General features: G+C 35.7%; 5 protein-coding genes and 1 non-coding gene across 10 annotated transcripts; 3 read left to right on the plus strand and 3 right to left on the minus strand.

Moving 5' to 3' along the window:
* The first annotated feature begins 8149 nt into the window (after positions 1-8149).
* LOC107609625 (F-box/kelch-repeat protein At5g42350) lies at positions 8150-11219 on the plus strand. 2 transcript variants are annotated; one of them, XM_088493283.1, is made up of 3 exons: positions 8150-8303; positions 8439-8529; positions 9127-11219. In XM_088493283.1, the coding sequence occupies exon 3, from the start codon at positions 9204-9206 to the stop codon at positions 10938-10940; it is 1737 nt and encodes a 578-aa protein (XP_088349409.1). In that variant the 5' UTR covers positions 8150-8303; positions 8439-8529; positions 9127-9203; the 3' UTR covers positions 10941-11219. The 2 variants fall into 2 exon arrangements, with proteins under 2 accessions (XP_088349409.1, XP_016167120.1); XM_016311634.3 differs by having other exon boundaries at positions 8157-8303; positions 9138-11219.
* A 1046-nt stretch (positions 11220-12265) lies between these two features.
* On the minus strand, positions 12266-16374 carry LOC107609626 (U-box domain-containing protein 44). The gene is made up of 4 exons (XM_016311635.3): positions 15840-16374; positions 14718-15284; positions 14272-14581; positions 12266-14044 (listed from the first exon to the last, which is right to left on the minus strand). Exons 2-4 carry the CDS (start codon positions 15273-15275, stop codon positions 12465-12467), a joined length of 2448 nt encoding a protein of 815 aa, XP_016167121.1. The 5' UTR covers positions 15276-15284; positions 15840-16374; the 3' UTR covers positions 12266-12464.
* A 4270-nt stretch (positions 16375-20644) lies between these two features.
* Positions 20645-22616, plus strand: LOC107609714 (uncharacterized). 4 transcript variants are annotated; one of them, XM_016311730.3, is made up of 7 exons: positions 20645-20943; positions 21029-21146; positions 21242-21331; positions 21540-21565; positions 21726-21813; positions 21922-22049; positions 22242-22616. In XM_016311730.3, the coding sequence occupies exons 1-6, from the start codon at positions 20755-20757 to the stop codon at positions 22014-22016; spliced, it is 606 nt and encodes a 201-aa protein (XP_016167216.1). In that variant the 5' UTR covers positions 20645-20754; the 3' UTR covers positions 22017-22049; positions 22242-22616. The 4 variants fall into 4 exon arrangements, with proteins under 4 accessions (XP_016167216.1, XP_016167217.1, XP_088350474.1 ...); XM_016311731.3 differs by having other exon boundaries at positions 21254-21331; XM_088494348.1 differs by having other exon boundaries at positions 21922-22616.
* Positions 22617-23177: 561 nt separating this feature from the next.
* On the minus strand, positions 23178-31068 carry LOC107609627 (Calcium-binding EF hand family protein). The gene is made up of 13 exons (XM_016311636.3): positions 30431-31068; positions 28875-30171; positions 28117-28335; positions 27803-28020; positions 27220-27294; positions 26401-26472; positions 26224-26322; positions 25991-26062; positions 25794-25908; positions 25238-25306; positions 24864-25149; positions 24637-24715; positions 23178-24264 (listed from the first exon to the last, which is right to left on the minus strand). The coding sequence occupies exons 1-13, from the start codon at positions 30566-30568 to the stop codon at positions 23503-23505; spliced, it is 3501 nt and encodes a 1166-aa protein (XP_016167122.1). The 5' UTR covers positions 30569-31068; the 3' UTR covers positions 23178-23502.
* A 1131-nt stretch (positions 31069-32199) lies between these two features.
* Positions 32200-33498, minus strand: LOC107609801 (WUSCHEL-related homeobox 8). Its single transcript, XM_016311830.3, has 3 exons — positions 33167-33498; positions 32696-33088; positions 32200-32429 (listed from the first exon to the last, which is right to left on the minus strand). Exons 1-3 carry the CDS (start codon positions 33339-33341, stop codon positions 32368-32370), a joined length of 630 nt encoding a protein of 209 aa, XP_016167316.1. The 5' UTR covers positions 33342-33498; the 3' UTR covers positions 32200-32367.
* Positions 33499-53191: 19693 nt separating this feature from the next.
* On the plus strand, positions 53192-53299 carry LOC148553744 (small nucleolar RNA R71). Its single transcript, XR_015892677.1, has one exon. It is a non-coding gene; the product is annotated as a small nucleolar RNA R71 (small nucleolar RNA).
* Positions 53300-71674: the final 18375 nt, after the last annotated feature.

The raw sequence follows: 71674 nt of genomic DNA on the forward strand, positions 1-71674 counted from the left end.
ATGACGTCATCTACACATACATGATCCATCACTTGCAGTTGTGTTTTTAAGTTCTAGAGCAATTTTAGAGTGTCTACAAATTTTATATTTAAATTATTTAAATATAACTATTAAGTGATAGAATTCATTCTTTTATAAAATTAATATATATATATATATATATATATATTTTATAGACACCATAAAACACTTAAGTTCTAACCTATTAACTCATTCTTTAAGATCATAATCCTATTTAATTGCTCCATATGTTCTCTAGATAGAGTTAATTTTAATTGGTTTGGCCTCTCTTGATTATTCCTACTTTACGTAATTACCTCTTTTTATGTTTTTTGTTTATATAACTTTTAGGTAGTTTGTTTTACATTCTTTAGGATTTGTTAAGGTTTTCTTATGCAAAGAATTTTTCATTTTTATTGGATTGAATTAAAGCTTCACAAATGACATGAAAAGGTATTATTTCAAGACATATTAATAGGATTTTTTTAAATAAGTAATTTAAATATTTTATTTATAAATATAAATAATTTAGACATAATTTATATTTTTATGTCTTATTATTTATCTCGTTTATAGTGTAAATGAATTAATTATACACGAATTCTGATTTACACTGTAAATGAAATAAGACATAAATACTTGTGAACGTATCACGACACACATATTAAGTAAAGCATATTTCATTTTTTACACTATAAACGAAATATGTTCAAACATCGCCTATATATAGAACTCATTCATGGCGACTTTAAAGCATCACTTTCAGAGGTTTTTCACTTCTCTTCTCTCTCTTACGCCTTTTTTCTTGAGATATTTCAGGTGTTTGGACACTATGGTGCGCACAGATATACGGGAGAAACGATATCAACCGACTGAATGCGACGTGGCATATTGCTGGAACGATTAACTTCGAGGTTAATGTTGTTATTTTGTTCTTTCAATAAAAGAGTATATAGTTATAATTATGGTAGTAGTGTTGTGTAGATATATTGTAATATGTATGACTAGATTAGATGTTGTGTTAGAAATATAATATAGGTTAGGTTAGTTGCTAGTTTAATTTTTATTAGTTGTCGATATCTATTTTTAGTAATTTGTGTTATTGAATATTAATTGAAATTTTTGTTAAATAAATATTTTATTTAGAAATATTAGTTGTTAGATGTTTTATTTAAAAATATTTTATTTGGATATTATTAGATTTGAAAGTCTCATCACACAAAAAAAAGATCTAAATTACCTCATCAAGTTGGCTGCAATCACAGACCATCAAGTGTCCCTCATAGTAAGGTACTGCACCAAAATCATTTATCGTGTTTGGACAACAACTCTACAATGCTTGTAACAACCTCAGAACTTTGTTATATGATTCCTCCTAATTACTATAAATTTGTGCAATTGCCTTTTGCTTTGTCATTCACAACTTCTTATACGAGGGCTTGAAGTGATAGCTCTATCTAACTACACCTTATAGGACAGGAATAATAATAGGGTTTAGACTGTATAAGCGGCATGATGATACTACAAATGAGGTTACTATCCAACTGTCGATAGTCCTAAGACATGGTAGGGGCTAGACAAGTGTGCGTTGGCCTAGTAAGCCTTGTGTTCCAATTCAACAGGGAGATGACGAGACTTTCTATACACCAATTGGTAAGGTGACATGCCAATTGGTGTCTTAAAAGCTGTCCTATATGTCTATAATGCATTGTCAATCTACTTGGCCTAGTCTTTCCTTGATGCTCCCACTATTTTTTCTAGGATTATTTTAAGTTCTCTATTGAAAACTTCAACCTGGCCACTTGTCTGGGGATGATAAGGAGTGTCAATCTTATGTTTAACCTCATACTTGTCAAAAATAACTCCCTCCATTACTAATGAGTATTCTAGGGACACCAAATCTACAAAAAATATTCTTCTTGAGAAAGTTAGCAATAACTCTAGCATCATTAGTGAGTAGTGATATGATTTCTACCTACTTTAAAACATAATCAACTACAACAAGTATATATTTGTTAGAATGAAAGGAGCCCACAAAATCAATTTTCCAAACATCAAAGAGTTCAACTTCTAAAATGAAGTTTTGTGGCATTTTATTTCTTGCTGAAACATTTCCAATCCTTTAACACTTATCACAAGATGTAACAAATTTTCTGATTTCTTTGAATAGAGTTGGCCAATACAATCCACATTAGAGTGTAACACAGAGACTCCAAAGACATCCTGCTGCAGATTATCTGCAACGCACATGGTACTATGTTCAATCAGACTCCATAATCTTGTACTCGATACTCCTCTGGATGCTGGAATTCTTCGTATCTAGCATGACAACCTCCTTTCTCTTGAATATATGACCAATACAAAACTTCACAATACTATCTATGTTGAATATATTGAAAATGGAATATCCTCATGCATTGTGTCAAAATTTAGCATGTGATAATGGCTAGCTGCAGTTGACAACTCCAAAACTAGTTGTGGAGTGGGCAGAAGGTATTGAATTGTTCCACCTACTGGGATCTATGGTACAAACTCTTCCTCATCCTCATAAGAATTATTTTTATTATTGTCTATGCGTATTCTTCATTTGACTCCTCAATATCTACGTCCATGTGTTCCATTAGACTAGTATAGTGCAAAGAAAATGGTGCAAAAGGTGGGTCATTTTGGACAAAATTCGAATGCCCAAAATCACTACCACCTATGTCACCAACCTCTGCAGAAATCTCCATTACTTGTTGGACTATGATTCTCCATGGACATCAAATATTAGGTGCACATGTGCATTGTCATCAAGACAAAATACACGAAAACGAAATACTCTATTTTCTATTGGTACTAACAACCTATACCCAACTCTTCCAATCTCTTTTGTCCCATTAGCACTTATGCTCGTCATTATTAGGCTCTTTAACTCAGACAGAGAACTTGAACGATGAGTGTGTAAAAAGATAGAATTATCACACTCAAATACAACCCCATCATCACTATTTCTCATGTAATAATTAGAATATACACTCACCAAAATGTATTTACCACTAGCCATTTTTACTAAATTTATTGAAAGTATGGAGAAGAAGAATGGAAAAAGAGTGAATTGTCTATGAGAAAGGCTAATACTTGCAGTTCCTTTGTAGCTGGTTTAAATTTATTGCACTGTATCTTTTTACAGTATAAATGAACTAATTATGGACATATCTCATTTATAGTGTGTCTGAGTTGATTTAACACATATTTATTTATGTTGTAAACAAGATATATATAATTCGTCGTCTCTCACGTTTCACGAATGCACCTGTTTTATTAGTTAAAAATAGGGATAAGTACGATTATGGTCCCTAACGTAGAGGTCGAAAATTTATTTCATCCCCGACCTTTTTTCGCTACAAAATGGTCCCCCAAGGTTTCAGTTTATTTTAAAATCGTCATTTTTACCAATTTTATTTTTTATTACAAAATTACTCCTCATTAAAAAAATTATAAAATAAAATAAATATAAAATAAAAAAAAGAGGAAAGAAAGGGTACAAAGAAGCGGGGGTGGGAGAGAAAGAAAGGGGGGTGGGGCGCGAGAGGGGGGGAGGGAGGAGGGGGAGAGAAGGGGGACGCCATACCGCCGCACCGCCACTGCCCGCCCGCCGCCGCCGCCGCCTCTTCTTCTTCTTCTTCTTCTTCTTCTCCCGAGAGCAACTGCGACCCTCTCCCCTCCTTCTCTCCTTCCCTGTCTCAGACTCGTCGAACCAGAGCTCACTGCCGGCGAGCCTCCCCTGCTTCACCATCGCGCAGTAACATGGAGCCTCCCCTGCTTCACCACCGCCAGCGAGCCTCCCTACTTCCCCTCCCTCAATCCCTATCACAGAAGGAATCAGAGCTCACCGCCGCCCGTTACGCTCCCTTCAGCACCTTCCTGTCATGCCCAGACCACCGGCGCTCCACCACTGCCTTTCCTGTCCCCTCTTTTCTGTTTTCTATTTTTATAATCTGGTTATCATTTTGCTTTCAATTTCTATTTTTGGTTAGTGTTAGATGCTTGATTTGATTCTGGATTAGTTTAGCTGGATTTTAATTTTCTGTTAGTTGATTTTAAGGTATTGAATTGCTGAGAATTGCTGCTGAATTGTTGTTGTTGTTGTTGAGCTTCTGTTATTGAATTGCTGAAAATTGCTTCTGCTGTTCTTCTGCTTCTGCTTGATGTTCTGTTTTTAGTTGATGGTTCTTCTGATTTTCAATTTTGTTGATGGTTCTAATGATGATGATGATGACGATGACCATGATGATGGTGGTGGTGGGTTCCTGGTTTAACTTGGGTTCCTGGTTGATTTTGTTGTTCTGATGATGATGGTGGTGGTGCTTAGGCTTCTTTGCTGAGGTTGGTTGATTTTGGAGGTGAAGGGAAAGGGTATTTTCGTTCGAAGGACGATTTTAAAACAAACTGAAACCTTGGGAACCATTTTATAGCAAAAAAAAGGTCGGGGACGAAATAAATTTTCGATCTCTATGTTAGGGACTAAAATTGTACTTATCCCTTAAAAATATGTATTTTATATCATTTTAGTGTAATAGCTATTTCATTTACGTTGTAAATAAGATAAATAATAATATATAAAAATGTAAATTATGTTCAAAATATCTATATTTGCAAATAAATTATTTATTTAAAAAAATCGCAGATTAGTAGTCTCTAGCCAGTAGACACACTAATGTGACTTATTATATAAGAAAAAAAATTAAAAAAATAAATAAATAAAACGCTAGTTTAATATTAAGTAAATGGGAAGTTCTATGGTGCTGTCCTAAAAAACATGCATGTCATGCTGTCTCTACGTGTTGTGCTGAGATAAAGACACGTTTAGTTTTTTTTTAAATTGAATCCCGTTCTCCGTTTTACTTAGGGGAGGGATTAGTTGTGATTTTTAAGATTTGTTATGTGGATAGTGGGCTTGGTAGTATGGGCCAAAGTAGTGAATATGATGTCAAATAAAAAAGGACAGGGAGAAAATTGCAATGGGTAAAACAAGCCAACCCAAAAGAGAAAAAAAATCCTTTGAGTTACAGGTATTATTTTAACATGGGACAAACTATTTAAACAAAGTTAATAGAGAATAACAAAAAAAACAATGTTGACCAAAAAAATTTCTATAAGCATGAAAACTGTTGACCAAAAAAAATTCTATAAGCATGAAAACTGTTGACCAAAAAAAAAAAGTAGCATATAAATAATGTTTTGCCTAAGTATACTTACTGAATTTAATTTTCTTAGTATAAGCATGACAATATTTTAATTTGCTTGTGTTGGATGTAGTTATTATATTAGATTGCCTTCTACTGTGTGTACTTCATGTATTACATTTATCGATCATGTTTAGATTTTTTTGTTTTTGGATTTAATTTAGTGTAACTTCAACCAATATCCTATCTGTTATGGGTTGGTGAAAAGACATGTCCAATCCATATATGAATTTCAAGTTTGTTATTGTTACATGTATGATTCTATTATGGAGTATTATAACACATTGATTTTTATTTAAGTAAAAAAAAAAAATTTAATCATAAATTATTATTTTTACAAATTAAAATATAATTTCTTAAAAAAATTTATTAAAATAATAGTTTATCATCAAAGACAGATACATGTATCACATTATACAAAAAAGCGCTCCACTACAATTAATAAAAGTTTATATAATAAATATTTTAATTCATAAAAAATATAAATTAATTTTATACTTATTGAAATTAAATTAATTTGATAAAATTATTAAAATGATTTAATAAATATTTTTATTGGATATCTATATAATTTTACTAACTTAATTCAATTTTCAAAAAATATTAAATTAATTTATATTTCCATTATTTAAAATATTTTTATTTTGTTTTTTACTTGAAAGAAAATTTCTTTCGTAAACACAAACATCTTATAGAATATTAGATGACAACCATTCATAAGCATTTAGCACATCAAGAAAAAGTAAAATACATAGTAGATTATTTTTTTATTTTGGGTTGGCCTTTTTTATCCACTATAATTTTCTCCCTACTCTTTTTTGTTTGACCTCATATTCACTACTTTGGCCCATACCACCAAGTCCACTATCCACATAACAAATCTCAAAAATCACAACTAATCCCTCCCCTAAACAAAAACGGAGAACGGAATTCAATTTTAAAAAAACTACACGTGTCTTTATCTTAGCACAACACATAGAGACAGCATGACATGCATGTTTTTTGGGACAGCACCATAGAACTTCCCTAAGTAAATACCCATTTAAGATATGTGAAGATGATTGATATCTATTTGATAATTTGTTAGATGATTTAAGATTATTTAATATTTAAGCTTAAAAAATTTTAGGATTTTGGTTTAATAATTGAGAGTTATATCAAATTTCAAGAAAAATATTACATTTTGATAGCAATAAAGAACCAGTAATAATATTTCCTTTTTATTCGACTTAATAATAACCTAATAATTTCACTTTATGAGTTTAATGAATTATATTATAACCATCATTCTTTTTAATAAAAATGTTACGATATTAATTATATATATGTCTAAGGAAATAAAATATGTGAAAAATAAATAATTTACTATTCTAGAATCAATTAAACGGCAAATCATAATTTCAGAATTATGATAAGATTTTATAACATATGACACATACACTATTTTAAATATGTGACATTATAGTATAATTTTTAACATAATATCTCTTATAATCTATACTAACTTGAGTTATTTAAGATATATTTTCACCATAAAAAATGAAAAAAAATAAATGAATTACGACAGTTTTCTATTTCTAATTTATTTTTTGATAATTTTATTAAGATAATTTTTTAATTTAAAAAGTCATAAAATACTTCTAGATGTTTTTATATAAAATTATTTTTATACGAGTAGTCACTTAATAGTAAATAATACTCCCACAAAATTTTTATATAAAGATGATAGTTGGATTAGTTTGTTTGGCATACTTAATTATATTATTTTATTTACATTTTAATTTTTAACTATTATATTTTTCATCTTTATACCAATATTCACTAAAAATAAAATAAAGAGTAAAATATTATTTTTGTCCCTAATATTTGGAGTAAATCCTAAAGTTATTCCTAACGTTTTAATCGTCCTATTTAAGTCCCTAACGTTTCAAAATTGACTTAATGTTGTCATGCTGTTAGGGATCCGTTAACAGAATTGACGGTGGGACAAAATTAGGACGATTTTAAAACGTTAGAGACTTAAATAGGATAAAAATGTTAGGGACAAAAATGATACATAAAAATAAATTTTAATTTAATTTAATTTTTCAATAATATTAATTTTTTACTGTACATAATATTCAATTATTTTTTAATTACATCTAAATAAATTACACTTAATCACATTACTTTTATTTTAAATAAATTTATTTTTTTATAATTTTAAAGAATTTTGATATATTAGAGACAAAAGGTATAATTTATATTTTATTATATATATATATTATTTTTTTCTGCAAGTTTATATACTAGTCATTCTACAAATATTTCATGATAACTAAAAATCTTTAAGAGTAAAATTATAAAAAAATTAATTTATTTAAAATGAAAGTAATATGATTAAGTGTAATTTATTTAGATGTGATTAAAAAATAATTGAATATATGTATAATAAAAAATTGATATTATTGAAGGATAAAATTAAAATTTATTTCTATGTATCATTTTTATCCCCTAACGTTTTTGTCCTATTTAAGTCTCTAATGTTTTAAAATCGTCTCAATTTTATTCCGCCGTCAATTTTGTTAATGGATCTCCAACGGCAAGACAATATTAAGTCCGTTTTAAAACGTTAGAGATTTAAATAAGACGTTTTAAATAATTTTGACCAAACGTTGGGAAATAAAAATGAGAGGGTAAAGAAAAGAGAAAGGAGAAATAAATTATCATTTGTACCCATAAAATATACAGACACGCAGATAAATTTACCCATATAAAAATAAAACGATAATTGTAACTACGGAAGATGATTTTTATGTGCCAAAAGTGTCTGAATATTGGTTATGTAATTAATCTATGTATTTTTGGCACACATAAACTATGTTCTATGATTATAATTATTATTTTATTGATACATTTGTATGTACAAATGGTAATTTATTCGAGAAAGGAGAGATTGAAGGGGCTGTATGAAGGGTGGTGGTTCGCTTTTTAATGAGTGGTGAAGTCGCTTTACTAAATTCCCGTCTCCACCCACTAACCTTCTCCTCATCCAATGTCTTTTTTTCATTTCTTGAATCCCCTAATCTCACTAATGTATGTTCTTCTTTTTCTCTTTATTTATTTAATATTACTATTATTCTTCTGCTTTCTTCTTCGGTTCCTCCTAATCGTAGAGGTTCCATGAAAACAAAAGGTAAAGTTGTTTTCTTTTCTGTGTTGATGTGGTAGGTACAAGTACAGCATGACCATTTTAATTGGACTCTCGAATTGGTGATTCCTTCCCCACCTCTTTCTCTCTCTTTTTCAATTGCATTGCAATGTAAGTCTTCTCTTTCCCCTTTCGTTCTCTTCTTTTTTCACACTTTCTTCTGCTTTGGAAATTCTGTGAACGTTTGTTTCCGTTGTGCACAAGATTAGATTTATCCAACCACAAAAGTCGCATGGATATGTGAACTCAATTTATTTCCTTCTCAAGATTTTAGTTTGCGGTGTTTTTTGTTGTGTTGTGTTAGGTATCAGTCACTGTTCACACTCATCTTTCACTCTCACTCACTGCTACCTCTTTTCTTCCTCAAGTTCATCTCTTTATTCTTATTATTTTATTTTCTTTTTCAATTTCCACATAGATTTGCAATTTTCACCCTATGTTTCCACTTCCCTTCTGGATCTGGGTTCATTCACTGCCTTCCAAGGAAATTTCCGTTTTTTATTCATAATTTTTGTTAGAAAAAAGTATATTTTAAGGATCGTTCTTGTTTTTTCATCTCTGCAACTCTTGATGGGGTGTAGCAAGTGTTTTTAACGGAGAAATGTTTTGTTGTGTGTGGAACGTTAACTTATAGAACATTAATGATGTATGTGTGGTGTTGCAGTTGGTGATTGTGATTCTAATTTATTGTGTTTTTTCTTTCTTGAGATGAATCATAGAAGGCAAGTTTCAAGATAGCTATGGGGCTTGTATTTTTTCTTGTGAAAAATTAGTGAGTGAGCATAATGTTTTCTGAAGGATTGGGGGCAGACGAATCTCTTTGTCAAGATGTCCATAGTTTGAGCGTGTCCAAGCGTCTTGTGAGGAGTGTCAGCCAGAAGCTGAGAAAGAAGAATAACAGAAGTGCGGGGGAAGAAGATGATGATCTGAAGGGTGTTGCTTTGAGATGCCTAACTCTGTACAGTCGAGGTGGGGGCTGCAAGGTAGGCGCCGACACCAGTGATGAATTCAGTGATTCAAATGGTAGGAGGAGATCGAGTGCCAGTGAAGAGGGTAGGGGATATAAACCTATTTGTGGCCCTGAAGAAACTGCCGTGGATTGTTTCTCGTATGGGGTGAGGGACATATTTTGGCGGAGACACTCTAGAAAGAATTCTGAAATTGAAGAATTGGCAGCAAATACTAGAATGCATATCTTTCTCCCGGACGATGTTCTGGAAATGTGTTTGGTCCGGCTCCCGTTGACAAGTCTCATGAATGCTCGCCTTGTGTGCAAGAAATGGAGGGCATTGACTACCACTCCTAGATTCCTCCAAATGAGAAGAGAGGGTTCATATCAAAATCCATGGCTGTTTCTGTTTGGTGCAGTTAAAGATGGCTTTTGCTCTGGGGAGATACATGCATTGGATGTGTCTATGAATCAATGGCATAGGATAGATGCCGAATACCTAAGGGGAAGGTTCTTGTTCTCTGTTGCCAGTATACAGGATGATATCTTCATTGTTGGAGGATGTTCTAGCCTGAGCAGCTTTGGGAGGGTGGATAGGAGCTCATTCAAGACGCACAAAGGGGTGGTCGTATTTAGTCCCTTGACGAAATCTTGGCGTAAAATACCATCTATGAAATATGCAAGATCAGTTCCTATATTAGGAGTTTCTGAGGTCAGTTCGGATTTCCCAACATGTCAAGGTCATCAAAGCCGGCAGGATAGACGTCCAAGATCAAGGATCGGTGGGGTGTCGGATGTCTATGAGGATCCTCATAAGCTCTCAATGAGACGTCATTGCAGATCTTCTTTCAATGAGAGTGAAGCTTCATCTGTTACCAGTAGAAGGACATACAAATTCCTTAGACAAAAGAGTGATCATTCAAGTTCAAAGGGAAGTAGAAGAGTTTTGCTGATAGCTGTAGGAGGTCTGGGATCATGGGACGAGCCTCTGGACTCTGGAGAAATATATGATTCTGTATCAAATAAATGGACTGAAATCCAGCGATTGCCTTTTGATTTTGGGGTTGCATGCTCTGGAATTGTTTGTGGCAAGATGTTTTATGTTTATTCCGAGACGGACAAGCTTGCGGCTTATGATGTTGAACGGGGATTCTGGATATCAATTCAAACCTCTCCATTTCCGCCCCGTGTTCTTGAATACTACCCCAAACTTGTATCTTCCGATGGCCGTCTTTTCATGCTCTCTGTGTCCTGGTGTGAAGGGGATGGTCAAATCGGGCGCCGGAACAAGGCTGTTAGAAAATTATGGGAGTTAGATCTCATGTATCTTACCTGGACTGAAGTCTCAGTGCATCCTGATGCCCCAATGGATTGGAATGCAGTATTTGTGGCAGACAAAAGCCTTATTTTTGGGATAGAGATGTTCAAGATATTTGGTCAGGTGTTGGATTTTTTCACTGTATGTGATGTGTCTGATATGGCACGCTGGCACCATATTTCAAGGAATCATGTCACTCATGTGCTGGATGCTTCTTCTTGCTTGACCAAAACTGTGGCAGTGCTACATCTTTGAAATCCTTAGCTTACATGCATGCATTTCTACTTTGTATTTGGCTGCACATAATTTTATACGGGCAAGTCTACTGAACTTTGCAGGTTCTCTGTTTCAGGGTTTCTTATGTACCTTATTTAATTCATTTCACACCAATCATAAAGTTGAATTCCCCCCTTTGGCTTTGCACTTGTATTTTTCTGCTATCCATCAAGTTCCTGGAATTATGTGTTTGTAAGATGAATTCTACTCTCTTTTATTCCTTGGTCATCTAAATTCATTTATTAGTTCACCAATCAACCTCATTTTGTCTTTTAGTATCTGGCCTCAAGCATTAGTCATTTTCATAGGTAGGATGCTAATTCCAATTTTCAAGCTTTGCTTAACCTTGGGAGTTAAATGAAAGCATTATTCTACTCTATAAAGCAATTTGGGTCCTGGACTACTCATTTAAGCAATTGCCTATTTTTATTTCTTCCTTATGGTACTTGAACAATTAAGTCAGATTATAATGAGAGAAAATAATAAACAAATTTCGTTTGAAGAGACGGTAGAAATGTGAAGAATTCGAGAAAGAAAAACAAAATAGGGTAACTCTTGGAGTAAGAAATATTTTTCAACGTATTACTTTGTGTCGCTCTATAGGTGTATTTAAAAGGTTATTAATTTATTGAAATGCTAAATTATGAAATAAGGTTTTTATTTTTTTTAAAGAATATCAGATTCATTTATAATTTAATCGTTAGAAGACAACGCATGCCAATGATGACAGGATATCAGTCTGCTTTAAGAGCTTTTGAAAATTGAGTAGTAGGACTAAAAGTTGTAAGGAAATTAATTCTTTTTAAGGGAGTTGTGTAATAATTGGTTATGGAATTAACAAAATTGAACATTTCTAAATTTTTATTCTTTCCATGCCTTTTTTAAGTCTTTTAATGTTTTAAATTTATATGTCAATTGGTTTGCGTGTTTTAACACGAAACTATATATACTTTTTTTCCTTTTAAAAAGATTGAATTAATTAAAATATGTAATCAAAATGCATTATCGTTATTTCTTATTTATGCAACTTAATATAAATTCGATTTTTAATTAAAAATAGTAATATTCAATTATATTGTCATAGATAGCTTTGCCATTACAAGCGACCAGATAACAATGTGGTTCTCTTCTCACCATCTTCTGCGTATTGAAAAGGTCACAACAGGTCTTTATACAAATTTGGTATTGGTTTCACGAATATTTTTAATTTCGATGGGAATTTAAACCAATTTCTGGAATTTCCTGGCCCAAATTTTCATACTGGTGTAAGTTCTGTAAAGAAGTTTTGACCCTTCATAATAGTCTTGCAAGGAAAAATTAACACCTCCTAAAAGAATGGGTAATTAGTATACAACAATCCCAACTGCAGTTGAATCAATGCATAGCAGATAAAATAAAACAAAAATATAGATACAATCCAAAACTGCTTGGAACAACAGAAAATTACATACAAATATTTGTAATCATAATTGTAAACCTCACATTGAAGCATCTACAACAGGCTTACGCTCCTCCCATGTTTGGGAAGATTCCGGAGAAGTTTGGTATCTTATCAACATGCTTGAGGGCACGCTCCGCAATCTGCCTTGTTCGGTAGTCGCCATGCTGGAAAGCATCCACAAGTGCAGTGCTCACATTTTGATCGCCTGAAACTTCATAGGCTATATCCTCTGTTCGCAACAATCTCTCCACTGCCCAGACTGCCCTCCTCCGCAAGTTCTCTGTCCGTTTCTCGAGTAACACATCGAGTATAGGCCTCACTCCCTCGGCATCCAACAACACCTGTACTCCTTGTTCAATATCCACTCCATCATCTATAAGAGTAGATAAGGCTGCAAGTGCTGCCTCAACTACATTCACATTCGTGTGGTCCAGTAGAGCTACCAACTTAAGGACTGCTTGCCCTTCAAAAAGGCAAAATGTTTCTTTTAAAGAGCACAACCCTCTGTGAATCCTACACAGTCCAGTAATGACCGGTTGTGTGTAACAGCATGTAAAGATTGAAGCACAAACACCTGGCGGTGGCAGATCAGGCAACTTTGTTAAATTTTTCGACTCTTGGGACAGATTCTCCAAAGCTGTGGCGGAAACCATCTGTACATTATCAAGTCCGTTAGTTTGAAGCATTTCAATAAACAATGCAGCAAGATTGTGGTCACGACAGAGTGCAAGGGCTTCCGGCTCCTGATCTATGACATATGTAACCCTTGCAAGAATCTTCACAAGCCCTTCAAGAAATGGTGTCATGAAGCGACTGCTCCTGATCTCACCCTTCCTGATGGCAATCACCCTAGATATGACCAGCTGAAATGCACCTTCATCTAGCAGCTGCCTTGTGAGTCCCAAATCCCTCTCAGGAAGATCCGCTAAAAGGCCAACAGCTGCTGCCTGCTCTTCAGTGATTCCTGTACTCTCTGATATGACTTTAACTAGACCACTAAGCTGTCCGACTGAGCCACGTAGAGCATCGGCTAGTTCCTGACCCATGTGGGGTGAGAGATTTCGAAGAAGTCTTATGGAAGCTACACGCAGATCTTTCTGTGGAGCCTCAATGAATTGAACTAAACTGATAGTGGCGCCGGAACTTTTGATAGCAGAAACCACACTCAGAACTGTGGTTGGAGAATTAGTGAGTCCGACAAGAACTTGGAGAAGTTTGCACTCAATTGCTGGACCAGTATTGCTTATGAGATGAAGTAGATTATGAACTATGTCCTCTGAGACCAGAGTTTGGTGACCAGGTCCGAAAGGAATTGAGTCAAAGTCTTCCCCTGAGTTCACCACATTGGCAAGAATTGTAGCAGCAACCTCTTTTAATCGTGTTGGAAGCTGATTTGGACCCACTGCAAAAAGGTCATTGACAAGAGGAGAAAGTATTCCCGCTTCGATAAGAACCTTTGCACTTGGCTCGCACGATATCTGATTTAGTGCCTTCAGTGCAGCTTCTCTTGACTGCATATTACCACTTTTCATTATATTGATCAAAGATGAACCTGCAGTTCTAGCAACATGGACTTTGACGTCATTGTTCAAAACCAGCTCACCAAGGAATCCAGCCATTGAAAGTTTTGTTTCCGGTGGACCTGAAAGAATACATGATAATGATTTGATTCTCACATATGAAAGAGAGTTCTGCAACCAATCTTGAGTCCCGATACTAAGAATAATAACAATTATAATAATAATAAACGGATACCCATTTCAAAAGCAAAATATAAATTATGCTCTCTTGAGAATTAACATAAATAGTGAGCAAAGTAGCCACACAACACAGCTATGATTGAGATTAATTACAGAGTAGTGTTAGCACCTTCAAGAAGTTGGGTCAGAAGAGGCTTCAATCTACCATTTTCAGCCATCTGCCGTACGTTATTCTCACACTTCTCCAGATTCTCCAATGTTTTATCAGCCTTCTCAACAGTAGAAAGATCTTCTGAATTGCTGCTTGTCATTCCAACTAATATAAGAATAGCTCCATTAATTGAACCAATCTTCTCACATAGGGTTTCAGATTTTGAGAGCTCATAAAGCAAAGAGACAGCTTCCTCTCTTTCTTTTGAAAGCTCATGAGACAGGAATTTTACAACTGTACGCACAGTGTCACCTTCAGCCAACAATTCCTTTGGAACAAAGAGAAGATGTTAACATAAATCCCAAAGGCAAACTGCCAGAGCTAAAAAATAAAATTAAAAGTTGAAAAAATACGCACACATACTGCAAAGGAAAATAAATGATAGCCAGCAAAGAAGTCACAACCTTATTTTCATCGTCTTCCTCTACCACAACTCTAAGAGTTTCCAAAGCTCTACATCGTATCTTACGGCTGCTGCTCTTCAACATGTCAACAATCATGGGTATGAGCCCTGCACTGCGGACATTATGCTTATTTGACCTGCTTCTTCGGCATATGTGCTGGATATACTTTAAAGTATGAAGCGTATCATTTTCTGGACTTCCCATATTCAACGAGCGGCGAGCCATATCCAGCTGTGCAGCTTCATTCCTGGCCGTCCACTCTTCAATGGTGTTTCGCAGAGCCATACTTGGATTCAGTTCTGCACTCTTTAACTCCTGCAGAGTCAACGGACAAACAAGTTGCCGTCCACTTTCCTTGCATTCCTTGAACCACTTTTCAATTGCTTCACGTTCAAAAGTCTGTCCATTTTCTAACGTTACAGGGTCCCGCATAACTTGCTTTGTCAGAGGACACACGAAAGCATCATAAATGGGCTCAATGTGCAACCTATCGAAATGAAAGCTATCATCTGACTGGCTGCCAGGGTCATTGCTTCCATCCCAGCTTGAAGCCATCATATATGTTTCCTATTCCCCCAAAGAAAACAACACAGCAAGGTAGTGCTGATAAGTTTCCATTGTTCAATAATGACAATTCATAAGATCAAAAGAGTAGTTAAACAATGAAGAAATTTGATGTAAACGCACAAACAGAATCATGCCTTGGCAAAGATATATTCTTACTACAACGACGAAATTGCAAAGAACCATTGAATTAAGTCAAAATTAGAGAACAGTTCAACAATCTAGTGCTAAAATAATAATAATAATAATAATAATAAGGATCACTGAATTAAGATCTCCCAGAATCGACACATATCGCCTTAATTTAGAAAGAGAGCCATACAAACTAGTCCAGATTAATTTCCATTGAAATTATCGTTGCAATCAAGAGGAAAATTCCGAGAAAATTCAAACCCAACAAAAATAAAAACATTTCTTCAGAGCAGAGATAATTTGGGTTACGACCAAGGACAACAAAACAAAGGGGGGTTGGGGGGGGGGGGGGGAGGATCAATAATTTTGTCTAAATTTCAAAAATAAATAATAAATTGCAGAATTGAGCTGATCAATAAGAGTTACCTGTGTAAATCAAAATTGGTGGAAGTGGCAGAGATACTATTCTGAAACCCTACTTTTTAGTTTATACTAAAGTTTGAGAGTTAAAGAAAAGAGGTTGAGGAAAAGTTGATTGGAGAAAGTGGTTGGTGCAGTGTCATGGTATAAAGAGCTGGAATTGCAGAGATGAAAGTTGAGATGTAGGAACAAAGAAGAGGAGGAGGAGGAGGAAGAAGAGAACAACAGCAACAGAAATTGCAAAAATAAATAAATAAAATTAAAAGAGAGGAAAATCAGAGAGAAGGAGAGAAGGTTGACTGGGAGGAAATAGTCATCAACTCAGCCAGCCTGAGAGAGAGATTATTATGTTTGTTTATGATATTTTTTATGATATAAAAATTATAAATAAAAAACATTTTCACAAAAATAATACAAGTAAAATAACATATTTCTTATTTATGTACAGTGTCCCTTCAAACACTGCCAGGTTGGCTCCACTCGTGTTTTTATCAATATCAATCATTACTTTATAATGATACTACGGAGGCGGTGGACCTTTGGATTGCTAAGGTGCCGCGAGCTCGACTTATATAATATGCGTGTCATCTCTACATACGGTTGTCTGTATGGACAACGGCGGCTGGTAATCATGGTGGTACTGTATCGACTTTTGCTTTGAGGAGAGAGTGAGAGAAAAAGTTCACACCATATTGAGAGAAGGAAGTAATCCTAATTTGATTTCATAAATGACGAGATTTTGATTTGATTTAAATTTTAAATTGAAAACTATTCAAAATTAATTAATTGTCATAACTGATAGGAATTATGATTTGATTCAAATTTTAAATTGAAAACTACTCAAAATTAATTAATTGTCATAACTGATAGGAATTATGATTTGATTCAAATTTTGTCTCTAATTTAATTCTAATTTCAATTTAATCTCATTGTACACATTGTATAAAATATACATTGGCTTTTTCTTGTAACTGTTTAACGTGAGTTATCTTTTTTATTTTTCTATTGACCCTTTGTTTTCTAAACTCTTTATTATTACTTCTTTATTATTACCTGCACACTTACCAACCATTAATTAAAATTTTAATTATGCCTTTTTGGATTCTACGCGTAGGTTTTCAAGGATGAAATGGATGGTGACGGTATAATAAGTGAGTGAGGCAAGATATTTCATCTACTAAAACTCCAGTGGATTCGTTTCTTTAGTCTGAAAGTATTTCATACACCATGAAGAAGAGGGTTTTAAATAATCGCAAGTCTGTTCGTGCAAAGGGTGAGTGTTATGTTGTATTTAGGGGACGGACACCCGGAATATACAACACTTGGGAGGCGGCAGAACCACAGGTGAGTGGCTATCCGAAGAATTTGCATCGCCGTTATCGGAGTTTTGAAGCGGGTAGGAGAGCATGGGTTGATTACATGCACGAGCAGTGTGTGGGTGTTTCAAACAACGGCCAAGGAAGTCAGCAGTTACCTGTTGGTGTTGCCTCTGGTTCGGCAAGTGCAAGCGACTCCCATCTTCATCATGACCTATACTTCACAGCAGACGTGGTGAGTGGTGGACCGCATCTTTGTTTTAACTCATCCTCGCATCAGGTGTCACAGCCAACTTCCCCAAATGAAAGTGAAGACCACCTCCCGGGTTCCGACGGTAAGTGCTTTTTATGATACTGTTGGAATTTTTCTATTTTAGACTGTGAATAAAGAAGTTGGGTTTATTTTTGAATAACCGATCGTTTATTGTGGTGTTGCATTGGCGCAGCAAGTGCCATTGCGCGACTTCAACATGCAGTCAGCAAGTTAGAGGGGCGTGTGTCTCAGCTAGAGGTGGAAAACAAGAAGCTTTTAGAGGCAATGGATCAGATGTCAAATTTGTTAAGGACGAAGACTCACAACAAGTAACAATTTTTCCTAAAAGTCGGTTGATTTTGATGTATGCTATGTTGGGCGATTCATAAGTAATTGACTAGTGAAAGCAATGCACATGGCCTCATTATGTGAGTTTTTTTTTGTTGGTTTCTAAAATGTAGCTGTGTTCAATTTTTGGTTATGTGTTTTATATCGTCTGAATGTCATGTTTTGTGTGTGACTGCGTTGTTCGATTTTTGGTTATGTTGTTAAGTAGGAATGAATTGGATCTCCTTAACCTTCGTAACCTATTTGGTTCAATGATTCATTGTTGATTATCTATAAAAATATATAATTTATAACAATATATAATGGGAATTAAGAGGGTTTGGTATTCAATATTTTTTTTCTATTTTACCCCTATTTTTATAATCTAAAACTACATCCTCAATCACGTACTCACGTACTCACGTACGACAGAATGATGTAACTGCTTCACTTAAAAAAATTGCTCACTCTCAATCGTAAGATTATAAAAATGGCTCTATTTACACTATAGTTTAAACAAGGTAATTTTTTTAATTAAATGTACAAAGAATAATTTTTCTCTTTAAATTATTATCATACTATTTTAATATACTTTTGATGCTTATCTACAATATATAATGATAATTAGTGTCTAAATTTAAATTCCAATATTACTCTTAAAGAGAGGTTTATTATTAAAAAAATTCTTTTGTCAATTACGTTAAATAAAAAAATTTCTACCTATTTTTTTACAGTAACCTCATTAAGATATTCTTATTAGATGAAAATTATTGTTACAAGTATTTTTATTAAGATATGTTTTTAAGGAATAAAAATAAAATAGTTCAATAAGAATAATTTAAAAAAACAATAAATTTACACTAATAATTTTTCTCTTCAAATTATTAACGTACTTTTTTAAATACTCTAAGTACCTACACAATATATAATATCAATTAGCGTTCAAATTTAAGTTCCAATATTATTATTAACGAGAGAGATTTATTAGTTTTTAAAAAAATTTACACACAATAATTTTTGTATCAATATATCATGATTCATTTTAAAAATAATATTTATTCATCTAAGTCATAGAATGTCTTAAAAAAATTATATTTAAATAATTTTTTTATCTTTTAACTATTTTATATTTTTAGATTCAAAACTTTGTATTTTTTTTATTCAAAATTTATTTTTATATTTTATTTTAATTCTATTATTCAAAACTATTAATATGAATTTTAGTTTTTAGGATAAATAAAGAGATGGGATTTTTTTTATAAATTAAATTATTGAAAAACTTATTTATTATAAAAGAAGTCAAATGTATTTCTTGATTATAAGAATACATATAATTCAACTTTTGAATGTAATCAAAATAAATATAAATTTATTCAATTTTTTAAAATTTACATTAATTATTAAAATTATAATATAATGAATGTACTCCTATACAAATATAAAAACGATTTCATAACTATTTTTTTGTTAGGAGAAAACATGACTTAATAAGCATAAAGTCTAATTTAAACAACTATAGATAAGTAAAATAAGTAACAAAAAACGAACATAAAATTTAATTTTTTTTGTTATTTAGTATAAAAATAAATATAATAAAATAAATCATTGTTTTCATACAAAATGACATAAAATTTGACATTATCCCTTTCTAGAACTATTTATTTTTTTTAGTTTTTATTCTTATTTTTGTGCTTTATTTTAATTTTGTTAAACAAAAAAGTTCTAATATTATTTAACTTTAATTTTTAACTTTTGCCACAAATAAAAATATATGACTTTGTGTGTATTAAATAATAAAAAAATACTCGAAACAAAAAAAGTTAAGTTTGCTCTTTCATTATATTTATAGGAGTGTAAATTATTCGCACAAGTGTTACAAGACCTTTTTTTTTTTTTTACTTTTTTTTTTAAAGTAGTATTCACTTTTGATTGTAATAATTATGAATTAATACCTGGTGATAACTAATTGCGATTGTAGAGAAGATAGAAGGAGAAGAAGAGAGAACAAGCCAATATAAACATGGGGATGAGCCAATGATAAATATGTAGATAGATAATGGTAAGGAAAAAGAATAATGAAAACAAAAATTAAAAATTCTAAAAGAATAATAAAACTAAAGATAATTTGAAATGTTGAATATAAAATTATTAAAAATAAAAGTTTTTTAGCCATTAAAATTATACGAAAGAAAAGAGTGATTTAAATATAAATTTTTATATTTACGCTAGATTAAATAAAATTGAAAAATGAATAAATTTATAAATATTTATAATTTTTTATCTTCATTGTTACACATAATAACAACTTAATGATTTAAGTATTATACTTAAATTAATTTAAATTTAATTATTCTATATATTAAAAAAATTAAATAACTTATAGATTTTTTTTTATTTTTTATTTAATTATTTTATACAAAATTTTTGAATGCTTGATATCTTAATTTTTTTTAAAATGATAAAATATGATTTAACAAGCAAGTATGAAAAATAAATATCTGAATAATAGTTATACATCTAAATATCTAAATCAAACAAAAAAAATAATTTTTTTTAACAAATCTTTAACAACTCTAAAGTTAATATAAGGGATAGTTATGGATCAAGGCGATGAACAAAAATGAGAGCTATTATAATGATGTGGTGATAATTGATTGCATTTGAAATTAATAGAAGAAGAAAACAAGGAAATAGAATAAAATAAAGTTAATAGTGACGAGACAATAATAATTATTAATATAATTTTATTTTAACAAAATATGATATAAATAAATCACGTTAATATTAAAATAAAAGAATATTTATCAAATAAATTTAAAAAATAAATAATATATCAATAAAAAAATTAAAATTAATTTCTTAAAAATAATAGAAAAACAGGAAGCAGCTAGGATATATAATTTAATTTTTTTTTTATGCATCAAGATTAAATCAATACATATCGAAATTAGTCAAATTACCAATATTTGGGATCAAACAAGCGTTCCAGCGATCGGAGGCTGGAATTGTGAACTAACTAATTTTCATGGAGGAACGGCATTTCATTCCCGAAAGTGGCGGCGATCAAGAACCATCGCAGGAGGCGGTTGAAGTTGAGAATCGACGGGAAGTGCGACTCCAGCCTGGAGCTGAAGAGAAACTCGTGTTGCAATTCATGGACTCGCTTAATAGCTATCTTTCCCTCTCTCACTCTCTCTCTTCCACACTTGGACAAGTAGGTATTCATTCTTCTTCCTAATTCCCTAAAAAACTAAAATCTTCTCACAATTCTGCAATTCATTTGCCCTAATTTTGGACAGGCATGGATGGAATTAGCAAGTGCGAGGCATTCCATGGGAACTGCACGCATTAATACTTCTCTTTTGGACCTCAAATTCCATCCAGCTTCTACAACGTTGAAGATTACCGAATATGATGGTAAAGTCTGTGTTTTTATAGTGGAACATGGTGGTAATTGTTCAATCCTTTTGCTGTGTACTTCTTGATTATTTATCTGTTTGAATATATTGAAGTTGATTCGGTAGATGCAAAAGCATGGTTCGTGTTGCGTAAATGGGTATCCTCTGAAGAAGATGAAGATAGTAATAGCACCAAATCTTCTGGTATGGCATTCTTACCTGAGTAATTAGGGTTGTGCTAATTTAAGCATATTTTTAAATGAAACATACCTACTCAAACCAAACTTCTGCTTCATTTGTTATTTGATTCTGCTGTTGTGTACTTTTAAGTACTTCTGTTAGATGTTTCTAATTTTCTTATACATGGTGGTTTTACAAACTGCTGAGATGACCATTGCAAAGAAATTTTCAGAACTCGCAGATGATGATGATGTAGTAGTAAGTATTCTACACTTTCTTCTTCTTGCACTGGATTGTTATTAAGATCATTGCTACCATGATGGAATCATGGAGTGAACAAATTATAGACATTTCCCTTGTACAAGTTTCTAAGCTTTGAATTGAGTTATTGTATAAATGTTGTTAGTGATATTCACAGGTTCGAAGGGAGCGAGCGAAGTCATTGTCAGTCTTTGGAATTTTAATTCCGCCAAAGCTTCGAGCCGCCCAACTGTCATTTGAGAGAGGTAGACATATAAGAATTAAGAATTGATGATCTTAAATCTCCTTGCTTCCCTTGCAAATGTGCTGATAACCAGGATATAACACATTCTGTCGAATGAAATTCTTTGCAGCACTAGAGACACTAGTAGAAATGGCAAATATGCGATCGTCATTCCTATATTCGTTTCACCAACTTCATCAAGAGGTAGAAGATACTAAGGAATAGGCAGCATTGGGTGGCAAGCAGTATCATCAAAGGGTAACATGATTTTCCCTTTATAGAAACCATTATCCTTTCTTCCGCCTTTAGCTGGAAAGACAGAGACAGAATGAGGAAAGTAAAAGTAATTGGTTTGCAAGATAACTCAATGATTAGCGAGAAATTCGTAACCAAATAGAATTTTTTTTCCCCCACTTATTACTAGCATGCTTAATTTTTTTGCATGTACAGGATGCCGGAAATGTGTAGCATGTGGATTATCTGATTATAGTAATGGGGACCAGCATTCCAGGTTGTTGACGTTAAATTGACTGATTTGTCAGAAGATAGTGAAATATATTCGCATCATGTTCATTTCGTTTTTGCATCCCGCGTATAAAATTATCTTTCAACGGTTTATGAGATGTTAAAGATGAAGCAAAAGCAAGTTCCTTAAGATAGTTTTGCCGACACTAGCTTCATGTTTCTTGTGTTTGGCTTAATAACGCACTCTATTTATTCATCAACCTTACTGCTCACTTGGAAAATGGCGTGTAATTATGCTTGTTCTTTTTCTATAACATGGGAGGCTGAAAAATGAATAAATTACAATATTAAAACGAGCAATTTTTCTATTGTTAGGATTACAGTAATATTTGAGATGATGTATTTTTTAGAATTAATTTGAGGCTTTATCTAACTAAGCAGCCCGAGTGCCCGAAAAAGAAATAGAAAATGAGAAATGCTAAGAAACTATCAGAATTTATTGTTTTTAACCATTACTTAGTAATCAACTTAATTCTTTTAGCATAGTGATACAACATACGGCTTTTCATATTTTTAAACATTTAAACATTGATGACTAATTGATGGCTAAGAATAATAAATTCTAATAATCCTCTAACATTCTTCATAGAAAATAAAATAAAACAACTTAGAAAAACAATCTGCCACCACTCAAAATAAGGAGGGAAAATAAAGTAAGTTCAACATAAATTAATATATTCAATCATGAATATAACTCTCACCCCAACTCTAATTCTTATTTTTTCATCCTTAGATATGGTTTTGACTATTAAGAACGAAGAATAAGAAGAAAGATACACATACATAACCAAATACATCAGAGGGAAGCTGCATAGCACTAATGCTTCTATGAACCTACGCAGAGTGAGCACTGCTCTCTAGTTTACAAGAAAAATAGATCTTATAAGTGGCAATGCTCCTAATAGAGATTGACTTGCGATTCAACTCAGTATAGTACATATCACATCAAATCATTTAATCTCACATCTCTCTCTCACTCACTCTCATTCTCACTCATACACATCCTCCATCAGCCCCAGGAAAAAAAAATCCTTAAAAAAAAAAAAAATCTTTAGACTAATACATCAACGCCACAAAATACAATAATACCATCCAGCTTTTCTTCTAACTATACACAAAAAATGGCCTACAATGAACAATCAAGGAAATGGAAACATAAAAGGAAACAGGAAACTTGGTTTACAGGCTAGAATGCACTCCAATTATCAGAACCCTTCTTCGAAGAATTAGTATCTGAAGAAACCTTAAATGGCCCAGAGGAACCAAATGGATCAGTGTCATCGAAAGAGAATGCACTGCTGTGGCCTAAGTCCTTGGTGCTACTAATTGAATCAAACCTTGCATGCCCGAAATCTTTGCTGCTGCTACTCATGGAATCAAACCTTGTGAACGTCTCAGGATGGTAGCCGAAGTCTTGGCTGCTGCTACTTATGGAATCAAACCTAGAAAATTTGTCATTATTGAACCCAACATCTCTGCTGCTACTAATGGAATCAAACCTTGCAAATTTATCATTATTTAAGCCAAAATCTCTATTGCTACTCATAGAATCGGACCTTGTGAAATTCTCACTACTGTAGCCAAAATCCTTGCTGCTACTAAAGGAATCAAATCTTGTAAACCCCTCTGGTTGTGGAGAAAACCCACCATCATGCATGCTGAAGGAATCGAACCTTGAATCAAACCTTGATGTCTCAAAGAAATCCCCTGCCTCACTGTACCTTGGAGAGTTGCCAAACTTGGAAAGTGGAGTTGCAGGTACTGAATCATCAAAAGTGGAGTTTCTGTATCTCGGAGAGTTGCTGAACTTGGAAAGTGGAGTTGCAGGCACCGAATCATCAAAAGTAAATGGGCTCTTGGCCTGGAACATGCCATCTGCATGTGTAGATCCTGTTCTAATTGGGTTAATACCAAAGTCACCAGATTTGAAGAAATCTCCATCAGAGTCCTACAGAACCAAACAAGAAAAATTATCATAGCATTAGATCAATTACTTCACAAAAGCAAAGAACCACAACGGGACAGGGTTGTGTCAAGAAAATCAAAGCAACTGATATCTGAAAATGGGATAACTTTGAAAAATAAGGGTAATATTGAAGACCAACATTACATAATAATAATAATAATAATAATAATAATAATAATAATAGTAAATAATGATGATGATGATGATAATAGTAATAATAAATAAAAAACCACATTATGTTTCATACATATATGGGCTTTCTCCACCTCCACAAGTATTTACAGACACCGAGAATTTGTTACTTTTTTTAAAGAAAGAAAACAATACAAAGAAAAGCTATCTGACAGAAGTTACCTTGGTACCAGGAAAATTCCACACAGAGTCTACATCGTCATTATTGTCGAATGCACCCCAAGTCGATTCATCAAAACTTCTGTTACCACATTAATAATATCTTAATTACTAAATGCACTACATTCAAATCCAAGTACTGCAGAGAGGAAGAACAAGCCACAAAAAGATAGGAAAGGACCCAGAAACCACCCTATCAGCAAATAATAAAGAGAAAACAAACAAGTTACCTAGTTTCTGCATCTCCTCGAGGACTTTTCACAAATGGACTGTCTTCCACAGTAGTCCTTCCAGCTGGACTACCACGAGGGCTTCTTGCAAAGCCATCTTCACTGTGTGTATAAGATTCATCTTCAACTGCATAATCACCATTAATAGCAGTTTCTTGCTTCCCATTTGCATTCACAGGTGAACCATAAGCTGAATTGTCATCAGGGAAATTTTGCTCTCCTTTAACGAAGGTGGGTTTTGATTTTGGAGATGCATGTTTTGCAAAAGTGAGATCATTGGCAAATCCTGGAAGTTAAAATAGCAAATAATTGGGTATTAGACAAAAAACAAAAAACACAAAAACAAAAAACTCAAAGAAAGAAATATTGCATACCTTCATCTTCAAATTTATCCCAATCTTCATCCCAAAGAGCTGCTCCCTCTGCAATCCCAGGTTGCCATCCTATGATTCAAGACACATGCACGATCATGTTTTTATGTTAGACAGAGAGAAAAATGCCTTCATAGCTATTAATATGCTATACAGATCTTTCACCTATGATTACAGCCACTTATACATACAACTTGGTAAAGTTAATGATACATTTTAAACAGAACCAATGTTTTTCCCCAAGCTCTCACATACTTATTATACAGTACCCATGTTTAAGCAAATTGCTGATGTTCAATTTAGTGCATAACAAGTAGAGAAGGATAAACAACTATGTAGGGCTTGCCACCAGTATACCCTCGTAAAATTTAGGTTTCTAAATGGCTCCAAGAAGTAGATTAATTACATAAGAAAAATAACTAGAATCACATATTACAAGAGGGAAAAGCAAAAAGTAAAAGAAAAAATGACAATTTTGTAGTGTGACCCTTTGAGAATCAACAATAAATTAAGGGGTTAAGCAAGAAGCCACAAGGAGACAAATCAACATCGAACTTACCGGTAGGAAGCTGAACCATTGCAATTGACTTCACATCTATCCCATGTTTCTTGCATCGTTCAGCCAAAGCCTTAAATAACTCCTCAAGATCTGACTGTATGCGATCAGCCCGGACCTATGGAATTAACTAATCTTCAGCAATAAAATAATGCAGAGGTTTTCTAGAACACCAGAAATTATTCAGAGAAAAAAAATACCTGAAGAATACCATCTGCACTGCCTCCTTGTTCCATTTTGACAATGGCTTGCTGCAACTCCACCTTCCTTTCCTAATATGTATAAAGTAATGGTTACGTGATGCATTGAAATGTTCAAGTGCACATCCTCCTAACTAACAGAAATAAATTCATATTTGCAGCACATGGACAATGCATGTCAATTGATCCTATCTTTTACTATTTGTCAAGTAATAATGAAAATTTCTAATTACCTGTATATCACGAAATTTAGCTTCTTCAACAGTCAATTTGGATGCTATTTCTGCTACCTGTTTGTACTTCTCTTCATATTTCTTGCTTAACAACTCTGCCTGTAAAATAGCAGCAACTGAGAGTTTATTCTTCTAACTTCAAGTTAAATCATATATTTAAAGAGAAAAGGAACATACCTCACGTTTGTCCGCAGATGCCCTTTCTGTAATCTCATTCAGTCTATTATCACATCTGCTTTTATATAGAACCTGACATACATATAACAAAAAGGATTCATCGGTGTGTAACAAGTGAGTGCACCACCAAATGTTTGTAGTCGCTCATAACATTGCATACAGTTTTATATTAACAGCACATAATAAGCCATCATACTCAATTAAAAAGCTTAAAAAATAATATTTCTCACTTTCTTGAACTCCAAACAGTTCCTTTAGATGTACCCATTTATAAGCCTTACTTTCTATAAAATGCCACCATGATTCTAACTAGTAACTACAGTTTCTCAGGCAAAAGAAAAGCTTCTCCAACCATCACAATCCTAACTACAAATCAAACTGAAGCCTAACTAGAACCTTAAAGCTACCATTAAGTCACTATAGGTTGAATTTCAAATCGATCCCTACCCATTTATTAGCTGGACTAGCTATATTGAATTAACAAGTTAAAGACATTCCCTCACACTAAACTGCATAATTCTAGTACCACTGTTTGATTAGATTAATTTATGCTTAACTTCAAATGCTTGAGTTGAGATCATTTCCAGCAAGAAAGGCAACCATGTGCTACAACTTTCACATAAAAGGGTCATAGATAATTAATAAATTTATATTTTGAAGTAGCAAGCAGCTGTGCATCAACCCTAATTACTTATAACCAAGCTACCAGCAGCACGACCTTGAATCCCCCATTTAGTTTATCTCAACGTATAAAACCTTAAGTACATATACGCAACATCAGTTCAAGATCAAAAGGAAAAGATAAATGTGACGAATTACCAGTTCCTGCATTTTGTTGCGGTAGTATTCCAACTTCTCTTTTGAATCCAAAATCACATTCTCTGCTTCTTCAGCCTACAACAACAGAGAGTGATATCTTTATGATATATCAAAAGGTGCAAAGGAACTGAGGCCACATACAAAAATACATGAGATGGGAGACTTTTGGTTTCCAAAAGTACTTATGAGCCCCATAAACCGTTTAAAATAATTTCTTGCAAAATTAAATTTGGGACACTGGGCTAACATCCTTAAAAGGTGGCACTGATATAAATTTTAGGTTAAAATTAATATTGAAAGAACTACCAAACTGGCACTTAATGCTCCTATTTCAAAGTCAAAGGTGTCCATTGGCCTTCAAATTGTTATTGGATGTAATTAAACTTATTGGTTTAAGATGAACTTCATAATGTTAGCATTTTTTATTTATAAAGAATGAAGGAACTGTTTTCAATAAAAATTAGGACAATCATAAATTAAGCACAACAAAGAGAGGATAATTACAAAGACTCATGAGGAGGATAAGGGTTCATTGATAACGTAAAAAGAAAAACAGTTACGGAACCTTCATTTCTGAAAATACCTTCTCTGTAGTAGTTGCATCTTGAGGCTTTGGCATATGCTGCTCACCATTATTTGTGCGATTCATAAAGGAATCCTCCAACACAGGAGCACCCGACTTTTGCTGATTGGGCAGCATATTGCCACTAACCTGGACAGAAGTTCCTTGAACCAGCGGCCTCAAACCAGCTATTGGTGCCACCGGCCGAGCACCTGGCGTCCCTTGTTGCTGCTGAAAACCTTGTGACAAACAAGAAGTAAAAATACCATCAAGAATATCCTAAAAAGACAAGTGGAAAAGGAAACTTTCATGATCTGTAGGTTATTGAACTATACCTGGGCGTATACCCCAAGCAGCACCTCCATGAGGAATTTTAGGATGGCCCAACATAGACAATAGTGTCTCATCAAACATGACATTATGTGGAAGGGTTGGCGGAAGAGAGTGACCTTCCCTGTACCTCTCCATCAAATAAAGAGCATAACAAAACTCTTTCAAAGAAAGCATACTATCATTATCCTGATCAGATAAGTCCCACACCTTCTTTAAGACATCTGCAGAAAGTCCAGCACATATTTAATTATATGCTATCAAAGGAGGTCGTCCCAAGAATTATACAAGAGCATGTCCAAATAATGAGATATGCAATCAGATAGAACTTAAGCAGGAAACAGATAGTCCCGAGCTTTAGTGGATAAACATATCTAATAATAACATCATCTCATCAGTGTAATGTTTTCCCCCAAGCACCTTCTAAAATACATTAGCATGGCACAGAATCTTCAATAGCAACATCAAATTTCGAGCCAACACAAAATTGTTTAAAGTATTCATTTCATAAAGGATGAGACTTAAGGACTTGGAATTGTTAAATATTCTTGGCTTTAATCAAGTGGATTCCCAAATGTGAATTTGATCTCAGGTGTAATAGTTGTCACCAACCATATAAACCAGCAAAAGCATCCGTAATATTCTCAATTTCCAATTTTAGGAAGCTATGATGCAACATATCATGGAAAAGTTAATACATTAATGCACATAATGCAGAAACAACATCAAACAGTTGTCACAGCATGAAAACAAAAGGTTTTACCAATAGGTAATCTCCAACTTAAAAATAGACTGCGGGCCTGCTCCCCTGTGATTTTTCCATCCCTATCAGTGTCAACTTCCATAAACACCCTTGTATACTTCTGCACATCAGAAGGTTTCATTTTTGGCCAAGACTGCTGTGAATTGTCAGAATTAGTATTTCCAAGTCCAGCTGATATCCCAGATGATGCATGGGGAGAAGAAGCAGGTGGTGAAATCTGCTGGCTAGGGTGTGAAGCAGAAGCAGGTGGTGAAATCTGCTGGCTTGGATGTGAAGCAGACTGTCCTCGCTGAAATTGACTACCCACAGGCTGCATTGAGAATGCACTCTGCAGTGAATCAAGAGCATTCTTCTTTGTTGCAGGTTGGGCACCACTAGACACTGGAACAATGGCTGAGGAAGCAGGTGAACTGCTAAATGAAAAACTCTGTCCAGCCGGATCTTGTTTCAGTGTGGATGATGTGGTTGAGAATAAATCATTTCTCAAGACTGAATTGGAAGAGAAACCATTTCCAGAAACAGATAACGCTCTTGTGTTGACAGTTGTTGGCTGGGACATTGGTGAAACAGGAGCGAGTGGTGGTGTTGACGTTGATAAGGGAAGTGATGGAGCTAGTCCTCCAGGCCTAGCAGCAACTGTACCAGGACCTCCACTATTCCAACCACTTGAGATGCTAGGATTAGAGAGATTGTGGCTAGCCACATTAACTCCTTTAGAAATATCCGGGCCTACAACCCCCTGTTGTGGGCGGGGAGCGCTAGTAGCTGGCATAGATTGAGGCGGTCTCATGGTCGGACCCAGCTGGGAAGGAAAATATTGCTGGTTAGCAGCAGGACCAGGAAATCCTTGCCCTCTGTAGGCAAAACCTTGGGTTGATGTTGGTGCAGTTACACCCATCGTCATTGAAGCTGCAGACGAAATCGAATTCGGATGCGGTGCAGTCACCCCCATCTGTGGCATTGAAGCTGCAGGAGCTACCGAATTCGGGCGTGGAGCAGTTACACCCATCTGCGGCATTGAAACCGCAGGAGCTACCGCATTTGGGCGTAGTGCGGTGACACCCATCTGCGGCATTGATGCAGCAGGAGCTACTGCATTCTGGCGTGGTGGGGGTAATGCGGCAAGATTGATCTGAGGCGCAGGGATTTTTGCAGCAGCAGGACCATATAATGCGGCCTTCACGATATCAGGCGTCAAATCTCGCTTACTCTGAGCAACAGTTACCAATCTCAGAGCATTGTAAAACTCATTCCTCCCAAGGAAACCAGTTTTGGCCTGATCAGCATAATTCCATACCTGTAAAATACACCAAGCACACCAAGTATTAGGCTAGATCACATCTAAGTTTCCATCATATAATTGAAGATAATAAACAAAGCATCAAACAAAAAACCTAGAACAAGGATCCGAAGCAAAACAAGCACGAAACGATATCCATATTCCATTACATCATTGAATCCCAAAAAAGCAGAAGATATAAGTTAACAGAAGTACAGTGGCGTGATTCGTATGGCATAGGTTAGAATTAGGAATTATAATGAGAATATAAATGAACCTGAGCAAGGACGGGTTTGGGCAAATTGGATCCCATGAAGAACGAGACAGCTTCAGCTCCACTGATTCTTCCATCACCATCTAAATCCGCTCTCCTGAAATACGCTTCGAACTGATCCATGTTAGGTGGTGCTGCCATCTCATTAATTGTATGTATTCGGCTTCAATCTTCAACCGCTAAATTAGATCGCACGCCGCAGAAGGAACTGAATCAGATTTAGGGATTTGTTAAGTTGAAAGAGAAAGGGACGGAAATGATGAATTGGGAGAAAAGGGAATATCGGTGGATGGCAAATCGAGAATTCTACGCCTGAATTGGAAGAAATTAAGAAAAACTGGTGGCGGGTTTAATTTTTCCGGCGAGATGCGGTGGCGTATTGTCGGTGGAGAACAGAGGTCGAGATTCGACGGAGAAATTTCACTGACTCGTTTGTTTAAGTTTGATTTGGGCCTCTTTGGGTTTGTGGGGATGAGACGAGAGATACTAAGAAGCAGAAGCTTCATTTGATTTCATCTACATAAAGTAATATTAATATTAATATTAATGTTGTAATAATAATCCCCAGCTTATACACCATCAACAAACCTTATCATAAAATAATAATCATATATTAAATAATTCTTATTAGCTGTCCTGCTGTAGCATTATTCTTTTGCACCCGCTGATTATAAGGTTATTTGTAATAATTTATTTAACATCAGCATTTTTATCAATTTTAGAAGAAGGGGAAAAAAAACCAGCACAGACACTTTAGCATTTTAATATTAATTAATATTCTTATTTAATATATTTATAAGTAAAATGTAAATTTTAATTTTTACTCTTATTTTTATGTACTATTTCAGCTAATTGCTGAAAACACAAAATCTATTTCCGATGTGCTTGATGATTCGATTGATTTGATTTTGGAGTCCTAACAAAACACACAGAAAGTTATCTACCTGCCCCATTTTACAATTTTTTTGTAATATTTAAAAGGAATGGATTAGGAACAAAAAGGAAAATTAGAGTGTAGCAGTCCAACTTATTTTATGTCTGCATAGAAAATAAGAATGATTCCATACATGTACAAAAGAAAGAGACAGTTTACATCCTTAAACATTCTATACGAAGTAAAAAGTGTTGTATTTTTAAAACAAAATTAAACAAATAAATTATATTTTTATCATAAAAAATTCTGGACTAATTTATTCATCAAAAGAATTTAAATATATTTTTTATTTATCAAAATTTTGTATTTTTTAAACACTTTAAATAATTATCATACTTGAACTCACTTCTTACATAACAAAATGGATATCTAAAAATATTTATGCTATTTAATTTATGATCGCTAATAACAAGTCATCATTTGAGCGATGCCATACTATTTGCCAAAACCAAAAATGATGGGATTGATGTATCATTATTATATTAAAAATGTTATTTATATATTAAAATTAATTATTATGTATGAAAGAAAAAATATATATACTACCATGGTTTAGCAAATGCTGCTGCCAATCATATTGCAAAGAGAACGACTGATGGGAGTACTGCTCAGCCTTCAATTTCATTTAGATACATGGTTGCCATCAGCTAAAACGAAGGTTCTACTAACATGTTCCCTGTTTTTTTTACGGGATAACATGTTCTCTCTTCTATATAATACCCCAATGGTGCTAATTTGTATGCTAAACCATGTTTCCAAATCCAGTTATGCGAGTTTCATTATTAACATCGTGGAGATTAGAATTTCTGGTATTAAGTAAATTGCCACAGAATCACAGTGATGTATAATAAGCAGTAGTTAGTTCTTGAAAGCACCAACCATAGTTTCTACAATACACTATATATATGCTATGCCACATTACTTGTGGTTAGACTTAGACAACATGTTCAGCTGGATGAAATCTCCTATTTTGGGATAGCACCATCCACAATCATTTGGCACATCTCTAAAGAAAATAAGAACCATAGCAGCCTCCAGTTTCTAGTTTACTCATCAGTTGTTCAAATCCTGCATAACAAAACAAACCAATCAGATTTAAAACTAATATTTATACAAGTCAAAAGAATTCATATATTTATATATTTTTATACTAAATTAAGTAAAGTCTAAAGATTACAACGAACCAACTCGTGTCAACTGAACCCCAATACATAACTAGCAAATTATCCATGGTGAACTAAAAGGATTCGCTTATAAACAAGCAGTATTTTTACACACAGTTTGATGATACAAGGTTAAAGAAAGATTGGGTGCTCTAGCAAAACGGTATATACCTATATCAGGACTGTGGGACAAGTTCTCATAGGAAGGAACTTGATGAATTGTTTCTTGAATTTCTGGCATCTTTTTCTCCTTTGGAGACTCTACTTCTACATCTGCTTCTGCTTCTAGATTATTCTGGGAGGGAAGCAGTTGCTTGCGCTTGGAACGTGCTCTTCGATTCTGGAACCAATTATAGACATTAGTCTCTGAAATCTGGCCATGTTGGCCAAGCTCAAGGGTTATCTCCTTGATCTTCTGCTTGTTTGGAGTGCCATTCCCTTCGTCAAATATACGCTCCAGAATTTGAAGTTGAAGAGGCGTCGGCGTCCACCGCTGCCTCGCCGTTATCTTGTGGCCGGAGCACGCCATGAGAGGATCACAGTATAAATTCCCTAACCTCATTCCTAGACAACAATTAACATTCATTCATGACTCTCCTAATTGATGACAAATTAGATCGTGAAATTAAAGATGAACCGAACCTGCGAGGTCTTGCTGAGTGGTGATAGATTTGTGCATCTCAACCAGGCGGTCGCAGATGGTGGCGTAGACCGATATCTGTTGCCGCAGCATTTCCAGTTGTTCATCGGTCATCACTTTCATGTATAAGCTTCCGATTCCATTGTTAGCTCCTGATGTGGCTTGCTCTGCCTCCATCCTTTTTCTCTTTTGCAGTAACAGCAAATGGAAGAAGATGATGAAGAATTGTAAGCAATTGCATCTCTATTTGCAGATAGAGGCTTCTCTTCTCTTAGTCAACCAGAAAAGGTAGCGTAGTTAACTGCGCAATTTGGCCTAAGCTCCCGCAAATCACGCAATTTTCCCTCCTTTCTCTTTTCTTTTCACTAGGATGTGCCCCGCGCAAAAAACCGGTCCAGTCTTTATATCACTGAATCATACCCCAACTTGGTTAGTCCAGTCTTTATATCAATAGCCCAACCCAACTAATCAAAGTTTCTATTTATCACAATTACATGCTACTCTAGTCGGTGTAAAAGTAAAACTGTGAACGGGGCAGAAGATCGGGGTCGGGTCGGGTCGGGCTATGGGTAATAACTGGGTTGGGCTGGTTCCTCAAGCCTATACCTATGACAAAAAAAAAAAAAAAAAACTAGGCATGTTTATCGAAAGAGAAATAGATTTTTTTAACTCTTAATTGATTTTGTTGATTTTGTAAAATGTAATTTTACATTATATAAGACCTTTTTTTCACATGTTTTTATTTGATCCTAGTTAAGTTTTGAATAGTGCGAGATAACATTTTACAAGATTAATTGAGAAAAAAATTTAAAAAATCTATTTCCGTAAGAAAATAGTTTCTCGGCCAGTATCTATTACATTATGCAGCAAGGTTTTGAAAACTAGTCTGAATCGGCCGATCGAACCGTGAATCGCTGCAAAAAATGGATCAGTCAGATGCTAAAATTGCCAATTTAAAAAAATACTATTGAACCGTCGAACTGGCCGGAAATTGGTTGGTCGAACCGAACCGTAACCGGCCGATTTTTTGAATTAGGAAGCAAAGGTTGTCGTTTTGGTTGTGCTGAACCCTATCTTCACAACTCTACTCCAGTCCAACCTTAATTCCAGACTCCAGGAACGCGCTCTCTGCCTCTCTCTCACTCAGTCCAAAGCTCCTCTCATCGAGCTCCTGGTCTTCCTTCACTTCCGTTCAGCCACCGCCTGCTACCGCCGTCGTCGGAACTTCCAACTTTGAATAGCCACCGCCTGCTCCCTCATTTCCCTTCCATCGCGCTGCAGCCATCGTAACATTCCTTCCCCTCCATCGCGCAGCCACCGTGTGAACGTGGAAGCCTCTATCGCGCAGCCAAGGTTGCGCCGGCGCTAGCTCTATTCCATCGCAGCCACTATCCTTTTCGAAGCCCATTCGAAGGTGCTTGATGTAGGCCAAACGTCAGTTCGAAATTTCTTCTCAATAAAAGAATCGCTTCGTTGCAACTATAGTTCCAAACCAACAATTGACCCGCATTAGAGTTTAATTTGTCTGTCACAAGTGCAAACCAATAAAAATATCGAGAGTATTAGATCTCGGGTCGTCTCTCAAAGGAATTGTAGTGAGGTATTCATATTATTGGTTATCAGATTCATAGGGTGGTTTGCAAATAAGAAGACGAGAATCTAAATGATAAGAAAATAAAGCAAACAACTAAAGATAGTAAATACTAAAAAGGCATTCAAGGAGAGGAATGAGAATTGAGATTTTCTATCCTAGTCATTAATCATAACACAATAATTACCAAGATTTAAACCTACTACGTTATCTCCAACATTAGGAGAAGGTCAAATAGGCCTAGTTAATCACAATCCATAAGTAGTATCAATGAAAACAAGATTAACTAACAACTCAAGATTACCAATATAAATAGGATATTAATGACTCAAGAGTACCTAATTTTTCTTTCTAAGTCAAGAATGCAAAAAGTCTACTCTAAAATTAAGCCAAATATTTTATCAAACACTTGGTGTGCATAAAAAAAAGCATATTAAATTCTAATAATTATAAAACCTAAAACTATCAAATGCAAGATAACAATAATAACAACTCAATTAAACACCAATAAACATAAAAACATCAAATTACATTAAATAAAATTAAAAGTAATAAAGGTTCATGAAACTAAAGGTGACACGAATGAGAAATTAACAAGATGAACTAAGAGAATCAAAGCAATTAAACAAGGAAAAGCAATTGAAACTAGATCAAAGCAAGAATTGAAACCTAAATCTAAGAGGAAAATAAACTAAAAGCCCTAAATTTTAGAGAGAAGATGGAGCTTCTCTCTCTAGAAAATGCATAAAACATGGTTCCTAAGCTACCCTAATTGCTCTCCCCTTGTTCCATCTTGGATTTGGCTTCAAATACTTCAGAAATGAGTTGGATTTGGGCTTAAATGAGCTTAGAAATCGCCAGCCACGTTTTCTTTAAGTGAGTCACATGCTGCATGTCACGCGTACGCTCAAGGTCAAGTGTACGCGCCATATTACGATTTTCCAGGTCACGCGTACGCGCCACATGACAGATTTTCAAAACTTCATTTCTTCCTGAATTCTCCACTTTTACATGCTTTTTCCTCATTTCTTCAATCCAATCTTTGCCCTCTAAGCCTGAAATCACTTAACAAACACATAAAAACATCGAATAGAATTAAAGTGAATTAAATTTAGCAAATTAAGAGTCGAAAAAGCATATTTTCAATCTTAAGTGCAATTTAGGAGAAATTCACAAAACTATACTATTTTATTGAATAAATGTCAGATAAGTTGATAAAATTCACTAAATTCAACACAAGATAAACCCTAAAATTGGGGTTTATCAATCTCCCCACACTTAAACAATAGCATGTCCTCATGCTAAACTCAAGAAAGACAAGAAAGGGGTATCAACATTTATTCAATGTAAACTATCTATATGCACTCTATCTAAATGCATGAAACTACTTGGTCAAAATAAATCAATTTTCAAGAATACATATATGAACAAAAGGGCTAAAGCAATCACATCCAAGTCAAATCCAACAATTGATTAGAGTTGTTGAAAGGGGTTTACAAACTTGCAAGATAAGAGATAATCACAGGTGGAACCATAAAATTGAGCAATCGAACCCCTCATCGGATGTGTGTACTCTCTAATCGCTCAAGTGTATAGGGTTGATTCTCTCAATTCTCTTCTAATCATGCTTTCTAAGATTTTTTTCATCTAACTATCAACAATTATTCAATGCATAGATACAATTATCATGAGGATTTTTCACAATGTTGTAATGGGACTAGGGTCAAGGTAAGGATATATATGGCTAAGTGAGCTTGAAATTTGCATCTTTGATTAACCTAAACTCTCACCAAACACATATAATAACCTATACAATTCTAATACAACACCTAGCTACCCATAATTCCCACTTTTTTCCAAGGTTCTGAAAACTAGTTCGAACCGGCCGGTCGAACAAGTTGAACTGCAAACCGATGGGAATCCCGGTTCGGACTAATGACAAAACCGTGGGATTAGAAAACTGACGTCAAACCGCCAAACCGAACGGGAACCAGTCGGTCAAACCGAATCGTGAACCGGCTAGTTTTTGAAATTTTACCAAAACGCCGCCGTTTGGACTTTCCATTTAACCCAACAACCCTAACTCAGTAACCCATTAACCCTTGCTCCACACAAGACACAACGGCACAGCACTCCCTCTCCTTACTTCACCCTCGAGCTAGTCCTTCCTCTCACTGTCGGTGAGTTGTCTCCGTCACTTCCGTCCAGCCGTCGTCACAAGTTGGAGCCTCGAAGATTACTGTCGTGATCGTGCATCTCTCCACCATCATAGCCGTTTTAGCTCTGGAAGCAGCGTCATCGGACTCGCCTCCTGTCTCCGTCGCACACCTCTGTTCCACCATCGCCAGCGTCAGCTCGGTTGCACCGGTCAATTTTGTTAACCGATTCCCCCTCTGTTTTATACTTTTATGCTTCTAGCTTCTAGGTTTTTCATAATTGTTGAATAATTAATTAATTATTGTTGAAAAATCTATAAACTTGTTATGAGTTGAATAATTGTTAATTATTTTGTGAATTTCGCTACTGTTATTGGTTGAATAATTGTTGAATTTTGCTGCTGTTATTGGTTGAATTTTGCTGCTGCTATTGGTTGAACTTTGTTGTGGGTTGCAGTGAAGCACAGTCACCGGGATCGCCTTCTGCCTCCATCGCGAACTCTATTCCACCGTCGCCGACGCCATCTCTGTTCCACTAGCCAGCGCTACTCCCCCTGGATCTGCTCTGCTCTGTTCTGTTCTGTTCTATTCTATACTTCTAGCTTCTAGATATTTTTTATTTTTTTATAACAATAATTGTTGAATAATCTGTGAGGGTTGAATAATTATTAATATTTGTGAATAATTGCTGCTGTTACTACCTATTACTTAAGCTACTTGGGAAAATCTATTAGTTTATGCTATTACCATATATTCACACTGTATTCCCTCCCAGATCAGAAGCTCACCAACTTTTTTATAACTTCGAGGATGAATTTCTTCTTTAGTTTTATTTTATCTTCTTCTACATGCCCGAGGCCTAGCTAGTCAAATGTTTGTGCAATATGACATATTATTTTCACCGATAACATATAAATAACTCTATGTAGGTAGATATGTTAAGTAATAATGTGTATTATACTATTTGTTGCTAACCATTCAATGCATTATCAATTTATTATTCATATCAGACTCTTATGCATAGAGATAGAGATATAAATCACAAATGCACTTTGCTGTTATAAACCTTGTTGCTGTTAATTAATTGTTGGAATAAAATGGTTTTTTCGGTTGAATCCAGTCGAACCGGTTGAACTAATAAACCATTGAATCAGCAGTTAGAGCAGTTTGATGACTGGTTTGGTTTTCAGAACCTTGTTTTTTCACATACTCATGTATTCTTTTCAACCATAACATATATACATTGTTATTATTACTCTTCTTTGGGACATTTTGTCCCCTTTTTATTTTTTTCTTTCTTTTTCTTTTTCTTTCTCTTATATATATATAAATTTTTTTCAACAATAACATAATATATACAAAAGGTGAATGCATATGGTTTACATAATTCATACATGAGTATGTACCCAAATTTCTAATATTTTCAAAAGAAACATAAACCACATTTTCATCAACCAAAGTTTCTAAATTTTTTCACACTTAAATGATACACACTCTCACTAGCCTAAGCTAATCAAAGATCCAAATTAAGGACATTTATTATTTTTTACTTAGAGGTAGTGATGTGCTAAAATAAAAAATAAAAAGAGATTAAAATAAGCTCAAAATTGGTTAACAAAGATAGATAAAAGGGTAAAGCTATTTGGGTAAGTGAGCTCAAATGAAATAAAGGTCTCAATCATATAAATGCATTCATACACAAAATAATGGACATAAAAAATCAAACAAATCAAAGATTACATTCATAGAGAGAGAATAACACATAACAAGGAAAATAGTGGTTATATGATGCAACCGCACAATTATGCTCAAAAACTCACAAGCTTATGTGTTCTTAGCTTAAAAACATATTCCATAATATAGTCCAAGCAAGTTTTATGAAAAATATTTTAACTCAAAGTAATTTTTGGAATGCCCTATATATATATATATATATATATATGCAAACCAAGAAAACGCTACTAAAAATTCTAAAAGACATGGTAATAACAAAAACAAATTTTGAAATATGAAAGTGTTGGGATTAGAATATTTCACCCAAGATTGGCCGATTGGTCGGATGACCTCCCCACACTTAAAAGTTTGACTGTCCTTGGTGCATTCAAAGATGAGGTACGGCGACTATGCGGATTGCCATCTTCAGCTGGTGGATCAACCGGCTGCTGCATGTTCTTTCTTCTTCTTCCCTTTTTGCTTATGGTGAATCATCCTCCAAGATAGAAAACATGATAGCAAGATGAGTAAATGCAAAAGCAAGGAAGCATAGATTGTTGGAATGAGGTGATGATCACCAAAATGAAGTGAGTGAATCAATGCGTGACATGAATTAAAATAAGTATGTGAATTCTAAGTTGCGCGCACACACACACTAGCATTGAAAGTTATGTCACAATTACACAAAAGAATTATGTACTTTACTCATTCTAGTGTGCTTGAGATACTTTTAAAAAAACTTGTAAGTTAAAACAAACAAACAAGTAATAAAGAAGCATGAAAGTACTCAAGCAAGAATCAATCGATTGTGAAATGGATAATGAATGGACATTGGTTCATGTGCAAGAGAACTTAACAGACCAAGATACATATGGAACTCACACATCAATCAATGAAACACTTTGAATTTTTGTTCACATCACCTAGTTGACATAACGTGGGAGACATGATTGCTATGCAACTTAGAAAATGAGAGATATAAGGTAAAATCAATCACATAGTAAGCATGGTCCATATAGCTTGAGAATTTCAAAAAGATGTCCCTAAGTGAACTTACAATCCAATTTTACAAATTCCATAATACCGATGCACAAACTTAGTGATGTAAATAAAAATCAACATAAGCAACCATTACCTAACAACAAAGGAATCAAATAGAAGTAAACTACCTAATGATAGATAATGAAATCAAATCACATGGTAGTCAAAACATGAAATTTAAAAATTTTAGAATGCTTTGAAAGCAATTTCAGGTACTTGGTATGTAAAAATATCAAAGAAGCAAGATTCAATACCAAGCAACAAATTATAACCTCAACAAAGAAATCCAACAATGATGCTAAAATGGCAATAAGTCAGTAATCACCAGCAATATCCCATCAGAATCAACAAATCAAATCAAATCAATAATCCAACACTTAGCACCAAAACAGAAAATTAAATAGAAAATTAAACTAACTAACTAACTAACTAACTAACTAACTAAAGGAGATGATCGTGGATGGGGAATCGTAGTGGTGGATGGTGGGTGGAGGAGGGGAAGAGGAAAAGAGAAGAGAAAAAAAGAAAAGAAATGAAGAGAAAAGAAGAAAAGAAGAGTGTGTGAAGCAGGGGGTCACACGTACACGTGACATGGGGAAAATGGGAGGCGACGTGTACGCGTGGGGCACACGTACGCATGACATGCAGTTGTTCCCAAGGCACAACTCCCGCATGATCCTGGCACAACTCTTTGTCCATGCCATGCGGTAGGATAGTCCACGCACTGTTGATGCATGGTCAGATTCTGGGATGTCACGCGTATGCGTGGGGCATGCGTACGCGTAATGCTCTCTTTTTTTTTTTCAACATGAACTCAAACATAAACAAGAATTTCACCCACTAATTACATTTTAAAACCAACCAATTTCAAAATGAACAAACTCTTAAAATTCTAAAAATTATTTAAACATTCAACTATGCAATTCAAACAAAAATGCAATTCAAAACAAGTTTTTCAACTATTCTAACATACAACTTAAAACACAAATCTAACCAAGCAAACTAACATCTAGGGGCAATATATACAAGAGTGATATAAAGAAAGAAAGTACCTAATAATGGAAACTCAATTCATTCATCAACTATATACACAAGAGAATGGAAAGAGTTTACCATGGTGGGGTATCTCCCACCTAGCACTTTTATTTATAGTCCTTAAGTTGGATATTTTGGAGAGCTCTTATCAAGGTGGCTTGTGCTTGTATTCATCCTTGAACTTCCACGAATGCTTGGACTTCAAGTTTGCTTTAACACTCCAATTGATATCCACCAAGCCTTGATGAAGTTCACAACAAGCTAGGTGCTCCCAAAATTGATCCTTATCTTGTAATCTGGGATCCCAAACCTTATTTTTACACCCGTCTTCAAGTTGATCATCATGATTCCATTCGGGTGAAAAGCACACAGAATTCTCATTTAGGCACCAAATCATCCTTTTAGACCCATTCAATTTAGCATTCCTCCAACTATGGGGATTAAACCTTGAGGGTTCAACCTTAATGAGCCTAGCATTATTTTTCCAACCATTACACAACTCGCTCTTACTCTTAAATTCACAAATAGTTCGAAGTTGACCATTCGTTTCAAGTAAACCATATTCAAGTGGAAAAAATAAACAAAGAGATATGAATTTCACCCACTCAAATGATATGATGGATGGTTGCTCGGTGAGAAAGGCTCCAACCAGCTTTGGCAAGGTGATTGCAACTCCCTTTGACTCCTCTTTGATAGCTACCACCCCTTGACATGCTTTGTTAATTACGATTCCTTGTTCACCAACTTCTTCTACACATTTCTCATTACTCAAGTCATGTATTGGAGGTTGATAAACCCATATTTTATGATATATTTTGTGCTTAGTTTGAGTGATTTATTCAATCCTTCACCCACTTATTCATATTAATTGCATAGTTTTACTTTCCCTTCCTCATTAGGTGATGTATGTGAAAAACATGTTTCCTATGCTTTAAAACTAATTATTTTAATTACCTTTAATTCCATTCGATGCCGTGACTAGTGTGCTGAGTAGTTTCAGATCTTCTAAGGCAGGAATGACTTAAAGGATGGAAAGAAAACATACAAAAATGGAAGGAAAGCACAAAACAGAGTTTTTAAAGAAACTGGCATCCACGCGATCGCATGGGCGACGCGAACGCATGCCAAGCGCGAATCAACAGCGACGCGGCCGCATGACTGACGCGACCGCGCGCCTTAAGCAAAACACATATGACGCGGCCGCATGACTGACGCGACCGTGTGACAAGAAAAGCTCCGAATGACGCGACCGCGTGACCCACGCGGACGCATGACAGAGGCCACGCACCAGAAATTGCAGAAAATGCTCCCAGCGATTTCTGAAGCCCTTTTTGGCCCAAATCCAAGTCCAGAAGGCATAGACCAGAGGTTATAAAGTGAGGGAATGCATCCATTCATAGAGAGACGACTTTAGTTTAGTTTTCATGAGTTAGATTTAGTTTGGAGAGAGGTTCTCTCCTCTCTCTTAGGATTAGGATTTAGGATTTCTCTTAATTCGAGAGTAACTCTCGATCCCAGGTTTAATGTTCCTTTACTTCAAGCTTCTCTTTTACTTTTATTCACTACTTTAGTTGATTATTTACTTTTGCAATTTAATTTATGAATTCTTCCATGTTACAGATTATTATTTTGGATTAATGTTATTTGAGGTATTTTAGTTAATATTGCTTTCTTTTATTTATTAGTTACAATTATTCCCAATCTGAAGACATCCTTATTCCAGTAGATTTACTTTTCTCCTTTTGGTTTTGGTTAAGAAATCAGTAACTCAGGAGTTATCAAACTCAAACATGCTTGATAATTGTTATCTTTGTTAATTGAATTGAGCTTCAAGAATCCCAATCTTTTCTTAGAAAATAAAATAGGATCCGAAGATCAATCCAATTAATCCCTTGACCTTCCTTTATCTTAGTAAAGGTTAACAAAGCGGAATTAAGATTCAATTCTCATCATCATTAATAAGGATAGCCAGGATAGGACCTCTAGTTTCTCATACCTTGCCAAAAGTTTATTTACAGTCATTTATTTATTTTACTTGCCATTTAAATTGCTTGTTCTTCATTTACTTTATTCGCTAATTAAACTATTCACTCCTCATTCTCAAAACCCCAATTTACAATCTCCATAACCAATAATAAGAACATACTTCCCTGCAGTTCCTTGAGAAGACGACCCGAGGTTTGAATACTTCGGTTATCAATTTATTTAGGGGTTTGTTACTTGTGACAACCAAAACATTTGTATGAAAGGACTTTTGATGGTTTAAAAACTATACTTGCAACGAGGATTTATTTGCAAATTTCTAGACCACGCAAAAGTTCTCTCTTCAGAGGTTGTACACGGTCCTCCTTATCATCAATTTCACAACATAATGAGGAAGGTTCAACAATCTCACTAGCACATTAGTTGGTGCGGAATCATCTTCAATGGTGGGGCTTACCGCTTGCTCAACTTCTTCCAATCTTTCATTATTTACAATATGCCTTGGAGGTTGCGCATTATCCTCCTCAACATCAATTTCAAGCTCAATAGAAGAAGGTTCTACCACCTTGGAATCCACCTCACACTCAACTTCTCCTAGATCTTCAACCACTTCTTCCTCTTCAATGACCTCAACTTTCTCTACTTGCTGCAAGGCATACTCTATCTCCTTGTTCTCAAGTTGAGATTCTAAAATCTTTTCATGCTCCGATCTTCGGTTGATTCTCCACATTCATCCGTAGAAATGCTTTGTTTGTGGCATGAATCCTATGAGTTCAAGTTGGCTTTAATTTTGGCAAAGTTAGTCATGATAGCTTCATGCCTCTTTTGGGCTTCCTCTTGCTCCTTTTGAAATATGATTGCTTTAAGTTGATCCATCGCTTTCTTGAGACAATCCCTTGGCTCTTGTTCCACTTGGCTAATGTAATTAAGATCATGTTGCTCTTGGATCAATGGATATGAGTATTTTTTCATGGAGGGTTATGGTGGGAAGAAGAATTCATCATGTGGTTAAAAGTTCTCAAATGCACGGATTTTGATGAGGTAACCATATAACACGTTTCCTGGGAAAGGAATGCAAGAGCGGACCTATTGTCAAAGCTGGCTAGCACCAAGTCCATAGCAGGGAACTATTCTCTCATCCAGGAAGCAATTAAGGAACCCTCAGTCACCCTGGTCCTGAGTCAACCAGAAGGCTTGAATTGGATGACCCCGACCAAAGACTTCATCAAAAAAGGAAGTCTTCCTCCTAATCTATCCGAGCAAAAAAGGCTCAAGAGAGAAGCAGCCAAGTACACAATAATACAAGGGGTATTATATCGAATTGGCATCTCGCAACCGCTCTTGAAGTGCCTCCTCCACGACCAAACGGAGTACGTCATGAGAAAAGTACATGAGGGTTGCTGCAAATACACATGGGAACTTCCACAAGCTCCCAGCAGAAGAGTTTTATACCATCACGGCCTTCCGACCCTTCGCTATGGGGGGAATCGATCTCATGAGTCCTTTCCCTACGGCCCCGGAATAACTCAAGTTTCTTATAGTAGCCATCGACTACTACACCAAGTGGATACAGGCTGAAGCCTTGGCCAGCAGGCAACACAATGCAAAAAATTCTTTTTAAGGCAAGTGATAATTAGATTTGGCATACCGGAGGTTGTTATCCCGAACAATGGCACCCAATTTACGAACAAAAAATTCCACGACTTCCTCAAAGGTCTGGAAATTTGGCAAAATTTCTCCTCGGTAGAACACCCCCAACCAATGGGCAAGTGAAAGCCTCCAACAAAGTGATCCTAAAGGAAATCAAGAAAAGACTGGAGCAGAAAAAGGGCGATTGAGCAGACGAACTCGGCTCCGTCCTCTGGTCACCACATCGAAGGTACACCAGTAATAGGTCCGGAGAACACCCCCATCCGAAAATACGAACCCCTGAGGTTGAGGATCGGCTCTCCTCTGCATCATACCTACAAATTGGGGGTACCACCACCATTATTGTAAGCCTAAACACTACAAAAACAGAGGTCTAAATCTAACAAAACTCAAGGAAAAGCTAGCCTAAGTCCTAACAGAGAGGTTGTGGCACCATCTCTAGCCTCCTAAAAACACCTTCACGGCGGAGCCACACTACCAACTACAAACTACCAAAGCAAAAGGAAGAGAAATGGCAAAGGTAACAAGCTTACTTAAATGGCAATAGAAGACGATTACAAGCAGAGAGCAGTGGAGACAATGTGGCAAGCCTTGATCAATCACCACTAGAGCAAATGCCATTCTAGAAATGGATAGCACAACCCACCAATGGCGAAAAATAGAAGCCAAAACAAGGAAGAAAGCACGAACAGAAATGATGGAGAGAGAGAGAGAGAGAGAGAGAGAGAGAGAGAGAGAGAGAGAGAGAGAGAGAGAGAAGGGAAGCTAGAAAAACAATGTGAGGGAAATGAGAAGCTAACTAAAGTGGTTTTTCAAACGAATACACTTCAAAAAGCACAAATACGAAAAGACCAAGGGGCAAAATGGTAAAATCAAGAACAATGGCATTAAATGATCCCTCATGTCAATTGACGTGACGCCTCGAAAAGCACACTCACAATCACCAAGACCAGAAGCCCTGAGGTGACTATTCACTGCTAACTAATCTATCAAAAAGTAGGGTGAACTCGAGTCTACGAAGTGTGTTGTTGTCACCAATACCGAACATGCCATGTTTGGGGCACTGTTACGGACCCGGATCCTGACTTCAATGGCCCAAACCATCCTTGCAACCCAAGAACCCAGAACAAGCTAGATAACTAGGAATCGCCAACCAACAGTCAAATTCAAACATCTCCCATATCTTAGCTAACCGAAAAGATAAGATAACAAGGCAAAACTATATAAAGGGGAATCTAGAGCTCCCCCAGGTACGTTACACACACACTTAAAATCCTACCTCTTAGATCCATTTTGACATGAGCATCGGAGTGTCTTTGCAGGTCACCCCCCATCATGAAGCTCGCCGACCAAGCCGGATTGTGGATCCCATCGTTCAAGGTAGCTCGGAAACAATCTTCATTATCATCATCATCTTCTCCTCCTTCTCCACTTTCTTTATCATCATCATCATCATCATCATCTCGTTTGATTTTATTCCTTCCTTTTTTTTCTTCCTCCTCTTCTTTCATTATCACCATCACCATCATCATTATCATTATCATCTTCTTCTTCATAGTTTAATATCACACAATTAGTTGAATGATAACAAAAGTCACATAGAAATTTTTAGCTAATGACAAAAAAAATCTAATGAAAATAATACTGAAATTTTTTACAAACGACATAAGAGATCTTTAAAAAATTACAAATCTAAAATTTGAACTCACTCAATCAATAAAACACATTCAAATATGTCTTGGAACAAAAAAATATATCAATTTGTTATAAATGACATAAGAATGGCTAGACCTCTTATATGTGAGTTTAATACAACTCAATTAGTTCAATAATAAGAAATATTGGTTAAGAAATTTTTTGTGTCACAGTTAAAAGATTTCGGTGTCAAAATTAAAATATTTTATGTGTTACGGTTAAAAAATTTCGGTGCTATATTTCTAATAAATTCTACAATTCAAAACTCTTACTTCCTCATCTTCTTTTTCTTTCACATTCTCATAATTTTTCTTATTTCACCCTTTTAACAAGAACTTCTTCTTTTTTTACATTCTCATAATTTTTTTTATTTCACCTTCTTAACAAGAACCTCTGTGACAATTAAAAAATTTTGATTTCATAATTAAAAAATTTTCTGCATTACAGTTAAAAAGTTTTAGCACTATTTTTTTAATAAATTCTGCACAATTCAAAACTTCTCCTCTTTCTCTTCTTTTTCTTCTTCATCATCTTTTTCCTTTTATTCTTTGTCTTTTTTTTTGGAAAATTTTATGGAATAGAATAAAAAAATTATTACTTCCCAAAAACAATGTTTTCCTTTTTATTTACCATGATCTAACCTTTTTTTTGGAAGCTGAAGCAAGTTCGCTCACTGCATCGGCGAACTTACGTAATTTGTTGAAGTTCACCTTTTCTAGCAGCGAACTTACCCCAAGCCCTAATATAAAATTTCATACACTGAGTTCTCTTCATTTATGTCTATATTTATTTTTTCTCATTTATACTTCTCATCACTATTCTCCCTATAATGTATGGAATATCATTGTTATTAATTCATTATGATGACGAAATCGTGTTTGATCAAGATGGATCTATTGTATTTAGCGGACAACCAACTTTTGTATACTTTCCAACTGAAGTGAGAGAGGTGTGATGTTGATAAATTTTATAGTACATGCGATTAAGCAACAACACACGAAGAGGGTAAGAAAAATCTATATTACGGATATCTGATGGAGGTGTATGGCACTTTAATTTACAAAAGGTATTTTATTTTTTGTTATTTCCTTATTTTGTCGAATCTTTTTTAATATTACTTGTTTATGTAAACATCACTTCTAATAATTTTTCATTTGATATAGGTATCGAATACATGATGATGAAGACATACAACTAATCAAGGGTTGGCACAATCATTTTTCAAATGTCTATCTGTTGGAGTTATTTGTGTTTCTGGTTGATATATGTGCAGAAACTTCTTCAAAAGTGGGTGATCAGAAACCATCATCTGCGGCAGTCAGAACAAACATTAGAAGGTTGATGGTTGATTTGAACATGCCACCCGAGGGGCCAAAGGGAGTCAAATCCTGAGGATTATGAAATCCATTATGGTTTTACGGTCAGAGACCTAATGATGGATCCTTATCAAGCTCACCCTGTGTTCGATGATAAAGATGTAGATGCCGAACCGGTAGATATACCTGAGGAGGAAGATAAAGAGCTAAACAACTTCATAGTGTCACAAGTTGTGCTAACTGGTACGCGGAATCGTGATTACACTTTGATTATGTAAAATTTATCGCTCTTTCTTTCCCTGGTAATGGCGCCAAGAACATGATGCCAAGACCATGGTTCACAACTCCGTGTAACTAACCAGCAAGTGCACTGGGTCGTCCAAGTAATACCTTACGTGAGTAAGGGTCGAATCCCACGAAGATTGTTGGTATGAAGCAAGCTATGGTCACCTTGCAAATCTCAGTTAGGCAGATATAAATTGTAATGGGTTTTCGAAAATAAATAATATAATAGGGATAGAAATACTTATGTAATTCATTGGTGAGAATTTCAGATAAGCGAATGGAGATGCTTTCGTTCCTCTGAACCTCTGCTTTCCTGCTATCTTCATCCAATCAGTCTTACTCCTTTCCATGGCTGGCTTTATGCAAGGGCATCACCGTTGTCAGTGGCTACATCCCCTCCTCTCAGTGAAAAATATGCTCACATGCTCTGTCACAGCACGGCTAATCATCTGTCGGTTCTCGATCATGCTGGAATAGGATTCACCCTCCTTTTGCATCTGTCACTAACGCCCAGCACTCGCGAGTTTGAAGCTCGTCACAGTCATTCAATCATTGAATCCTACTCGGAATACCACAGACAAGGTTTAGACTTTCTGGATTCTCTTGAATGCCACCATCATTCTAGCTTACGCCACGAAGATTCTGATTAAGAGATCTAAGAGATATTAATTCTAGCTTATTTCATGTAGAACAGAAGTGTTTGTCAGGCACGCGTTCATAAGGGAGAAGGGTGATGAGCGTCACACATAATCATCACCTTCATCACGTTCTTGGGTGCGAATGGATATCTTAGAAGCGAAATAAGATGAATTGAATAGAAAACAGTAGTACTTTGCATTAATCTTTGAGGAACAGCAGAGCTCCACACCTTAATCTATGGAGTGTAGAAACTCTACCGTGAAAAATACATAAGTGAAAGGTCCAGGCATGGCCGAATGGCCAGCCCCTCTGATCTAAGAACCAGGCGTCCAAAGATGTCTAATACAATAGTAAAAGGTCCTATTTATAATAAACTAGTCACTAGGGTTTACAGAAATAAGTAATTGATGCATAAATCCACTTCCGGGGCCCACTTGATGTGTACTTGGGCTGAGCTTTAAATTTCTATGTGCAGAGGCTATTTGTGGAGTTGAACGCCAGGTTTGGATCCATTTCTGGCGTTCAACTTTGGTTTTTGATCCATTTCTGGCGCTGGACGCCAGATTTGGGTAGAAAGCTGGCGTTGAACGCCATTTTACATCGTCTATTCTTGGCCAAAGAATGGACTATTATATATTGCTGGAAAGCCCTGGATGTCTACTTTTCAACGCAATTGGAAGCGCGCCATTTTGAGTTATGTAGCTCCAGAAAATCCACTTTGAGTGCAAGGAGGTCAGAATCCAACAGCATCAGCAGTCCTTCTTCAACCTCTGAATCTGATTTTTGCTCAGGTCCCTCAATTTCAGCCAGAAAATACCTGAAATCACAGAAAAATACACAAACTCATAGTAAAGTCCAGAAATGTGAATTTAACATAAAATCTATTAAAAACATCCCTAAAAGTAACTATATTCTACTAAAAACATACTAAAAACAATGCCAAAAAGCGTATAAATTATCCGCTCATCACAACACCAAACTTAAATTGTTGCTTGTCCCCAAGCAACTGAAAATCAAAATTAGGATAAAAAGAATAGAACATACTATAAATTCCAAACTATCAATGAAACATAGCTCCAATCAAATGAGCGGGACTTATAGCTTTTTGCCTCTTGAATAGTTTTGGCATCTCACTTTATCCATTGAGGTTCAGAATGATTGGCATCTATAAGAACTCAGAGTTCAGATAGTGTTATTGATTCTCCTAGTTTAGTATGATGATTCTTGAACACAGCTATTTTATGAGTCTTGGCCGTGGCCCTAAGCACTTTGTTTTCCAGTATTACCACCGGATACATAAATGCCACAGACACATAACTGGGTGAACCTTTTCAGATTGTGACTCAGCTTTGCTAAAGTCCCCAATTAGAGGTGTCCAGGGTTCTTAAGCACACTCTTTTTTTTTGCTTTGGACCTTGACTTTAACCGCTCAGTCTCAAGTTTTCACTTGACACCTACACGCCACAAGCACATGGTTAGGGACAGCTTGGTTTAGCCACTTAGACCAGGATTTTATTCCTTTAGGCCCTCCTATCCACTGATGCTCAAAGCCTTGGGATCCTTTTTATTTGCCCTTGCCTTTTGGTTTTAAGGGTTATTGGCTTTTTGCTCTTGCCTCTTGGTTTTAAAAGCTTTTGGCTTTTTCTGCTTGCTTTTTCTTTTTCTTTCTATTTTTTTTTCGCCTAATTTTTTTTTCTACAAGCTTTGTTCTTTGCTGCTTTTTCTTGCTTCAAGAATCATTTTTATAATTTTTCAGATTATCAAATAAAATGTCTCCTAGTCATCATTCTTTCAAGAGCCAACATATTTAACATTCTTAAACAACAACTTCAAAAGACATATGCACTGTTCAAGCATTCATTCAGAAAACAAGAAGCATTGTCACCACATCAATATAATTAAACTAAGTTCAAGGATAAATTCGAAACTCATGTACTTCTTGTTCTTTTGAATTAAAACATTTTTTTATTTAAGAGAGGTGATGGATTCATAGGACATTCATAACTTTAAGACATAGTTACTAATTACTAATGATCATGTAATGAAGACACAAACATAGATAAGCATATAACATAGAAAACGAAAAACAGAGAAAGTAAGAGAAAGGAATGAATCCACCTTAGTGATGGTGGCGTTTCCTTCTTAAGGCACAAATGATGTCCTTGAGCTCTTCTATGTCTCTTCCTTGCCTTTGTTGCTCCTCCTTCATTGCTTTTAGATCTTCTCTGATTTCATGAAGGATGATGGAGTGCTCTTGATCTTCCACCTTTAATTGTCCCATGTTGGGACTTAATTCTCCTAGGGAGATGTGGAGGGAAGTGCATCCCCTGAGGTATCTCAGGGATTTCTTGATTTGCAGCCAAATGTTCTACCACTGAGCTATAGACCCTTGATGGAAGCTTGTGTCTTCCCTTTCCTCTTTCTAGAGGTTTCTCTGGCCTTAGGTGCCATCAATGGTTATGGAAAAAACAAAAAAAGCTATGCTTTTACCACACCAAACTTAGAATGTTGCTCGCCCTCGAGCAAAAGAAGAAAGAATAGAAGAAGAAGAAGATATGGAGGAGATGGATGGATGTGTGTATTCAGCCATATGGGTGGGATTGGGTGGGAGAGAGATGTTGAATTTTGAAGGTAGTGGGTGTATGGATGTGAGTGGTAAATGAAAAACAGAAGGGATGATCATGAATGGGAAGAGAGATGATGAGGTAGGTGGGGATCCTGTGGGGTTCACAGATCCTGAGATGATCCTGTGGGGTCCACAGATCCTGAGATGATCCTGTGGGGTCCACAGATCCTGAGGTGTCAAGGCATTTACATCCCTGCACCAATTTAGGCATGTAAAATGCCCTTGTACACAACTCTGGGCGTTCAGCGCCAGGTTGGTGGCCATTTTGGGCGTTCAACGCCCATTTGTGTGCCATTTCTGGCGTTGAACACCAGAACCATGCCTGTTCTGGCGTTCAGCGCCCAGAAGCTGCCCATTTTGGACGTTCAGCGCCAGAACCATGCTCTGTTCTGGCGCTGAATGCCAGACAGATGCTCCTCCAGGGTGTGATTTTTCTTCTGCTGTTTTTGATTCCGTTTTCAATTTTTGTATTTATTTTGTGACTCCACATGATCATGAACCTATAAAGACATATAATTAAGAAAAATATAGTTAGATAAATAGAAATTGGGTTGCCTCCCAACAAGCGCTTCTTTAATGTCAATAGCTTGACAGTGGGCTCTCATGGAGCCTCACAGATATTCAGAGCATTGTTGCAACTCTCCAACACCAAACTTAGAGTTTGGATATGGGAGTTCAACACCAAACTTAGAGTTTGGTTGTGGCCTCCCAACACCAAACTTAGAGTTTGACTGTGGGGGCTTGGGTTGACTCTGCTTTGAGAGAAGCTTTTTATGCTTCCTCTCCATGGTTGCAGAGGGAGATCCTTGAGTTTTAAACACAAGGGAGTCCTTATTCCATTGAAGGACTATTTCACCTCTGTCAACATCAATCACAGCTCTTGCTGTGGCCAGGAAAGGTCTTCCTAGGATGATGGATTCATCCTCTTCCTTTCCAGTATCCAGGACTATGAAATCAGCAGGGATGTAAAGGCCTTCAACCTTTACTAACACGTCCTCTACTTGTCCATAAGCCTATTTTCTTGAACTGTCTGCCATCTCTAATGAGATTTTAGCAGCTTGCACCCCATAGATTCCCAGTTTCTCTATTACAGAGAGGGGCATGCGGTTTATTCCTGAACCAAGGTCACATAGAGCCTTAACGATCATGGTGCCTATGGTACATGGTATTATGAACTTTCCAGGATCCTGTCTCTTCTGAGGCAATGTCAGTTGATCCAGATTACTTAGTTCATTGATGAACAAGGGAGGTTCAACTTCCCAAGTATCAATGCCAAATAATTTGGCATTCAGCTTCATGATTGCACCAAGAAACTTGGCAGTTTGCTCTTCAGTAACATCCTCATTCTCTTCAGAAGAGGAATACTCATCAGAGCTCATGAAGGGCATAAGGAGGTTCAATGGAATCTCTATGGTCTCTAGATGAGTCTCAGAGTCCTTTGGTTCCTCAGAGGGAAGCTCCTTATTGATCACTGGACGTCTCAGGAGGTCTTCCTCCTTGGGATTTGCGTCTTCCTCTCCCTCTTTGGGTTCGGCCATGGTGCTTATGTCAATGGCCTTGCACTCTCCTTTTGGATTCTCTTCTGTATTGCTTGGGAGAGTACTAGGAGGGATTTCAGTGATCCTTTTACTCAGCTGGCCCACTTGTGCTTCCAAATTTCTAATGGAAGATCTTGTTTCATTCATGAAACTTACAGTGGCCTTAGACAGATCAGAGACTAAGTTTGCTAAATTAGAAGTATTTTGTTCAGAGTTCTCTGTCTGTTGCTGAGTGGATGATGGAAAAGGTTTATTATTGTTAAAGCTGTTTCTTCCACCATTATTAAAGCCTTGTTGAGGCTTTTGATCCTTCCATGAGAAATTTGGATGATTTCTCCATGATGAGTTATAGGTGTTTCCATAAGGTTCACCTAAGTAATTCACCTCTGCTATTGCAGGGTTTTCAGGATCATAAGCTTCTTCTTCATAAGAAGCCTCTTGAGTACTGTTGGATGCAGCTTGCATTCCATTCAGACTCTGAGAAATCATATTGACTTGCTGAGTCAATATTTTGTTCTGAGCCAATATGGCATTCAGAGTATCAACCTCAAGAACTCCCTTCTTCATAGGCGTCCCATTATTCATAGGATTCCTTTCAGAAGTGTACATGAACTGGTTATTTGCAACCATGTCAATGAGTTCTTGAGCTTCTGCAGGCGTTTTCTTTAGGTGAATGGATCCACCTGCAGAGGTGTCTAATGACATCTTAGATAACTCAGACAGACCATCATAGAATATATCCAGGATGGTCCATTCAGAAAGCATGTCAGAAGGACAATTTTTGGTCAGTCCTTTGTATCTCTCCCAAGCTTCATAGAGGGATTCACCTTCCTTCTGTCTGAAGGTCTGAACATCCACTCTAAGCTTACTCAGCTTTTGAGGAGGAAAGAACTTGGCTAAGAAAGCCTTGACCAGCTTATTCCAAGAGTTCAGGCTGTCTTTAGGTTGAGAATCCAACCATATTCTAGCTCTGTCTCTTACAGCAAAAGGGAAAAGCATGAGCCTGTAGACTTTAGGATCTACTCTATTAGTCTTAACAGTATCACATATCTGCAACAATTCAGTTAAGAACTGAAAAGGATCTTCAGATGGAAGTCTATGAAACTTGCAGTTCTGCTGCATCAGAGAAACTAATTGAGGTTTCAGCTCAAAGTTGTTTGCTCCAATGGCGGGAATGGAGATGCTTCTTCCATGTAAATTGGAATTAGGTGCAGTAAAGTCACCAAGCATTCTCCTTGCATTATTATTATTTTCGGCTGCCATCTCCTCTTCCTGTTCGAAAATTTCTGACAGGTGCTTGCTGGTTTGTTGTAATTCAGCTTCTCTTAATTTTCTCTTCAGAGTCCTTTCAGGTTCTGGATCTGCTTCAACAAGAATATTTTTGTCCTTGCTCCTGCTCATATGACAAAGAAGAGGGCACAGAAAAATAATAATAATAGAGATCCCCTTTTTTTTGTGAGTAAGGGAGAGATGTTAGTAGATGAATAAACAAATAGAAGGAGATGAGAGAGAAGAAAATTTTTGAAAATTATTTTTGAAAAAGGAGTTAGTGATTTTCAAAAATAGTTTTTGAAAAAGGTTAGTAATTTTCGAAAATTAAAATTAAAAATTAAAATAATTAGTTAATTAAAAAGAAATTTTGAAAAAGAGGGAGATATTTTCGAAAATTAGAGAGAGAGAGTTAGTTAGGCAGTTTTGAAAAAGATAAGAAACAAACAAAAAAGTTAGTTAGTTAGTTGAAACAAATTTTGAAAAGGTGAGAAGTTAGGAAGTTAGAAAAGATATTTTGAAATCAAATTTTTTAAAAAGATAAGATAAGAAGATATTTTTGAAAAGATATGATAGAAATTAGTTTTGAAAAAGATTTGATTTTTAAAATCACAATTAATGACTTGATTCACAAGAAATCACAAGATATGATTCTAGAACTTAAAGTTTGAATCTTTCTTAACAAGCAAGTAACAAACTTAAAATTTTTGAATCAAAACATTAATTGTTATTGTTATTTTCGAAAATTTGATATAAAAATAAGAAAAAGATTTTTGAAAAATATTTTTGAAATTTTCGAAAATAACTAAGAAATTTGAAAAAGATTTGATTTTTGAAAAAGATTTTGAAAAAGATAAGATTTTCAAATTGAAAATTTGATTTGACTCATGAAAACAACTAGATTTTAAAAATTTTTGAAAAAGTCAAATCTAATTTTCGAATTTATGAGAGAAAAGAGGGAAAGATATTTTTTTTTATTTTTGAATTTTTATTATGAGAGAGAAAAATACTAAAATGATGCAATGCATGAAATTTTTAGATCAAAACATGTGATGCATGCAAGAATGCTATGAATGTCAAGATGAACACCAAGAACACTATGAAGATCATGATGAACATCAAGAACACATTTTTGAAAAAAATTTTAATGCAAAGAAAACATGCAAGACACCAAACTTAGAATTCTTTAATGCTTAGACACTAAGAATTCAAGAATGCATATGAAAAACAAGAAAAGACACAAAACATGCAAATGCAAAGATCAAACAAGAAGACTTACCAAGAACAACTTGAAGATCATGAAGAACACTATGAATGCATGATTTTTTCGAAAAATGCAAGATGCACATGCAATTGACACCAAACTTATAACATGACTCAAGACTCAAACAAGAACACAAAAATATTTTTGATTTTTATGATTTTATAATTTTTTTGTATTTTCTTTTAATTTTTTCGAAAATCATTTTGAATAAGAAAAATAAAGATTCAAAATTTTTCATATGAATTCCAGGAATCTTGTACTCTTTAGTCTAAAGCTCCAATCTGAGGGTTAGACATGGCATAATAACCAGTCAAGCTTTAGAATGGATTTACATCCATTGAGGTGATTAGTTGAAGATCAATCCCAAAGGAGTTTGGGTATGGCTTTTTAGCCAGATAGAATTCAACATGTTACCATGAAACTCTAGAATTCATTCTTGAATGTTTTGAAGCCATAGAATAATTTATTTTTGAAAACATATTTTTATTATTATTATTATTATTTTTTTTCGAAAACAAAGGAGAAAATTTTTGAAAACTTTTTGAAAATTTTTTTGAAAATAAAACAAAAAGAAAATTACCTAATCTGAGCAACAAGATGAACCGTCAGTTGTCCAAACTCGAACAATCCCCGGCAACGGCGCCAAAAACTTGGTACGCGGAATCGTGATTACACTTTGATTATGTAAAATTTATCGCTCTTTCTTTCCCTGGTAATGGCGCCAAGAACATGATGCCAAGACCATGGTTCACAACTCCGTGTAACTAACCAGCAAGTGCACTGGGTCGTCCAAGTAATACCTTACGTGAGTAAGGGTCGAATCCCACGGAGATTGTTGGTATGAAGCAAGCTATGGTCACCTTGCAAATCTCAGTTAGGCAGATATAAATTGTAATGGGTTTTCGAAAATAAATAATATAATAGGGATAGAAATACTTATGTAATTCATTGGTGAGAATTTCAGATAAGCGAATGGAGATGCTTTCGTTCCTCTGAACCTCTGCTTTCCTGCTATCTTCATCCAATCAGTCTTACTCCTTTCCATGGCTGGCTTTATGCAAGGGCATCACCGTTGTCAGTGGCTACATCCCCTCCTCTCAGTGAAAAATATGCTCACATGCTCTGTCACAGCACGGCTAATCATCTGTCGGTTCTCGATCATGCTGGAATAGGATTCACCCTCCTTTTGCGTCTGTCACTAACGCCCAGCACTCGCGAGTTTGAAGTTCGTCACAGTCATTCAATCATTGAATCCTACTCGGAATACCACAGACAAGGTTTAGACTTTCCGGATTCTATTGAATGCCGCCATCATTCTAGCTTACGCCACGAAGATTCTGATTAAGAGATCTAAGAGATATTAATTCTAGCTTATTTCATGTAGAACAGAAGTGTTTGTCAGGCACGCGTTCATAAGGGAGAAGGGTGATGAGCGTCACACATAATCATCACCTTCATCACGTTCTTGGGTGCGAATGGATATCTTAGAAGCGAAATAAGATGAATTGAATAGAAAACAGTAGTACTTTGCATTAATCTTTGAGGAACAGCAGAGCTCCACACCTTAATCTATGGAGTGTAGAAACTCTACCGTGAAAAATACATAAGTGAAAGGTCCAGGCATGGCTGAATGGCCAGCCCCTCTGATCTAAGAACCAGGCGTCCAAAGATGTCTAATACAATAGTAAAAGGTCCTATTTATAATAAACTAGTCACTAGGGTTTACAGAAATAAGTAATTGATGCATAAATCCACTTCCGGGGCCCACTTGGTGTGTACTTGGGCTGAGCTTTAACTTTCCATGTGCAGAGGCCATTTGTGGAGTTGAACGCCAGGTTTGGATCCATTTCTGGCATTCAACTCTGGTTTTTGATCCATTTCTGGCGCTGGACACCAGATTTGGGTAGAAAGCTGGCGTTGAACGCCAGTTTACGTCGTCTATTCTTGGCCAAAGTATGAACTATTATATATTGATGGAAAGCCCTGGATGTCTACTTTTCAACGCAATTTGAAGCGCGCCATTTTAAATTCTGTAGCTCCAGAAAATCTACTTTGAGTGCAGGGAGGTCAGAATCCAACAGCATCAGCAGTCCTTCTTCAACCTCTGAATCTGATTTTTGCTCAGGTCCCTCAATTTCAGCCAGAAAATACCTGAAATCACAGAAAAATACACAAACTCATAGTAAAGTCCAGAAATGTGAATTTAACATAAAATCTATTAAAAATATCCCTAAAAGTAACTAGATTCTACTAAAAACATACTAAAAACAATGCCAAAAAGCGTATAAATTATCCGCTCATCACTAACACAGCCTCTTATTTCTAGACCGATTGATCATCATGCTCACACAATGAATGGAGATTGGTCCTTTGGTCAGGGAGGGCTCGAGGATGATCCAACGCATGAGTTTGAGATTGGGCAGCAATTCGAAAACAAAGAAGAAGTCATGATGGTGATAAAGATGTATAGCATCAGAAAGGTTGTAGAGTATAAGATATTTGAGAGTGACCAATTTAAGTATGTTCTACATTGCACTCAATTTGGGTCAGGATGTCAATGGAACATACGCATTTTATATCATTGAAAGCAAGAAAAATGAGAGGTTAGGAGAAACAGTGGTCTGCATTCTTGCATGCTGTTGAGTTTGGAAAACTTGAATGATTATGATGATCAAAACATTATTAAAAATATTAATTAATTGTTATTTCAATATTTGCTTCCAACTGTTTGTATGATGATTTTGTTAATGTGCAGATTTTTATTATTGGGCCAAAGTAACATAAGCCCAATGTGATGAGAATAATCAGCTCTTGTGCAAAAATGCTTCATACTAAGTGGCTGAATTATTTAAAAGGATATAAAAGCTATTTGGGCCAGGAAATATATGCACAGACCAAATTAATCTTTTTGTTAGATCAACAAAGCCTTTGGTCCGAAATTGAAGAAAGAAGGAATGGAAAGAGAAGTGGTTCGGTTACCCACTCCCTTTTGATGGTGGAATTCAAATTTTAATTTAATTGAATGCATGCATTGGTTACTGGAACACAAAATTCAATTTGATTAAATGCTCACATAGGTAACCGAAGTCCACAATTCAATATCATTTAATTTTACATTGAATGCTTTGTTTCTTCTCTCTCTTCTCTCTCTTTGTTTCGGTTGTCACTTCACTCAGGAAAGAAGAATGAACAAGTTATCAGAGAAAATAGTGAAGCTATGAAGAAGAAAAAGGCTAGGTTGATGATGGCATTTGCAAAAGGAAGATCCGAAGCATGGTGTGGCTAAGATCTTTGTCATTGAAGGCAAGATTTCAAGAGAAGCTTCAAGATCTTGCATGCCAAGAATAGGAAAAATCCGTCTCGGTCAAATAAGAAGATCTCAGTGGGTAAAGCTCATTTCCATTTTTGTTCATCCAAGAGAGAAGGTAGCTACTGGAGCTACGAAGAGGAAGAAGCAAATATGGAAAGGAAGGAGCTGTCAAGGATCAGAGGTTCATCAAGGGTTAGAATTCTTTCTTGGAGCCAAAGTCAAGATCAAGGGCTCAGAGTGAAGGATCTTGTTGAAAAGGGTTGAGAGAGGTACATGCATGTTGGTTTTGTTTTGATTTTCCTTCTCTCTTCTCTCTATCCGAACCGCTGCTATCTCTGTGTTGGAGAAGATGTTGGTGGCTTGGTTGAACCGGTTTCAACCTTGGAAGCTTTCCCTTCTATAATAAGGGAGAACGGTCAAGGGTTGAGACAAGGAGAGAAAGCACAGAGTTCTCATAGCTATCCTAAGCTAACAGAGTTCTTCTCCTTCAATGGGTTTTATTTTGTTTTCTTTTCTTTAGTTTTGTCTGTCTGTGTCTCATGGTGAAAAAGTCAAAAGAGTGAGGTTTGTAAGAAAAAGCCAGTGAGAGGAAAAAGGCAGTGGCAAAATTAAAGAGTTTCTTTGTACATCTATATATTGTGTTTCATGATCCTATGGGGATTCCCTTGCAAGTTGGGTTAGTACTTTGCGGTTGAAAGCTTGGTAGGTGTCCAAGTCAAGTTCAGTTTTGGGGATAGAATCTGGACTTGTCCTAGATAGGAATGGGTAGTTCCTAGGAAAGATTAGTGTATGTAATCTTATGATTATAGTGAAATTTCATCACTGTTGTGATGGAGACTTGATGTAGGCTACATTGTACTTAGCAGCTGAACCATGATACTTCTGGGTGTGATTCTCTCTTTCTCTTCTACTTTTATTCTGTTTCTGTTGCCCTGGAGACAAAATTGAAAAATATCTCCTAACCGGGGTTACGAGACAAAAAGAAAATGTTGCTTGACTTGTGATGAGACAAAAAGCAGAAATATCTCCTGAAGTTCTTTTAAAAGGCAGTAATTAATATTCAACAAAAAAGGGCTAAGATTCAACCCTCCCCTCTTCTCTTAGCCACTGATTACCATCAATTGGTATCAGAGCTTGGTCTCAAAGAGATCAAGCTTTACAGCTGGAGAAAAGATCCTGATGGTAGCTAACAGTGGCTCAAATTTGGTTGCCTATACTCTGACAGAAGGGCAGTCAAGCAACAGACCCCCATTCTTCAATGAAAAAAACTACAATTACTGGAAAGAAAGAATGAAGATATTTGTTCAATCTGTAGACTACAGACTTTGGAAGATAATTTTGGAAGGTCCACAATTTCCTACCACTACAGGAGCTGATGGTGTGGTTACACTCAAAGGTGAAGCCGATTGGAAGGATGAAGACAGAAAGAAAGTAGAGCTCAACGCCAAAGCAGTCAACTTGCTCAACTGTGCAGTCAGTTTCGAGGAATACCAACGGGTATCAAGATGCACAACAGCAAAGAAAATTTGGGACAAACTTCAAATCACTCATGAAGGCACAACTCAAGTCAAGAGATCCAGAATAGACATGCTGAATAGAGAATACAAAATATTCTCAATGAAGGAAGGAGAAACGATAGATGAATTATTTGAAAGATTCAACGTCATCATCACTGGCTTAGATGTTATGGGGATCACAAATTCTGAATCTGTGCTTGTGAGGAGAATATTGAGATGTCTCACAAAAGAGTGGAAAACCAAAGCAATAGTGATAGCTAAAAGTAGTAACATTGATACTATGACCTATGATGATTTGAGAGAAAATTTACTTGCCTTTGAAAACATATATTTGAAAAAGATACAAAAAAGAAAGGAATTGCTCTCAAATATGTTACTGAACCTTTGGATGATGAATCTAGTGATAACTCATCTGAAAATGATTTTTGTTTTGTTTGCTAAGAAATTTAGGAAAATGGTGAAGCTGAAGGAACAAAACAAAGGAGGCAGCTCAAGGAAGCCAAAAAGGGATCTCAGCAAAGGGATCTGTTACAAGTGTAAAGAAGCTGGGCACTTCAAGTTTGATTGTCCAAAACTGAAGAAGGAGGACAAGCCGAAAAGAGGAAAGAAGAAAGATCTCATGGCATCTTGGGAAGACTTGGAAAATGACACTGATGAAGATGAAGAATCAGAAACCAAGTCTCAAACCTGTCTTATGGTCGATCACATAGAGCAGGTAGTATTTCTTGATCCTTCCACTAAAGACCTTCATCTTATGATTGATCATCTCTCTGAAAAGATTAAATGTTTCTTAAATGAAAACCAAGATCTTGAGTCTCAAATAGAAATACTAAAAGCTGAAAATGATTTTCCTAAAGATAAATTAAGGGAAGCCGAAACTGCTGTTGATCTTGTTGAAGAAAACAAGCGGTTAAAAGCTGAACTTAAGAGCTGTGAATATCATCATTCTATGACTACAAATCTGAATTATTTTGAGGAAAATGAGTGGCTGCATAAAGAGATAAAAAGACTTAAAGAAGACTTAGCCAACTTTGCTCAAAGTTCTGAAAATTTAAATCAACTCTTGGTTAGCCAAAAACCTCTTTATGATAAAGCTGGTTTGAGTTTTCACAAATCTGAAAAACTCATTGAAAAATCTTCTTTTACCAACATGGAATCCTCTTCGAAGGACATAAGGTTTCAAAACCCAACAAGCTTTAGAAAAATAGCAACTCATAAATTTTGTAGATTATGCAATCGGAATGGGAATTTTCCTATTCAGTGTTTCATAAGAGAAAGGATGATTAAAGAAAAAATTTACAAAATTGTTTGTGATTATAATGGCTTGGGACAAAGAAGATGGTTTGACATCAAAGGATCCAAAAAGATTTCGATACCTAAGGTCACTTAAGCTTGTTTTATAGGTTTGCCTAGCATCCAAGAGAAAAGACAATATGTGGTATATGGATAGTGGGTGCTCTAGGCATATGACCGGAAAGTCAACATTCTTCATCAATCTTGATGAGTATGATGGAGGCTTCGTTACTTTTGGTGACAATGGAAAAGAAAAAATAGTGGCCATAGGGAAAGTGGGTAAGAATTTCTCTTCTTTCATTAATGATGTTTTGCTTATTGATGGATTAAAGCACAATCTACTAAGCATTAGCCAATTGTGTGATCTTGGTTATGAGGTTATTTTTAGAAAATTGGATTGCTTGGTTATTTGTGAAAAATCCGGTGAAGTTTTGTTCGAAGAAAAAAGATGTAATAATGTGTATGGATTAACTCTAGAGGATTTAAAAGATCAAAAAGTAACATGTTTTACTTCTTTTGAATCTGAAAAATGGCTTTGGCATAAGAAATTGGGTCATGCAAGGATGTACCAAATTTCTAAGCTTGTTAAGAAAAACTTGGTTAGAGGAATTCCTAATATTAAATTTGATAAGGACATTACTTGTGATGCTTGTTGACGAACGGATTTTTGATGGTATAGAATTTCACAAATGAATTCTCGTTGCAAGTATAGTTTCTAAACCAATCACTAATCCTTTCATACAAAAAGTTGTTTGTCACTAGTACAAACCCCTAAAATTTATAAACCGAAGTATTGGACCTCGGGTCGTTCTCCCTAGGAATTACAATAAAGTGTCTTGTTATTGGTTATGAGTTATTTTGGGGTTTTGGATAAGAAGCATGAAAAGTAAATGGCAATGAAAATAAACTAACAACTATAAAAGGCTCTTGGTAATGTGTGAGAACTAGAAGTCCTATCCTAGTTATCCTTCTCAATTGTGATGAGAATTGTTCATTGCTACCACTTAGTTAACTCTTACTAATTAAAGGAAAGTCAAGTGGATGAATTGACTTGAGCCACGAGTCCTAGCCAACTCCCAAGGAAAGACTAGCTTTAGTGCACTCCAAACCAATTAGCAATCTCTCCAATTATCAATCAACACAGGAATTAGATAACTCAAGTGTCACTAATTACTCTACCTAGGCCAAGAGGAACAAAATCTACACTAAAAATAAAAGAGACATTTCAACAAACACATAAAGTGCAAGAGGAGTAAACATTATTAAATGCAAGAATTTAGAGGAATCTACAACTACAAAAACAAGAGATCAACAATAGAAAAGCAAAGAAGACACATTTATTATGAATTACCTCTTATTCAATTGGAAGAATGTAGAAGGAACAATACTAGATCTACAACAAAGTATAAGAACAACATAAAGGAAATTACAACAAAGGAATAGAAGAAGATTGAATGTAGCAACAAAGAATTGAGAGATAGAAGTGGAAGAAAGCAAAGATTAAAACCTAGATCTAAAAACTAAACCTAATTATAATCCTAATTCTAGAGAGAAGAGAGAGCTTCTCTCTCTAGAAACTAACTCTCACTACTAAACTAAGCTAAAACTAAACTAATGGTAACTAACTTCTAAAGTATGAAAAGTATGAAAAGTATGAAAAGTATGAAAAGTATGTTGATTCCCCTTCAATCCTTGGCTTAAATAGCATCAGAAATGAGTTGGATTGGGCCCACAAGGCTTCTAAAATCGCTGGCCACGTTTGCATTAAGTGGGTCATGTGCCACCATCGGCGCGTCCGCGTACCGTGCGCGTGCGCGCCCCTATGCGCGATGCAACTATGGCAAATCTTATATCGTTTCGAAGCCCCGAATGTTAGCTTTCCAACCCAACTGGAACCGCATCAATTGGACCTCTGTAGCTCAAGTTATGGTCGTTTAAGTGCAAAGAGGTCGGCTTGACAGCTTTCCGGTTCTTTCATTTCTTCATGAGTTCTCCAACTTTTCATGCTTTCTTTCTTCATTCCCTTGATCCAATCTTTGCCTCCTAAACCTTAAATCACTTAACAAACATATCAAGGCATCTAATAGAATAAAGGTGAATTAAATTTAGCTATTTTGAGTCCTAAAAAGCATGTTTTCATATTCAAGCACAATTAAAGGAGAATATACAAAACCATGCTATTTCTTGAATAAATATGGGTAAAAGGTGATAAAATCCCCAAAAATCAATACAAGATAAACCCTAGAAATGGGGTTTGTCAACCTCCCCACACTTAAACTAAGCATGTCCTCATGCTTAAGCCAAGAGAGAAACAAAGGGTATCAACATTTATTCAATGTAAATAAACTATATGCAACCTAAACTATATGCAATTATCTAAATGGATGCAACTAAATGCAAAAAATGGTTTTACCTACTTGGTTAAAAATCAATCCTCCAAGTCATACATGCACAAGTAGGGTCAAGATCATATAACGATTCATGAATTCTACCAATTCGAATATCAAAATGAAGTTCAAGTAGACTTGCAAGAAGAACGCTCGTGAAAGCCGGAAATAAAGGAGTCGAGCATCGAACCTTCACTAGAAGTGTTTGCACTCTAGTCGCTCAAGTGTGTAGGGTCAATTCTCTCAATTCTCCCCTAATCATGCCTTCCAAGATTTGTTTTTCATCTAACAATCAACAATTATTCAATGCATGCATACATGTATCATGAGGTCTTTTCTTTAGGTTGTAATGGGGCTAGGGTCAAAGTAGGATCATATATGGCTAGTGGACTTAGGATTTGAATCTTTAATTAACTTAAACTTTTCCACCTAACCTATATAATGACCTATACAATTAAGTACTAATCTAACTACCCCTTCCTCACTTTTTCACATACTCATGCATCCCTTTTCATTTCACAATACTTATGCATTGATCTTTATTGGACTTTACTTTGGGACATTTTGTCCCCTTTTTATTTCTTTCTTTTTCTTCTTTTTCTTTTTTTTTCCTATTTTTTTTCTTTTCTTTTCTTTTTCTCTTTTTTTTTCACATTTATTTTTTTTCTTTTTTTTTTCTTTTTCTTTTATTTTTCTCATTTTTTTTTCAAGAATATCAATGCATAAGGTCTTACATTTAATTAACGCATGAGTATGTACCCAATTCCCAATATTTACATTAATAATACAAAACTACCCTTTTATTCACCCAATGTCCCAAGGTTCCCACACTTGAATGATACTCACACACACTAGCCTAAGCTAATCAAAGATCCAAATAAGGACTTTTATTGTTTTCCGCTTTAAGGCTTGTAATGTGCTAAATTAAGAACAAAGTGGGTTAATCGTAGGCTCAAATTTGGCTAACAAAGGAAGATTGAAGGTAAGGCCATTTGGGTGAGTGAGCTAATGAAATGATGGCCTCAATCATATAAATGCATGAATACACAAATAATGGACATAAAGAATCAAACAAATCAAAGATCACAATCATAGGAAGAGAATAATGCACACAAGAAGGAAAAATAAGTGGTTATAAGATGTAACCACGCAATTAGGCACAAATCTCACTTGCTTATGTTCTTAGCTCAAAAACCATATTCCAAAATACATTCTTTCAAGCAAGTTCAACAAAAAGTTTTCAAATTGGTAGGTTGCCCTAAAACGGTTTCTTGGAAAGAAAATCATCACCCTAACCAAGTAGTCCTAATAACAAAGAAGTGGTAAAAATATGTACAAATTCTAACTAACATGCAACCTATCATGCAATGCAATAGCTAATCTAATTAAAGAAAATAAAAAATTTGGTGTTGAAAAGGAAATTTTTACCCATGGAGATCGGTCAGACGACCTCCCCACACTTGAAGATTGCACCGTCCTCGGTGCATGCAAAGAAGAGCAAGGTGGACGGGTTGCTACAATTGATGAGCTTCTTCACAAGGCTGCGCGGAGGACTTGTTTGGTACCCCATTTAAAAGCTTTTCCTTTCTCCCTTCTTGGTGGCCAACCTAAAAGGAAAGAAAAGGAAAGAAAATTAAGCCTATAACAAAGATATCAAGGCAATTAGAACATAGGCGGGGCTAATGCCAAATAAGAGTATGATTTCCTACTACATGTTAGCTAAGCATGTGAGTGAGAAAACAATGTAAGCTAAGGCATATCATTAAGCTCGATGCAAGAGTAAAGTTAAAGTATAAAGAGTGTGTTGAGCATCAAGTTCAAATGAGAAGAAGTGGGTCATGAAAGACAATATGAGGTCATATCAATGCACAAAGACACAAAAGTCATACAAGACGAAGCATTGATTTAAAAGTTTCATCACCCAACAATATCAAACAAGTCAAGAAGCACCAAAATAATGTAAGAAAGTCTCAACAATTGAGTAGGAAAGTTCAACACCATTATTAAAATGGAAAACTTAGAAAATAAAATGAGAACAAGGTAAAAAAGAACAAAATTAAAATGCAATGAATGAAAATAAGCAAATGCAATAAAAGCAAATGGAGGAAAAGAGAAAAAAAAAATTTTTTGTTTGTTTTTTTTTTCTTTTTAGTATTTTATTTATTTATTTATTTATTTATTTATTTATTTATTATTATATTATTATTATTATTATTTTTATTAAAAAAAATTTTCATTTATATTAAAAGAAAAAAAATTTTCTAAGAGAGGAAGAAGAAGAAAAAAAATTAGAAAGAAAGAAGAAGAGAAGAGGAAAGAAGGAGAAAGGAGGAAGGAGAAAAGCAGGGTGCAAATCCGCGCGCGCGCGCACAGCACGCTCACGCGTGGATGCAGCAAGGACGATCCGCGCGCGCGCGCACAGCGCGCTTACGCGTGGATGCAGCAAGGACGATCCGCGCGCGCGCACATAGCGCGCTTACGCGTGGATGAGCTTGTGCTCCCAGCACAATGCTGGCACAACGCGCGCACAACTCTCTGGTTTTTGTACCAGAAGTTGCAGAAGTGCAATGTGCGCGCGCGCGCACAGCGTGCTAACGCGCCGATGGCCGTTTTTTTTTTTTTTTTTGCACCAATCTCAGCATTCTAAACCTCCAAGCATCTACCAAAACACCCTAAAACCTTATTTAACATACTAAACTACCAATTAAACTCAACTATCTAAACAAAACATGAAATTAAACTAATTCTATCAATATGTACAAAAGAGAAAATGAAAGGATTTTACCATGGTGGGTTGTCTCCCACCTAGCACTTTTGTTTATTGTCCTTAAGTTGGACTTATGGGGAGCTCCTCATCAAGGTGGCTTGTGCTTGTATTCATCTTGGAACTCCCACCAATGCTTGGTTCTCCATTGTGCCCCAAGATTCTTCATGGATTGAGCCAAGTCTTGATGGAGTTCTTCACAAGCTTGGGGCTCCCAAAGTTGATCCTCTTCTTGTAATCCGGGATCCCACACTTTGTTTTCGCACCCGTCTTGAGGTTGATCATCATTATTAGTCCAACCGGGTGGTGAGTGAGGTGAATTCTCTATATAGTGGCCAACAATCCTCCTAGACCCATCTAATTGAGCACTACTCCAACCTTTATATCTCATGTTTGATGCATCAACCATAATGAGCCTTGATTTGCAACGCCAACCACGAAACATCTTTCGCTTACGCTTCATCCCACAAAGGATCCTAAGTTGACCATCCGTTTCAAGCAAGCCATACTCAAGTGGGACAATAAAGCTAATAGAGATGAATTTTACCCACTCAAGTGAAGGAGTAGATGGCCACCTAGGCAAAGATGCTTCCAAAGATCTTGACAAAGCATAACCAACCCCCGTTCTTCTATTTCTAGGGACTGCCACCTCTTCACAAGATTTCTCTAATTCAATCCTTTGTTCATTAATAATCAAACTATCTAAGCCTTTTCCCTTAATCAAACTATAATTGGGAGGGTGAAAGGAGTTTACCTCCACAACCTTTTCAAATGCACCGGGAGAAGGTTCTTCAAGTTCAAAGGATTCTCCACTACTAGGACTTGATGCTTGCTCTTTATTGCCATGGGAACTCGGTTCTTGCTCTATCCCATCCAAGTCTTCATATGGAATATGCCTTGGAAGGTGTGCACTTTCCTCCCTAGCATCAATTTCAATCATCTTGGAGGGGTTTTCTTCAACTCTATGTTTCCATGGAAGCTCCGCATCTCCTAAGTCTTCTACCACTTCTTCCTTGTCTTCAACAATTAAAGCTTCCTCCAATTGTTCCAATACAAAGCAACTTCCCTCATTTCTCACCGGAGTTTCCAATCTCTCCTTCATGCTATGTTCTTCATTTGATTCTCCACATGTAGCCATGAGAGTTCCTTGAGTGTTCAAGCATTGGGAGGCTAATTGATTTGTTACCGCATCCAAGGCGGCCATGAAATTTTGCACATCCCTTTTCATCTCTTCTTGCCCTTGAACAAGAACACCAAGGGTTTCATCCCTTAGAGATTGGGGTGGGTGGAAGGTTTCATTAAATTGGGGGGAGGGTTCATAGTAGGAAGGTGGTTCTTCTTGGTAGAGTTGTGGTGGTTCTATGTTTTCCACTCTTTCCACTTGTTGCACAACACACTCCATGGTTGCTTGAAATTGATCCAATGCTTCCTTGAGACGATCCCTTGACTCTTGTTCCTCTTGGATAATATGATTAGGATCATGTGGCTCTTGGATTAATGGATATGAGTATTCTTCCATGGGAGGTTATGGTGGAAAGTAGTATTCATCTTGTGGTTGGAAATTTTCATATATTGGAGGTGGTTCATCTTGGTAATAATGTGGAGGAGGTGACTCTTGAAAATATTGATGTTGGAATGGTGGTGGCTCTATATGTGGTTCATATTGCTCATATGGTTGTTGATAGGATGGATATGGATTAGGGTCATATGAAGATGGTTGGTAAGAAGGGGCTTGTGAGTATGGTTGGGAGTTATGTTGAGGGTATGGATCATAGGCATATGGTGGTGGTTCCTGAAAATCACAAGGTGAGTCACCATAGCCATTGGATTGGTATGCATCATAGAATGGCTTTTCTTCATAGTGCATTGGTGGAGGTTGTTGCCATGAGGATTGATCATATGCATATGGCTCCTCCCACCTTTGGTCATCCCATTATTGATACACATCTTCATTATAGTCCTCATTTCCTACAACATGTTGATAACCAAACTCATAGCCAAGGTGAGAATTCATGATAGCAAGAAGAAAATGAAAACAAAATCAAATAAGAAGCAAGAAAATTAAATCCTAAAACTAGCAAGAGCTAACAAAAGCAAACATATTCACACTATTCACATATATACAATAACCAATAACATAACACCATTGCAATTCCCCGGCAACGGCGCCATTTTGACGAACGGATTTTTGATGGTATAGAATTTCACAAATGAATTCTCGTTGCAAGTATAGTTTCTAAACCAATCACTAATCCTTTCATACAAAAAGTTGTTTGTCACTAGTACAAACCCCTAAAATTTATAAACCGAAGTATTGGACCTCGGGTCGTTCTCCCTAGGAATTACAATAAAGTGTCTTGTTATTGGTTATGAGTTATTTTGGGGTTTTGGATAAGAAGCATGAAAAGTAAATGGCAATGAAAATAAACTAACAACTATAAAAGGCTCTTGGTAATGTGTGAGAACTAGAAGTCCTATCCTAGTTATCCTTCTCAATTGTGATGAGAATTGTTCATTGCTACCACTTAGTTAACCCTTACTAATTAAAGGAAAGTCAAGTGGATGAATTGACTTGAGCCACGAGTCCTAGCCAACTCCCAAGGAAAGACTAGCTTTAGTGCACTCCAAACCAATTAGCAATCTCTCCAATTATCAATCAACACAGGAATTAGATAACTCAAGTGTCACTAATTACTCTACCTAGGCCAAGAGGAACAAAATCTACACTAAAAATAAAAGAGACATTTCAACAAACACATAAAGTGCAAGAGGAGTAAACATTATTAAATGCAAGAATTTAGAGGAATCTACAACTACAAAAACAAGAGATCAACAATAGAAAAGCAAAGAAGACACATTTATTATGAATTACCTCTTATTGAATTGGAAGAATGTAGAAGGAACAATACTAGATCTACAACAAAGTATAAGAACAACATAAAGGAAATTACAACAAAGGAATAGAAGAAGATTGAATGTAGCAACAAAGAATTGAGAGATAGAAGTGGAAGAAAGCAAAGATTAAAACCTAGATCTAAAAACTAAACCTAATTCTAATCCTAATTCTAGAGAGAAGAGAGAGCTTCTCTCTCTAGAAACTAACTCTCACTACTAAACTAAGCTAAAACTAAACTAATGGTAACTAACTTCTAAAGTATGAAAAGTATGAAAAGTATGAAAAGTATGTTGATTCTCCTTCAATCCTTGGCTTAAATAGCATCAGAAATGAGTTGGATTGGGCCCACAAGACTTCTAAAATCGCTGGCCACGTGTGCATTAAGTGGGTCATGTGCCACCATCGGCGCGTCCGCGTACCGTGCGCGTGCGCGCCCCTATGCACGATGCAACTATGGCAAATCTTATATCGTTTCGAAGCCCCGGATGTTAGCTTTCCAACCCAACTAGAACCGCATCAATTGGACCTCTGTAGCTCAAGTTATGGTCGTTTAAGTGCAAAGAGGTCGGCTTGACAGCTTTCCGGTTCTTTCATTTCTTCATGAGTTCTCCAACTTTTCATGCTTTCTTTCTTCATTCCCTTGATCCAATCTTTGCCTCCTAAACCTTAAATCACTTAACAAACATATCAAGGCATCTAATAGAATCAAGGTGAATTAAATTTAGCTATTTTGAGTCCTAAAAAGCATGTTTTCACATTCAAGCACAATTAAAGGAGAATATACAAAACCATGCTATTTCTTGAATAAATATGGGTAAAAGGTGATAAAATCCCCAAAAATCAATACAAGATAAACCCTAGAAATGGGGTTTGTTACTTGTCAACTAGGCAAACAAGTAAGATCTTCTTTTAAACCAAAAGATAGAATTTCCACTAAAATGCCATTAGAAATGTTACATATTGATCTTTTTGGTTCAACTAGAACTCAAAGTTTTGGTGGTAAGCACTATGGTTTGGTAGTGGTGGATGATTACTCTAGATTTGGTTGGGTTCTTTTCTTAGCTCACAAGAATGATGCGTTTCATGCTTTCTCTTCTCTTTGTAAAAAGATTCAAAATGAAAAAGATTTGAAAATTGCTCACTTGAGAAGTGATCATAGAAAGGAGTTTGAAAATCAAGATTTTGAAAAATTTTGTGATGAATTTGGTATTGCTCATAACTTTTCATGTCCTAGAACTCCTCAACAAAATGGGTTGTTGAAAGAAGGAATAGAAGCCTTCAAAAAATGACTAGGGTAATGCTTTGTGAAAATGATGTACCAAAATTTTTGTGGGCTGAAGCTGTAAAGACAGCTTGCTATATTCTTAATAGAACCATCATTAGAAAAGGTTTAAAGAAAACTCCATATGAGCTTTAGAAAGGAACTCACCTAATCTTAAGTATTTCTATATTTTTGGATGCAAATGTTTTGTGCTTAATAATAAAGCAAATCTTGAAAAGTTTGATCCAAAATCTTATGAAGGAATGTTTGTTGGATACTCCACCACTAGCAAAGCGTTTAGGGTTTACCTCAAAGAACATAAAACAATTGAGGAATCCATATATGTATCTTTTTGTGATTCTAACTCTATTCCAAGTGCTATGTTAGATGATGATGCAGGTAGTGAAACTGATGTAAATCAACAAGCCAGTCAAGAAAAATCCAAATCTGTCCCAACTGTTGAATCTGTCTGTCTAGAAACGTCTCTTCAAAATGAAGGAGACATTTCTGTTTTGTCTCCTGAACAAGCTAGAGAATCCAGAACAGAGTTGTCCAATGAAACTCGTCAAGGCAGAACCTTTTCTCAAAGGCCACAAGAATGGAAGTTTTTGAAGGGTTACCCCCATGAATTTATCATTGGTGATCCTTCCCAAGGCATAACCACTAGATCATCAAGCAAGAAGCAAGTGGAACCAAGCAATGTTGCCTTCTTGTTCCAATTGAAACCTCTCAATGTGAAGCAAGCTCTTGAAGACCTCTCATGGGTTAAAGCCATGGAAGAAGAGCTAGCACAATTTGAAAAGAATGAGGTTTGGACTCTTGTACCAAATCGAAATGGTAAAAAAGTAACCAATACAAAATGGATTTTCAAAAATAAATTAGGTGAGGATGGTAGTGTTGTTCGTAACAAGGCTAGATTAGTGGCTCAAAGTTACGATCAAGAGGAAGGAATTGATTTTGATGAGTCATTTGCCCCGGTAGCAAGAATGGAAGCAATTAAGTTGCTTCTTGCCTATGCTGCCCACAAGGGTTTTAAGATGTTTCAAATGGATGTCAAATGTGCTTTTCTTAATGGTTTATAAATAGGGAAGTATTTGTGGCTCAACCCCCCGATTTTGAAAGCAAAGAGTTTCCAAATCATGTTTTTAAACTCTCTAAGGCTCTTTATGGCCTTAGGCAAGCTCCAAGAGTTTGGTATGAAAGGCTTAATGCCTTCTTGTTGGAAAATAATTTTCAAAGGGGAACTACCGATACTACTTTATTTATAAAAGAATCTAATGA

This window comes from Arachis ipaensis, chromosome B7, assembly GCF_059453495.1.
Source record: "Arachis ipaensis isolate K30076 ecotype BB chromosome B7, ASM5945349v1, whole genome shotgun sequence".
In the NCBI taxonomy this organism is placed as follows: domain Eukaryota; kingdom Viridiplantae; phylum Streptophyta; class Magnoliopsida; order Fabales; family Fabaceae; genus Arachis; species Arachis ipaensis.

Bases quoted from the DNA above. Each gene is read 5' to 3' on its own strand.
- LOC107609627 (XM_016311636.3), bottom strand. From the start codon at position 30,568: ATGGCAGCACCACCTAACATGGATCAGTTCGAAGCGTATTTCAGGAGA. The intron at 27,295-27,802 runs GTATTTTCAGAA...CTGTTGTTGTAG, and splicing joins ATGCAACTACTACAGAGAAG to GCTGAAGAAGCAGAGAATGT. The intron at 25,150-25,237 runs GTATGCAATATT...TTTAACTTCCAG, and splicing joins GGATAAATTTGAAGATGAAG to GATTTGCCAATGATCTCACT.
- LOC107609801 (XM_016311830.3), bottom strand. From the start codon at position 33,341: ATGGAGGCAGAGCAAGCCACATCAGGAGCTAACAATGGAATCGGAAGC. The intron at 33,089-33,166 runs GTTCGGTTCATC...ATTGTTGTCTAG, and splicing joins CACTCAGCAAGACCTCGCAG to GAATGAGGTTAGGGAATTTA. The intron at 32,430-32,695 runs GTATATACCGTT...TTTGTTATGCAG, and splicing joins GTCCCACAGTCCTGATATAG to GATTTGAACAACTGATGAGT.
- LOC107609714 (XM_088494348.1), top strand. From the start codon at position 20,755: ATGGAGGAACGGCATTTCATTCCCGAAAGTGGCGGCGATCAAGAACCA. The intron at 20,944-21,028 runs GTAGGTATTCAT...AATTTTGGACAG, and splicing joins TCTCTTCCACACTTGGACAA to GCATGGATGGAATTAGCAAG. The intron at 21,566-21,725 runs GTAAGTATTCTA...TGATATTCACAG, and splicing joins CAGATGATGATGATGTAGTA to GTTCGAAGGGAGCGAGCGAA.
- LOC107609625 (XM_088493283.1), top strand. From the start codon at position 9,204: ATGTTTTCTGAAGGATTGGGGGCAGACGAATCTCTTTGTCAAGATGTC.
- LOC107609626 (XM_016311635.3), bottom strand. From the start codon at position 15,275: ATGATGGCTTCAAGCTGGGATGGAAGCAATGACCCTGGCAGCCAGTCA. The intron at 14,582-14,717 runs GTTGTGACTTCT...TTTGTTCCAAAG, and splicing joins AGGAAGACGATGAAAATAAG to GAATTGTTGGCTGAAGGTGA. The intron at 14,045-14,271 runs GTGCTAACACTA...GTATTCTTTCAG, and splicing joins TCTGACCCAACTTCTTGAAG to GTCCACCGGAAACAAAACTT.